The 72,089-nt window shown below is 47.9% G+C and overlaps 1 protein-coding gene across 1 annotated transcript; it reads right to left on the minus strand.

Annotated features, from left to right (window-relative positions):
- Positions 1-1,886: 1,886 nt before the first annotated feature.
- On the minus strand, positions 1,887-59,800 carry LOC149337712 (uncharacterized). Its single transcript, XM_089554501.1, has 7 exons — positions 59,559-59,800; positions 46,551-46,707; positions 40,103-40,224; positions 30,750-30,894; positions 16,665-16,850; positions 8,220-8,333; positions 1,887-2,135 (listed from the first exon to the last, which is right to left on the minus strand). Exons 1-7 carry the CDS (start codon positions 59,798-59,800, stop codon positions 1,887-1,889), a joined length of 1,215 nt encoding a protein of 404 aa, XP_089410627.1.
- Between the last annotated feature and the right edge of the window lie 12,289 nt (positions 59,801-72,089).

Consider the following 72,089-nt stretch of genomic DNA (forward strand, 5'->3'; position numbering starts at 1 on the left):
ACCAGCGTCTATTCCAAAATTATGGAGCACATTATTTATTCGCAAATCACAAATTTCCTTACATCTGTTAAGTTCTTTAACCATAACCAGCACGGATTTCAAAAAGGACTTTCATGTGACACCCAACTTGCGCTATTTCTTCATGACATAAGTACTAATTTAGAACTTAATACGCCTGTTGACGCTCTCTTCATCGACTTCGAGAAGGCTTTCGACAAAGTCCCTCATAAACGCCTACTACTAAAGCTTTCACAACTAAATCTTGACCCGCCCGTCTTCAACTGGATACAGGACTTCCTCATTAACCGTCAGCAATTTGTAGAAGCCAACAACAAATCTTCTTCACTCTAACGTACTCTCTGGTGTGCCGCAAGGCACAGTTATTGGCCCTCTCCTTTTTTTTTTTTTTTTAAGCCGCCGCGGTGGCTCAGTGGCTATGGTGCTCGGCTGCTGGCCCAAAAGACGTGGGTTCGATCCCGGCCGCGGCGGCTAGAATTTCTTTGGAGGAGAAATTCTAGAGGCCCGTGTGCTGTGCGATGTCAGTGCACGATAAAGAACCCCAGGTGGTCGAAATTTCCGGAGCCCTTCACTACGGCGTCTCTCATAGCCTTAGTCGCTTTGGGACGTTAAACCCCACAAAAACCAAAAACCAAACCTTTTTTTTAATTTACATCAATGACTTGCCTAATCATATTTCATTAAACATCCGCTTATTTGCCGACGATTGTGTCATTTACCGTCCTATTAATAGTGCAGCAGATAATAATGCCCTTCAATGTGATCTATTAAGACTGGAAGAGTGGTGTCACAGATGGCTGATGGTCTTAAACACTAACAAAACTGCGCTTGTTTCCTTCCGCAGACGACAAAATTACCCTACGCCAAATTATCTTCTGAACGGTTCTAGTGTCTTACCCCGCAATTCCATTAAGTATCTCCGTGTTGATATCTCAGGTACCCTTAACTGGTCTATCCATACAACGCGGATAATTAACAATGTTCACAAAACTCTCGGCTACCTTCGTCGTAATTTACGTCTAGCTTCACCAGCAGTTAAATTACTAGCTTATAAAACATTACTTCGGCCAAAGTTAGAATACGAATCTGCCATCTGGGGCCCCGCTGAACTTAACCTAACTAACTGCATTAAACTTGCCCAAAATCGCGCCGTTCGATTCATCTACTCAAACTACTCACACTCCACCAGTGTTACTTCCCTCAAAAATAATGCATGCCTACCTAACCTCAAGCAACGTCGCACAGTTGCAAGGCTTTGCTTGTACCACAAAATGTATCATAATTTTTCTTACAACTGTCCTATCCAGCCTGCTCATCGTTCTTCAGCACGCACAAGCCACCAAAATGCCGTTTACCCACCTCCTGATCGCACCGTGACCCATCATCATTCCTTCTTCATCCAAACAGCGCCTGACTGGAACAGTCTTCCCACAAGTACCATACTTCATACAAACCCGGACCATTTCAAAAATGCCATCGAAACAATTTGGTATTAACAACAGGTTGTTAGCCCACCCCTCATGTAAAGCCCTCACCCGACGGCCCTTGAGGTATTTGTAATAAATAAATAATAAATAAATAAATATGAATATGTACCAACTAGCCAGTCAAAAAGCCTTACGCAAGATCAGCTTGCGCTGGTTGAGCGGGCCGAAGAGGCAGCAAGAACCAATGGGATCCTGTACCTAGGAACATCACCTGCTGCTCAAGACCCCAACCCCTAAACCCCGTCCCATTTGGCGGAATAAAGTTTTATACTACTACTACTGCACATGTGGGCGCCTGGGACCCGCAACGGGCAGACCAGGATACACTGCATGCATAGAAAATGCATCGGAAGGCAACCCCCAGGAGAAAGTATTTCTCTTTCACTGAGACAAGCGGCGACCTCTCGCTCGATTTCGCCGCTGGGACGCCGTGCCCTGCGAGAGGCATTTATCGAAGTCGCGCTCGGACGTGTAGTGGTCCTTGAAGAACATGACCAGGTTCCTCAGAGCTCGCAGGAGAGGGAACGTCGTTTTTCCCCCCACGCAGCGGCCGCCAGGGTCTGCAAACTCGATGCCTGCCGCCACGATCCCCATCTTCAGGGACGTCATGTTCTTTTTACCTGTGCACAGCTTGGAAGAGGGAGGTGGCTTTCAAACATTGGTTCCAGCCGAAGGCATTTATTACTTAACAACTGGTACCCAAGTTCCGCGGCTGGGATTTTAGGCGGTAAGAAGAGAAAGCAAGTACATAAAAATGTAAAAGTATAAAACAAAATATAAACTAATCTGTGCTACAAATGTTCCCAACGAAGTAGAATAATTGGAAAAGTATACAGCCAGAGGCTTTGCGCGTAAAGCCAGTTCACAAATCAGGGTAAACATGATGATCACCAACACGTTGAATGTTCCCGAGCGCAGCTGCTGTCGCTTTTTTGGCTAAAAAGGCCTCAAGGTAGATTGGCAGGACAACCTTAATTGAAGGTCGTTCCTTTTAGAAGAAGGTGTAAGCACTTTGTTGGGCCTTCTTTCACTAGTAGTCCTGTTAACTGACCTTGCCCGGCTGTTGAAACCGTCCAAAGTCACCTTCCCCTGTCCTGCTCTGCTCGACATTCGGCGGTTCGTGGTAAGCCATTTGTAAGGTTTCATAGCTGTATCCAAGGTGTATTTCTGTCTTTCCGCAATAGAGACGAAACCGTGTCCAAAATTTAAGCTCCGCCGAGAGGTACCAGGTTTCGACTGTGTAGCTTGCTGCTCTTCATGAGGTGCGGTAGCGCTTTGTTGGCAATACACCTCCGCCAGAATTTCGTTGTTTTTGCTGTCCATCCCTTAATGTCTCGCTATTTGAAAGTAGCTAACTGTTCGGGGGACTTGGAGCAGCACAGGACTCGAAAGCGTCTTGCAAACTGCGCACCTGCTACCGTAGTTTTGATTGCATGTTCACTCATTGTCTGCTGTTGCCTATGAAGGCATCGATACCGCCAAGTGAGAAGTTCATTGCTGTTGGGAAAGTTGTATGAACGAACTTGCGCGAGAACGGATCGTGCTGAACTGTATCGGGATCTTAGCTTTGTGTTCTGGCATCCTCCGGTCAAGTTTAGGTGTTCATTTCTGCTGTTGTAAACACCACCTATCGTGCAAGACTTTTCTATGAAGAAAGAGCTCCTCCCTGTCAGAATCGGTGCTCTGTTCGGCCACATCAGAGCTCTGGTTGGACACGCCAAGCGCATTTCCAAGATCCTGCGACAAGAACTGTGGCGGCAGTTGCGGATTTTTCAAGACACGCTTTCTCAGGAACTCGAAGGCTACCGAATGGTTGGCTTCCCTCAAATGGCGAGATGTCAGATCGCAGATAGCGGTGAGAACAAAATTGTGGAACTTGTGCAGCTTTCTTGGATTTAACGCTTAATTCGAAGGTGACTGTGGGAAATCGAAAAAAAAATATATTGCTTCTGAAGCTTCGCCCGCGTTCGAATCGAGCAGTTGAGACTGCCGCAAAAAACCAATGGCGTGCGTTTTTGAGGACAAAACCGTAGAAAACTGCAAGCCTACGGAGGAGGAATCGGCGAATATTTTGGTTGCTATAGTGCACTCTTAAGTTATGCGAAAAACGGCGTTCGTAATAAGCTTCGGGTTGAAAAATTCGCTTGTTCAGAAAGAAGGAGCAAACTACCGATTGAAACCTGCTATGTTCGCAAGTTTCGGACAGGCTTTAGTTTCTATTTCGGAAAGGCCTGGAATACAGCTTGTAGACAGCTATGAAATTTTAAGAATGGCTAGCCACGAACTTCGAGATGTCAAGGAAAGCAGGACCGAAAGACGGGAAAAGGTGATACTTGGACGGTGTCGAGAACCTGGCAATGTGAGCGAAGAGGATAGGTAGGAGAAAAAGATGCCCTTTATGCACAGCGTCTGCTCGATACGAGACAACTTGCCCCCTAACGCATCCTGCTGGATACCATATTTGATTAAAATTACACTGAAGAGAATTATATCCAGTTATTAATGTGTTAACATTGGGAGGACTGGAAGCGCAAATGGCGACCCCCGTCACATGCGACGTGGGGGTGTCACCTTAGATATAACAAACCTGATATGCCACGTTGAATTAATACTTTCCTGTGGTGGCGTCGGTTATAATTAAAGTTAGTGTTTTAACCACGGATTCACGAACCTTTGGGCACTGCCCTCGGGTACAGCGAATTTACGTTTGTTACCTTGACTATAACAAACCTAAGTACGCCAGTTCGGAAACAATGAACTTGTCTAAACTTCGGATGTAACGGACTTAGTGTGTTGACCTCGGATATAAAAAGCCTAAGTGTACCACCTGGGGTATAACGAAATTTAATGTGTTAGCCACAGATATAATAGATGCTTGGCTCGTAATTTATCTAAAGAATCCACCGAGGTTTATTTGACAGTTTTCTTCCCAGCAGAAAGTGAATTTTTGGATCTGTCGGAATATGTTGACACTTGTCGGGCAACAAAAGACGCACCTATGGTGAGAAAACTGACGTAAAATTTTTCGCGCCTTCATCAGAACTCGGGTCGTTTGCTAATAAATTGACCGGTTGCCAGCGTTTTGAAGTGAATGAACTTGCAGCGAAAAAAATCGGTGTTCACGCATACATTTCATCTGCCAAACTGGCAGGTGGGGGCGACAGCTGTGTTATAATTTTCAAGCCTATAAAACCTCCATTTTCGCTGACAGTGTGATTAAAAGGCGGTTCCGTATGGACACAGGCCAAGTTAATTTTTTTCCTTGGTGTCCTTTAAATAGCGATATTTGAAGGATAATTAGATGGGAAGCATTAATGTGTGCTTTCAATGAAGAATCACCATCAGAAGCGCACGTAGCTTTGCCCTTTCATTGCCCCACCTGTTACAATCTCTGATGGAAGTGACTGTAGAAAATGAATAAGTATCAATGTAATGTAGCACTGAAATAATAACTGAGACAATGCAATAAATTTATTTCAAAAAATTTATTTCAATAACCTTGTACTGAAAAGTGAACTCTTTTCTGAACCTACTTACCTACCAACGCGTGTCGATCACACATATAAAGTTCGCGCCCCACACTGCCGTACAAATCTGTTTTCTGACTCTTTCTTGCCAAAAACTATAACAGATTGGAACCACCTTCCCCTCTCCATTGCCTACATTCAAGATCCTGTGGCATTCAAAGACGCGCTAAAAATTTCTTGACTGTCTAGCCTTCTTATTTGGTGTTTTTTCTTATCACTTGTTTGCTGTGCCCAGAGCATTTTGTTTCTTTTCTTAAGCTCTGCACCATATGTTTCAGTATTTATTTATTTCCAAATACTGCAGGCAGCAGCGCTGCCAAAGCAGGAGCGCGTGTACGCGTGTGCTTTCTTATCTATTTTGTTCAAATTGTTTGTTGGAATTTTGTTCAACCCCTGTACCCACCCCCCATGTAACGCCTCATAGGCTTTGAGGGTAAATAAATAAATGAATAAATAAATAAATAAACCTACATAGGTAATATATTTTGCAAGCAGTGTTAGTGACGGCTGCTAACACTTTATTGTGGCTTTATTCTAATAGAAGGAAGGCAGTCATTGATTGAAATCAGTCATCATAACCGTTACTACACACAAGGAAATGAATAAGGACAGTTGGGCTTTTGTCTAGCTGCTTTCCAGACGAGAAAGACAATAAATAGGTAAGTGTTAAGTACTAGACTTCAATTAAGAAGAAACATGAGTTAGGCTATTGACGGCAAATCAGCTTTGATTAAGACCGCTCGCATTGATGTACTTTCGCGATAAAAATGCAAGCATCGCTGCTTCTACACACTCCGCTGTTCGCATGTCTCTTCATTGTAAGTGGGTGGTAACAAAAACGCTATAGTTGTCAGTGATACCGTGGGCAACTTGAGAGTATTTTTTATACCGCCCATATAAAAGCGGGATGAAAACTGCGAACAGCGGAGTGCGTAGAAGCAGCGCTGTACGAATTTCTTTTTATCGCCTCCGTACGCGTGCACCCTCAGATGTTTTCGGGACACGAGAATAAGGAAGTAGAGTAAGGAATAGAGGAAGTAGAGGCAGTATTATCAGGATGTGAATAAGAAAGGCAGTAGTGCACGGCACTGGGACATCTCAGAAGTAAAAAGGAGGAAGTAAAGAACACCTTAGGAGCAGTGCGAAAGGGGATAGCAGCTGGTGAAGGTCAGGTAACAGCACATCTGTTCGAGGTCGGTGCATATTTTGTGCCAGAAAAACTGGCCTCCCTGTATATACAATGCCTTATGACCTCGAGCGTACCTGAAGAGTTGGAACAAGGCTAACTTCATCTTAATCCATAATTAAGGGGACGTCAATGACATGAAAAATTACATATCGGTTAGCCTACGGTCCGTTGCCTAAAAAACTATTCCAAAGGCAACCACTAGCAGAATCAGGGCAATACTAGAATTGAATCAACTTTGTGATCAAGCAGGCTATTATAAAGGCTACTCAAAAATAGACCATATTTAAAAAGTCAAATAGGTGATCGAGAAATGCGTTGAATATTCCAACCCCTTTTACAGCCGTCGTAGATTACGAGAAAGTATTAGGCTCAGTCAAAACATCAGCAGCCATGCAGACATTGTGCAAGCAGGGTGTAAAAGATCCATATATAAAATATTAGAAGATACCTATAACGGCTGCATGCCACCACAGTGCTTCATAAAGTAAGCAACAAAATTCCAATAAGGAAAGCTGTCAGGCAGGCAGACACGATCTCTCCAATGTTATTCACCGCTTGCTTACAGGAGGTATTCTGAGACCTGGATTGTGAGCTGTTGGGAATAAAAGTTAATGGACAGTACCACAGAAATATTACATTTTCGGATGACACTGCTTTGCTAAGTCACTCAAAGGATCAATTGCAAAACACAGCCAATGACCTAGAGAGGGAAAACGCAAGTGATAGCATAAAAATTAATCTGCTGAAAACTAACGTAATCTTCAACACTCTCGGAAAGTTGTAGCAGTTTACGATTGGTAGCGAGGCGTTGAAAGTGGTGACGGATTACGTCTACTTGGGCACGTAGTGACCGCATGCCCAGAATGCGAGTAAGTAATATCTAGAAAAAAAAAGAATGGAGTGGAGCGCATTCGGCAAGTGCTCTGAGATCATGAATACGAGTTTGAAAATGTCCCTCCAGAGAAAGGTAGTACGTAACACCCGTATCTTGCCGGTAATCACCTATGGGGCTGAAATGCGGAGGCTGACAGAATGGGCTGAACTCAAATTGAGGACAACGCTCTGAGTTATGGAAAGGAAAATGATAGGTGTAACGTAAAGAGACAGGACGAGGGAAGAGTGGGCCAGGGAACAAACGCGGGTAATGATATGGGCTTGGGCATGGGAGTGTAATGCGAAGGCAGGATGACCAATAGTTGTTGAAGGTAAGGGGCTTAATTCCAAGAAAAGATAAGCGTAGTAAGTGGGGGCGGTGGGGGGGGGGGGGGGAGAATATTAGGTGGGCAGAAGATATTGTGAAGATCGCGGGAATAAGATGGCCGCGGCTGGTACAGTAGAGGATTAATTGTAGAGATATTGAAGACGCCTTGGTTCTACAGAGGACGAGTCAGGCTGGTGATGGTGATGTCGTATGCAGGAAACCAGGACGGATAAATGAAGAGCTTTAATGAACAGGTCAGAAATGACAGGGTAAAAACTGGATCGATTCAAGGAGGAAAAAACACACTGTAGACTTTTATCGAGAATGAATAAGGCAAATCAGGAATGAATCGACCTGTGATAATCCAAACATTTAAAACGTAATCAGGGGCTCTTAGAAAGCGAAGCTTCGCATAGAAATTTAGCTGTGAAAAGGACATGTGGAGCGTAGAAACAATCTAACATATTTTACTAGAATGAGGCAGTATCTGTCCAGACGCCGATAGAAGCACATTTACTCTCCCTAAGGCCCTGGATGCCCTAAAAAATAGAGGAAGTTGCAGTTATGTTGTTTAAATGATTATTTTATGTTGAGGCTAGAATATTTAATGTTTATTTGTACCTTTGTATAAATGTTAGAAACAAAGCATTACTAACAATGCACCAACGTTTGAGCAAAACAAAAAGTAACATTGTTTTAACGTTTCGTTGCTACCTGTGTAGGCAGAAAAATGATCCGTACATTTCACCAGTCCCACATTCTCGAAGTCCCCCATTGACTATGCTATTGATACTCACCTTGTAGCGGAGTGTGTCGACGTCATCAAAGGTGAAAATCATTCCCTCCGTCTCGTTCACTAAGTACTTGCAGTGGTAGTTATCACTCTTTTGGACATCAGGATTCAGGCAAGCCTGCAGTGATGATTCATTATTTGGATAAATGTGTCTCTCAGCCTTTGCAACTCCAAAAATTCAGGGGGGCATTTTGTTGACCTAAAGTGCGGTGAGGCGAAAGCGTTTAGCGCGGTGTTGCTGCTTGTGTCACTAATGTCGGGTTAAGATGTTAATTAAGTACACAATTGTTTGTGAATCTTAAATGCTGGAGACACTGGAGGGAGTTTGGGAGGCATTCCTCTGTTTTGACGCCTTTCTGCAAACACTCTCCAGCGTCCTAGACAAGGAGAACTACAAATGCGTTGGCAGGAAGTAGCGTAGCCAATAGCACGCTTGGCTGTGCAGCGGAAGGATGGTGGTTGGAATTCCATCGTGCACAAAGATTTTTTTTCTGGTCTGACTAGAAACTGGCGAGCGCGGCGGAGGCACCTCTGAATCACCCGCGCAGCGACGGCGGCGGCGCGCCAGCTGTGCGCCGTGTGACGTCACTGCTCCTCGCGCATGCGCAGTATGGGCTTGCCTCAGCTCTGCGAAATGGCTCGGCGACTCGCGTAGTGTTGCTTTCGCAATAAAGATAACTTCTGCAGCTACCGGCAGCAAACAAAAAGAACGCGACGCTGACTTCTGCGCACAGGGACGACAGCCCTTGCTGTTGGGAATACTTGCTCACCTTGGAGATGTGCTGTTCGCAAGTGCATCCAGTATGGCGGTGAATTGGCATAAGGTTAGTCCTGTAGTGACTAGCCTGTTTGTGCTCACTTCAACCTCAGAAGACCCGTGCATGTGAGAATATTTCGGCAGCCCTTCAACCAACGCCTACTACTCACGAAACCAAACTCCTCGGCCAGAAGCATATTGTCTTGGCAGCAGTTCTGCGTGATATGTGCAGAGCACACGCGCGTCCGCGAATTCAGGGACCATTTCAGGGACCATCGGATAGCAATACATTTGCCGCGTATGCGTCTTGGTTGTTGGGAAATTTGTGGTGAATTACTGTCATGTTTTTCGCTGAGCGATTCGTACAGCACGCCACACAGCCCCAGCTACCTGTCGTTGCTGGACCTCTACGCACTATGTGCGATCGCTAAAACTACAAGGTGAGCAAGCAGGGCGCAGTCCGTCTTCGCTTTGACAGGCTGTTCGATTAGCGCCTCCGTCCGCCAGCCCAGTGCCAGGCTGTGCTAAGCCTGAGCACAAAGGGCATAACTACAGTCAAACCCTTATCAGTTTCTCGGGTCTGTGGAAGAAACACGCAAAAAAACAAGCGCTGACCATCAACTTCAGAGCCAAACGAACGAGAGATAAACTTAAGCAGAACCGAAAACTGGGCGAGTTGGTGAACATTCAACATTATGTACAGCGTGAAAAAGGAAGACAGGGGAAGAAACACGCAAAAAAACAAGCGCTGACCATCAACTTCAGAGCCAAACGAACGAGAGATAAACTTAAGCAGAACCGAAAACTGGGCGAGTTGGTGAACATTCAACATTATGTACAGCGTGAAAAAGGAAGACAGGGGAAGAAACACGCAAAAAAACAAGCGCTGACCATCAACTTCAGAGCCAAACGAACGAGAGATAAACTTAAGCAGAACCGAAAACTGGGCGAGTTGGTGAACATTCAACATTATGTACAGCGTGAAAAAGGAAGACAGGGGAAGAAACACGCAAAAAACAAGCGCTGACCATCAACTTCAGAGCCAAACGAACGAGAGATAAACTTAAGCAGAACCGAAAACTGGGCGAGTTGGTGAACATTCAACATTATGTACAGCGTGAAAAAGGAAGACAGGGGAAGAAACACGCAAAAAAACAAGCGCTAACCATCAACTTCAGAGCCAAACGAACGAGAGATAAACTTAAGCAGAACCGAAAACTGGGCGAGTTGGTGAACATTCAACATTATGTACAGCGTGAAAAAGGAAGACAGGGGAAGAAACACGCAAAAAAACAAGCGCTGACCATCAACTTCAGAGCCAAACGAACGAGAGATAAACTTAAGCAGAACCGAAAACTGGGCGAGTTGGTGAACATTCAACATTATGTACAGCGTGAAAAAGGAAGACAGGGGAAGAAACACGCAAAAAAACAAGCGCTGACCATCAACTTCAGAGCCAAACGAACGAGAGATAAACTTAAGCAGAACCGAAAACTGGGCGAGTTGGTGAACATTCAACATTATGTACAGCGTGAAAAAGGAAGACAGGGGAAGAAACACGCAAAAAAACAAGCGCTGACCATCAACTTCAGAGCCAAACGAACGAGAGATAAACTTAAGCAGAACCGAAAACTGGGCGAGTTGGTGAACATTCAACATTATGTACAGCGTGAAAAAGGAAGACAGGGGAAGAAACACGCAAACAAACAAGCGCCGACTATTTTTTTATTTTGTTTATTTATTTACAGAAGACTGCTGGCTTTATTGCAAGGCCTTAAGCAGGAGTGGGTGTAAAATACACTTTGACAAAAAGAAAACCTCCTTGAGGTACACGCAACTCAGCACACAATACCGAAAAAATGAACGACGAAAACTCTATCGCTGACTATCAAGTTGATAGTCAGCGCTTGTTTGTTTGCGTGTTTCTTCCCCTATCTTCGTTTTTCGCGCTGTACATAATGTTGGACGTTCACCAACTCGCCCAGTTTTCAGTTCTGCTTAAGTTATTTCTCGGGTCGGTCGCGACTCCCGTCTTTTCGGTTACAGGCCGGGCCGAGCAGGGCCACTCCACTGTTGCCAACGTCTGCTCTACGCTACGTGCAAATCTCTGATGTCATCTAGCACAGGCTGGCCGTAAAAAAAACTCCCGGTGGACAGGCGGGTCGCGAGTGCGGGTGGTTATCTTTAAAAGTACTTTGTGAGAAATCTAAAGCATTCTCAACTCTTTAGTTTGGCACACACAATCCTGACACCAAGAAGAACTTGTGATACAAATTTCACTGACATCTGTTAGAATCGAAAAACCGAAGTTTCCTTTTAAACTTACACGTGGAAAAGTGTGAGAAGTGGCATGTGTTTGAAATTTGTGAATGCGTCTGTATTGCACTCTCAGCTGGACTGCTGTGAACTGCGTAAAACATTCTTTGCTTTGGCGGGCAAGAAAGAATGATCGGATAGGAAGTGAAAAATAAAGAAATTACGGTTACAATAAAAGTTACATAGGTATTGCCAAGCGAACTGAAGAGAACCACGCATTCTAGCACGCGGCCTGTGTGCATGAAACCGCAGCCGCCTCCGGCGTCCGCGAGAGTCACCTATTTATTATTAGTGATATTAAATAAGTAAAACAAAGAAATGTTTGACCCTTTCCTGCATTCAAATACTGTTATTAAAAACATTTTTATGAACAAGTTTGTGTGATGACGCTGCATGTACTTTTGTGTTGGTACTTTTTGCTTTTTTTCCAAGGAGTGTTATCTTCTTTTGTGATATAATGTATAGCGCAGAATTGCCGCTTGTCTGATGCAATGCCAACTTGAAAAAAGGGGGCAGGATCTCTGTCAAGTTTCCGAGCTTTTAGTCCTGACTCCTTCTCTAATATAGAGGAAATAAAAGGCTGATTGATTGATTGATTTGTTTCTTTGTTCAAAGATACCTGCATCACCATGAAGTTATTATTGCTGGGGGGCGTAGAAAGCAATAAATCCTGAGAAGTGCCATAGCCAGGTGGTGAAATATTCGAGCAGCGCATGAAACAGCCACATACACACGAAAAAAAAAAAACAAACACGTATACGCTCGCACACATCGTGTGGACTATGGTAATATAAAATCAATTTAAGCAGAAATGAAGGAAACACTTGTCTTGTCGACAATGTTATTTTGTAGTTTGCTCCACACGGATATGGTATGAGGAAAGAGAGAATTCTGAAAAACTTTAGTCAATGAGGGAGCTAGTAGAACAGGGCAATGGAAGATCCCGTCAGCTAAGAAAGAGGGAGTAATGAAAACCTTAGGAGCAATGCAAAGGGGGAAAGCAGGTGGTGAGGATCAGGTAACAGCAGCTCTCTGGAAGAAGAGAGGGGAGATTGTGCTAGATAGACTAGCCACCCTGTTATACGCAATGCCTTATGACCGCGAGCGCACCAGATGCTTGGAAGAACGCGAATATTATCCTAATTCATAGGAAAGGAGACGTCAAGGACTTGCAAATTACAGACCGGCCAGCTTATTGTCCGTTGCGTACAAGGTATTTCCTAAGGCAATCGCAAACAGATTCAAGACAACCATAGGTTTTCATGCAGTGAAGTTATAAACCTGTCAACATATTTGGCATCTTTAGAGCGACGAAATATTAACGTGCAAATAAGAAATACTGATGCTTGAGCTCTTCCTCGTTTTTGTACGTTTTATAAATGCCATAATTGCCAGAGCAGTCCTGTTGAGCTGCTGCAGCGAAGAAGTGTGCGGGCTCATCGTAACTTTGGTGAAGCCAGAAAGACCGACAGCAGCAACCTACGAAGAAATCAAGACTGCTGTTCGCAAGCACCTGCTTCCAAAGCCTTCGAAGCTGTATGCAAGGTTTTTGTTCTACAGGCGAAACCAGGCTGCCGAAGAATCGGTTGCGGACTACGTCACGGCGCTTCGGAAGCTTGCCGAAGACTGTGGTTTTGGCAGCGCCCAGCTACCGTTGGACGTCATGATGCGGGATCGTTTCGTGTGTGGACTCTGGAACGAAGGGGTTCAACAGCGACTTCTCGCAGAACAGTAAACGTGGGTGAAGCAAACGTGGAGGACATGCCTTCGCGATTTCCTGAGGTGTTTCGCAGGGACCTTCCTGGCTTAACCGGACCGCCAGTTCACATCGAACTGAAATATGACGCCCAACCGGTGTTTCTCAAGAGTCGACCAGTTCCAATGGCCCTCAAGGACGTCGTGGCCAAAGAAGTGGACCCCTTGGTACAACAATGGGTATGGGAGCCCGTCAGCTACTCCAACTGGGCAACACCACTGGTAGTGGTAAGAAAAAAAGACGGAGCTTTACGTCTTTGTGGTGACTATCGCAAGACCGTAAACATAGCTATTAAGAGCAGCGGATACCCCTTGCCCACTACAGCTGAAATGCTGACAGCTCTAAGTTCAAGCAAGTTTTTTAGCAAGTTGGATCTAGCCCAAGCTTATCAGCAGCTTACGCTAGACGACGAGACGGCTGAGGTGCTCACAGTCAACACGATAAAGGGACTGTACAAGGTTAAGCGGCTACCGTTTGGAATTTCAGTCGCACCTTGGGTTTTTCAACGAGTCATCGACACGCTGTTAGCGGGCATTCCCGGAGTGAAAGCTTATCTGGATGACATATTAATTTCTGCATGTAACGCAGAAGAGCACGCCGAGAGATTAGAAACTGTGCTATCGCGTCTGCAGAAGGCACAGCTACAAGTAAACAAGGACAAGTGCGAATTTAACCAGACGAGCATCGAATTCTTGGGACACAGGATTGATGACTCAGGAGTACATCCCAGCCGAAGCAAGACGGACGCCATCCAGCAAGCGCCTGCGCCCGCAAGCAAAAAGGAGCTCCAAGCCTTTTTGGGATTGCTGAATTTCTACAGCAGTTTCGTCAAGGGCAGGACGGAAGCGGCCGAACCGCTTTATCGACTGCTCGACCGTGACCACGAATGGAAGTGGACAGGTGAGCATCAGCGGGCGTTTGAGAGACTGAAAAATTTACTCAGCTCAGACTCCCTACTTGTGCCCTACGATTGCAAGCGTCCTTTAATTTTGTGCTGCGACGCATCGCCTGTGGGGGTGGGGGCAGTGCTAGCCCATCGTGCGGATGACGGGAAGGAGCAGCCCATAGCTTATGCTTCTCGCACTCTTGGCGTCAGTGAACGAAACTATGCTCAGATTGATAGAGAGGGTTTGGCTGTGGTCTTTGGCGTAAAAAAGTTCCACCAGTACCTAGCTGGGCGAGAATTTACAGTGATAACAGACCACAAGCCGTTACTCGGCCTGTTTAACACGGACAAGCGAGTGCCCGAAGTTGTGCCGCCCAGAATGCTTCGTTGGATTTTACTGTTGTCTGCGTATAACTACCACCTTGAGTACAGACGAGGCCAAGACAACTCCAACGCCGATGCACTCAGTCGTCTACCAGCCCCGGGAGACGAGGACGAGCCAAGACCGCCTGGGGACGTGCTATTGCTGGAAGCGGTCGACTGCGCACCGCTGCAAGCGGCGCACATTGCTGCGCTGATCAAAAAGGACTCGGTTCTTTCCCGGGTAAAGGAATGGCTACTCAGTGGCTGGCCGTCAACACAAGTGGACAGCAAGTTTGCGCCTTATGAGGTGAGACGGTCGGAGTTGTCATTGCATCGTGATTGCATACTGTGGGGGAATCGCGTCATAATTCCAACCGCAGCAAGAGAGAATGTGCTTCAGCTCCTGCATGCAAATCATCCAGGGATGAGTGCCATGAAAGCATCAGCTAGAGGGCTCATGTGGTGGCCGAAAATGGACCACGAAATTGAGGAGTTTGTTCGGCACTGTCATCCATGCCAGAGTAACCGGCAAAGTGATCCCAAGGCTCCAGTGCATTTTTGGATCAAGGCAGATCAGCCTTGGAGTCGACTACACATTGATTTCGCTGGCCCAGTTAAAGGAGAAGTTTTCTTAGTCGTGGTAGACGTGTACAGCAATTGGGCTGAAGTCGAAATCATGCCATCCATGAAAGCTACGGCTGTCGTCAACAGCTTAAGGAAGATGTTTGCGACACATGGTGTGCCAGACGTTATCGTTTCAGATAACGGCACAGCTTTCACTAGCACAGAGTTGCAAATGTTTTTGAAGTGTAATGGCGTGCGTGCTATTTTCACTGCACCTTATCATCCAGCCAGCAATGGTAGGGCGGAGAGGATGGTAAGAGAAGTTAAAGAAGCATTGAAGAAGCAGCAGGAAGGTTCGACGCAGTGCAAGATTTCCCGGTTTCTGTTTAAGCAACACACGACGCCACATTCGGTCACGGGAAAATCGCCAGCAGAGTTAATGTTCGGACGAAGACTGAGGTCAGCGTTAGAGAGACTCCATCCGGACCGGCAACACGCGCCTGAGCTACAACGACCGGAGACTAAGAGGTTTCGTGTCGGTGACGCGGTCTACGCTAAAAGCTTTTGTCCAGGTCCAAGGTGGAAGGCTGCCAGAGTTGTGGCAGTCAGAGGTTCGGTGTCGTACGTGGTACAGCTAAACAACGGTGAGCGTCATCACAGGCACCGCAACCAGTTGAGGAGCGCCTGGACGCGGCTCGAAGTTGACCCAGTCTCAAGGGAGGACTACCACGTCAGGCTTCCTCCTACAGCTAGACAGCCACAGCCGCTGTCTGCTAACCCAGAAGCAACCCCTGGGGCGAGTCCAGGCCAAGCCACCCAAGTACCGGTCGAGCCGCGAAGATCAACGCGTGTTCGACGACCTGTCCTGCGTTATGGCATTGATGTCTAGCTAGTCAGTTTTGGATTGTGCAAATATTGTTAGGAGAAAGGAGTGTGGTGTACTGATAGCGCAAGCGCATGTTTTAAAAACTGCATTTTCCTGTATCGCTTATCAGCCACGCAAGCAGTCGTCGGCAGATCACATGACCATCGGCCTATAAAAAGGCACTGTATCAATAAACGTTGTTCAGTTCCAGCTTGGCGTCCGTCTGATACACAGCACTAACCTATAACCTACTTTGTTCATGTTTGGCGTTTTCTTTATTTTTATTTACCTGTGTTGCATATTCAGCTTAAAATTTTGCCATTTTCTTTAAATACGTTTTCTGTCCCACACTTCTAACCTTAAGGCACCTCTATGCTTTTTACGCACCAATCTTCCAAACGCTTTTCAAACTTCCAACCGCTACAAAGCTGCGGCATGCGCGAGCGTCCCCTGTGCTTGTAAACACAGTGTTGGTCAGTGCACGTACAGTCTTTGTCAAAAGTAACCAGGCTCCATGGTTTGCTCCTCATTCGTATAACAGAGCCCTCCTGGCTTCCATAAAGATCAAAAAGTTCTTTGAAGGTGAGAACAGGGGTTCTTCTTACCATACAGAGATTTGGAGCTTGAGGGCTGGCATAATGGCTTTAATAGACGACTGAGAAGAAAAACTGTACGTAGATTCTGGACTCAAACTCGTTCAAAAATTGTTGGGAGCTCAGTTATTGCCACATTGTGCTGAAAATGGTTTGGGTACTGCTGCTTCGGTAGTCATTCGAATAACCTATCGATGAGTCAGATTTAAGGGCGAGTCTGTATCTTTTTTTTTTCTGAGAACGTCACCATGTGGTTTTTTGATTGATGTCACTGGAATCCGGAAAGACGCTACCTGGAACGGAGACGAAAGAAACGACGTCCGCCCGCGCAAAGTGAAGGCCAACGCACCGTGGCGGCGCTGTCAAGCACCCATTCGTCCTTCTGGCGTTGCATCATAGGGCACGGTGCGCCCATGGGATCCCCGGTCTTGTTCGGGGGCATGAGGTACCAGCGGCCCGGCATACCCACCGACACCGCCACCGTGGAATCCTTGACCATGTCCTTCAGCTCGTAGGCGTACTCGAACGCCGTCAGCTGCGAGGTGACATCATAATCAGGAGGGCGTCCTAGAAGACCCACCGCTGCCTTGAGCGGCCGATATTCGAAAAAACTTAGAAAACTGGACAGGGCACAAGGTACAAGGAACAATTACATGCGTGAGATGGCTGGAGCGCTTCTTGTTAGTTTATTTATTAAGGCGAAAGCCTTCAATGCCTCATACTGCCGTGACCAAGGAATGTTAGCAAGTGTGTCCGCGTTTCGGCGTCACTACTTAAAAAAAAAAAACCTCTGTCGGGGCTGAGAATACAACCAGGGCCTTTGGCATTTGAAGTGGAGACGCTACCACTCCGCCACGAAGGCTTATGGTTTGAGCATGAATAAAGGTGCATCTAGGGAATGTATGGGTTTCGTAAATAAAATAAATGAAATCAATATAAATAAAGATATGAAAAGAAACAAAAATAAAAACAAAATATTAAAAATAAGAAAAAGTGCGCCATGAAAGGCTTTCGCCTTAAAGCACTTTAGAGAGCCGAAGTGCCCTCTGAATTTTTACCGCATTTATTCGTATCTAGGCCGATAGTTTCTTTAACTAGATGTGAAATTCTTAGGTAGGCTTAGACTCTAGGATTTTGTCGTATTTATAAAATATGATGACCAGGCATAAAAAGAAAAAAAAAAAGCACGTAGGTGGCGCCTCACCGAAAAGCCAGCAAACTACGGCGCTGCAGCCGTTACTATCCGTAGCCGATGCCTATAAAAGCACTTACAAGCTCTGGCTACCTTCCTGACCTTGTTTTCTCTTCGTGTGGCGGCGTAAGCACGTTCCGCGACAGTTTTCTACACGTTGTTTTTCACCGACATCATCGCACCGAGTACATGGTGTATTTGCATAGCGGCCTTCAAGCGAAGAGTTGTGCTCGCTGCAGAGCACTCTTCAAACCTGCAAGCCGGTCAATTCTATGGTGTGGACGAAAAGAATGTTCGCCTTAGGAGTGGGCAGCGTGGTGAGCTTTTGTTTGCGCCGCAACGAGGAGGGCATTCAATGACCCGAGCGAAGGCCTCCGTCTCGAAGTAGATTCAGCGCTGGCAGAGTTCATGAAATCACTGAGGTCAGCGCCACTTCGCGTGATTACAGAAGTGCTGCGGGTCGAAGCGAGGGAGCTGGCAAGACAGCGAGGCATTACGGGGGACCGGAGAAACACTCCAACAGGCCGCATCAAGTGCGCCTGCCAAGGGCTGCAGCTAGCTGGATAGCTGCTCCCTGGTGTAACATCCCGGAAAGCTTGGTTGGGCGTTCGTTCAGGAAGTGCTGCATTACTAATGCACGTTATGGCACAAAAGATTGTGCACTGTACGAAGAGGAGAGTGATAAGAAGGTCAGCGATGACGAGGACGAGTGAGCGGAAACGGGTTCAATCAATCAATCAATCAATCAATCAATCAATCAATCAATCAATCAATCAATCAATCAATCAATCAATCAATCAATCAATCAATCAATCAATCAATCAATCAATCAATCAATCAATCAATCAATAAATCAATTATTAATTAATTAATTAATTAATTAATCGATCAATTTTGTTTCAGCTTTCCTTACAAAAACTGAGGGCGGCAAGGAAAAAGCAGTCATTACGACCACTTGTCAAGCCTCGTCTAAAAAGAGGCAGTTTGGTAGGACCATGATGGTTACTTTATACGCTTGTAACAACACAAGGTACACGGAAAGACAAGGCGTGTAAATACATGCATAAAAGGAAACTCTTTTTTTTTCATGCACAGGTAGTATTTCCGCACAACAGAATAAAGGTTTTACACAACATTTACGGGTCAATGCAATAAAGTTCTATACATGGTTACACATATTGTGGGACCTAGCTTGCCAGCACATTTCGAATAGCCGAGACAGACATACTGTGCAACATGTCGTAAAATGGCTTGTTCAAGTTGTTCAAGTAAGTCGGAAGAATGTATTTTTTGTGTGGAAAATCTATAGCTTGTTCTGCGTGGTTCGTGGAAATAAACGCCATTTGCGTGATGTAACTGCGGTCATTTTCAATTGATTTTTCAGGCGAATTACATTCCAAGAAAGCTTTATTTTTATTTGGCCTTGAACTTTTGGGTGTCTGCTTAAATCGTGGCCGGCTAGATTCCAGGAAATACGGTATTTTATTTATTGATTCTGTTAGCCCTCGCTTGAGGGTCATTACAGGGAATGAATACAGCACAACACAATACGACTTCATAACACCAAGTTAGACGCTTGCGACACAAGATTTCAAACATTCAAATTTCTACAGATCTGTTTGCACAACATCACCAGGCAAAACGTTCCATATTTCAGCGATGATAGGCAAAAAAGCAGTCGTGAAAAACACCAACATGTACGTTAGAAGCTTGACTGATCTGTCGTGAACTATTGTGCTGCGCTTTCCCCGGAAATGAAGATTTTTTGCTTTCGTGTTTCTAATGATTCAAGAGCATATGAACGTAGCATTGTTACCGTGTCTGCCTTTCTGTGCCTTGATCGTTATTCTTCGAGTCCTTTCTAATTTTTCTATAAAACGCTTTGTTGGAGGCTCTTACAACAGAAGCGTATTTTAAGGATCGACGTATGTATGTTTTGTAGGCAATTAAATTATTATCTTTCGTTGCATGTTGTCACTTTTTCCTAAGGAAGTACAGTTTTTGGGAAGCTGCAGGGCACATGGGATAGGTTTACGCCGGTGTAAATCATGAGTTATCGTGACCCGGAAACACTTGAAAGTGTCCATGTCTCTTAATTTGTTACTTCGAATGTTTTAGAAATAAGGCGGCACACTCCTGTTGGCAAAATGCGTAAACGTCGATTCAGTGTAATTGATTTCAATGTCCTATTTCTGGCACCAAAGATGCAAGGAATGAAGGACCTGGTTAATTCTTATTTGGTCGTGAGCTGGTGTTAGTCGAGAATAAACTAAACAATAATCAGAAAAAAGCTTTAGTTCCACAGGAAACTGCACGACACCGGTAATGTCATTAACTTAGACCATGAGCAAAAAAATTAGGCGTGCTTTAGCTCTGGTTGAGTCTGGTCAGTTGCGTTAGCTGCGGCGCTTTTCGAGTCGTGCAGGGCGTTCTTCTGCTGTCTCTCTAGCGCGTTGCCTCTTTCTAGCTTGGTCCCGTCGCCGTTGCTTCTCTTTAGCGCGCTCCATAACGACAAGATTCCACCGAGGCGAAGCGCGCATAACCCCCGCGAAGCACCACCTACTCACCGTCTACCTCCGCGGAGAGCACGCATCTGGCGGGAGCGAGCGACTATGATCTCTGCAGCGGCGCTGCGCCGGCGACGGCGGCGCCACCTGACGGAGCTCGGCTGAAACGGTTGCTAGACGAGGGAGGTTCAACGCCATTCGTGCCTGCCGGCCGGCAACCGGCTACGCCAAGAGGCGAAACCTGGCGTAGTGTTGCTAACGCAACAAAACGCATAAAAAACAAGCCCTCGTAGGTAGTAGATACCGGAAAACAATTCTAAAGAAGCGGTCGAGCACTCGCCTATATTAACGTGCCTGCGGTTGTGGAAATAGGCTGCAATCCATTTTGTGAAGTCTATGTGAACCACCTCGACTTGCTCTTGGACATCTATAGCTAATTTAAATCATGAATAGTTTTGATGAGCTGTGTTACGGTAGACGGACCTTTTCGGAGTCCATGCCGGTGGTGATCTTACAGCAGATACTATTCAGAAAAACTGAGCGGGTGTTATTTGCGAGCAAGCGGATACGGCTTTTAAAAATGTGTTACGACTGCGCTACGCCAGTTTTGTGGCAACGAGTGCGTGCGCATTGACTTCCCAAAAATCAAATTTAAGTAAATAACTCCCACTCCAAGTATCGCTTCGGGCATTGGGTTGATATTAATTCGAACTCAATAACCTTCTTGCAATTAAAAGTCACAGTTGGTTGAAGACGCCGGTTTACGTGACGAACAGGTCTCCCATCGAGCATGAAAAGGTAGAAGGCAGACAGTTGCTAGAGTACTCTTTGCTGGGTTTTCAAATCAAGAGGCTAGAAAAATAATTGAAATGATCTGTTATGTTTGATTTTCGTGGGATTATTTCATTATTTGAATCCTCTTTATTTTGCTCTTTCTTGTCACTGAGATAAAGTGAAAAATTTCACGGGGATGTTTTAATAAAGCTACTAAATCTTTGGTAAAACAAATGGTTCTTTCGATTCTTTTAGAGCCGTCTTTAACGATCTTCGTAATTTTGGTTCCTCTGCGGAGCTACCCGGCTCCTTGCGTAACCGCGCTATTTTAGAGCGATATCTCTACTAGATGCAAAAGTCCATCTACGTGTCGGTGCGATCCTTCTCCTTGACTGACCCTTAAAAGCCAGCATAGCAACAGCACCACTTTCATTTCATTTCACTGATTTTACCTTCAGGGCTTTCGCACTACAGAGAGGGTGGGGCAGTGAAAAAAACAAAAACAAAACTTTATGTCGAACTACGCCTAACCGGGGCTATACCTTGGCTGCCACGATTCATCATGGTGGCCATGTCCACCATGATATTTGACTTTGGCCCGCGTGAAATTAGCACCGGGCCACCCTCAAAATATGACCTCGGCCGATTTGGGACAAAATCGATCTGAAACACAATTGACAGTGCCCGACACACTGGCGATCTGCAAACTTGGCCCGGGACATATTCGAAAATTTGGTCTGACCACCTCCGAAATTTGATATTGGCCTATTGGAGCCAAAATTAATATCCAACCATAATTGAGCTAGCCGGACATGAAGACGACCTCTAAATTTGGCCCGGGCTATTGCCAAAACTTGACCTGGGCGATTTGGGAATGCTTTCGAACTAAAATAGGTTTAACAAAGTTAAAACCCTAGGGTATACGATGTCTACTGAAAGTACTCCATGGTGCCTCACGTCCAACATGATGGCTTGCCCTTTGGCCTTTGGCTTGGTTTGGTTTATTGGGGTTTAATGTCCCGAAGCAAATCAGGCTATGAGGGACGCCGTAGTGAAGGGCTCCGGAAATTTCGACCACCTGGGGTTCTTTAACGTGCACTGACATCGCACAGCACATGGGCTTCTAGAATTTCGCCTTCATCGAAATTAGGCCGGAGAGCGCACAGAGCACAGCTATTTTTGCATTTCCCAGCCGTCTTGATACGGCCGCCGCGCACTCAACGTTAGGACAAGTAGCCGATCACAACTGAGCCATCACGACGTGGTGCACAAAACGACTCGACTATTGTTCACTGGAGCCTAATCGTGGGCTGAAAAGCATTCCCTCGGTTACAGAACAAGAAAATGTCAAGTTTCAAAGCTGTTCTGCGAGAACGCTTATTCTATTTCTACCCCGTATAAAATTTTGTGCGAATACCTCTAGCAAATATTTCACGAAACTAGGGAGGTAACCTGGCTCTCTTGACTGGCATAATTTTTGAGTCATGTTCATTCAATTTTTATGCCGACTGCAATGCTAGCTGTGCACTTCCTGTAGAAGTACATCTACACGTGCTTTCTCCCCGACGAAGTTGACAAACAACATGATGCAAATTTAATCCGCTAAATTGCCGAAACGTCTCAAAATATCGGAGTGGTTGAAGTTGAAGTTAATTTTATTTACTCAACAATGAGAGGGAACATCGAGAGAAAAAAGCTCCATTGAGCTTGACAGGCTCTCGAGCCCCCAAAAATACTCGACGGCAGCACTGCAAAGACATCGCTGAAGTAAAACGGCCATACACAAAACGTACGAGCAAAAGATTTCCTATTTATCCAAGATTAAATTGAAATGAACTCACAAATTTAATGCACTGTGACAATACAAAACAGAGTATCAAAAATATTAACAACCGAAATATGAATGACTACTTGCAGTATACATCGCCACTAAAGCAGAACTCGCCAGGCTAAAGCAATTAATTCAACACTTTGATTGTCTAACAAAGAGACGACCACACACTTATGAACACAAATAATGACACAAATTTAGATGACTGGAAGAGGAAATGTTCAGACCAGCATTTGTAATGTCATTGAGAAGGAAGGAGGAACATTTGCATACCATAGTTAGTCCTAGGCATTCTAATGAGAAACCGCTGTGTGTGACGTAAAGGGTACGTGCTTTCGTGATTCGCAAGCTCAGCCATGTTGGATAGAATCATGCAGTTATTTTTTATTTCATGTTTGAAACGAAGGGCCAGTCGTAAATTATACAGGAGGTATTCGCCATGATTACCTATAGTAATCACTAATACAAAAAGGTTGTTCAATCAAGCTGTGTGTTTTAGATACCGGTACCTTTTCCTACCATGCCTCCTTTGGGCCCACCGCTCCCTCATCATCTGAGTGATTACGCCCCAGGTGTACGCACGGGGTACGCACCACGTCGCGAGCTTCGTGAACCTGGCCTCCGTGCGCTTTATTCCCTGGTAATTCTGAACGGGTACAGTGTTTCTGCTCTTTTTCTATTTTTGTCGTTAAAAAGGCGTCAACCCTGTTTCGTGCTTAAGAATCTTTAGGTGAGGCAGATACTTTCATGTTCATAAGTGACGCTTGCAGCGAAGCTCCGAATAGCAACTTTCCACTTGGTTTAACGCAAGTTCGAACTCGCTGGACGCAGCATGTATTGCGCTGGGCAGCTGTCACAAAATTCGGCGCATTTTTGAAACAAACGAACAAAATCTGCAACGCATGGACGCGTCTCGCCGCGCGGTAGTAAAACGGGGGAAAAGGGAACCCCCGCTGTGCGACTAGCCTGCTGTGCGTTGCTGCCCCCTCCACCACCGCTCACCGACACGGCGTGCGGGGAGGGAATGAGTCATCCATGCCGAAGATTTCTGTCGAACGTCCGAGTCGCTTCTACTGCTAACTGTAGCCTTGCGTGCGCTAAGACATGTCCCCCTCCTCTGCACTCGGACGTCGGCGACGGCGCCACGCCAGAACAAGCCCGAACCTTCGAGAAGCGGCCCCCGACCTTTGACCAATGACGACGCGCGGGCGGCGAGAGAAAGGAAGGGAGTCTGCACGGCCGATACTGCGTGTATGTGCGCGCCTACTCTGGCGCGTAGAACACACAGACGTGGAAGCGAGCCTATTTTTAAAAGAAGGACGTTGACCGCTGCCAGATCAGTCCAAGCCGCCGTTATGCTTCGGAGAAGCGCGCCCGCTTGACTCCCGGGACCACACCACTCGACCAGCAACGGACCAACGAGGCAACGTGCGCCAGTCTGCGGGATGGCATCGTCGTGGACCTCTGGTCGTCGGACTGTCGCAGTGCCCGGTGAACAAATTGTGTTTTGTTTGTTTGCCTCTCTCTTGTGTTAGTGCACTCTAGGTGCAATATTCCCTTTGTATTGTAACCTCTCTCGAGTTTAACTTTGCACGAGTTGCATTGTTTTGCTAATCACTTTGTATGTGTTTGTACTAGTGATTGTGAAATCCTCTGCATCATCTCATTGCTGCATAAACTTTGTTTTGTTTGTGAACCTTTGGCTCCGACCCATTCTCTGGCTTGCGACCGGCGGAAGCTGGGCACCAAACGAACAAAAACCTCCTGTCACTTGGTAGCTGGTCTCCGCTGAGCTTGCCACGCTGAGTCGAGGGCATCTCCTCGAGTCCGAGACCGCTACCCCCACACGCTCTAAGGGTGTGTGGGAACTTCACGCTTAAAAGTGCGCTAAGTGTGGGTGACATATATTCTGGCGTCCACGACAGGACGTTTGGTGTTGGTAAGCGCAGAGAACGGAGAAAGAGTCGGAAGGAGTTTACGAAGAAGTCGTAAACGAGTGTTATCAGCAGAGCGATACTGTGAGGTGCCGCGCAGAGGCGGTTTGATACGGTTCCCCGAGTTGAGCTATGCTCGAGGCTTGAACAACTGGGACTCCAAAACGGATGTAAGAGATATTGTGAAGTTAGGTCGTCAGCTGGGCCTGGAAGAATCCGAGATTGGTAGAAGGAAGAGAGAGAGAACGAAAAGAAAACGAGAATAGGCAAAGAGAGATGGCTAGACAAGCCGCCGAGAGAGAAAAAGAAATGGCTCGAACAGCCACTAAGAAAGCGCGAGAAGAAGCGCAGAGAGAAAGTAAAAGTGCCCGAAGAGAGGCAGAGAAATTCGAATTGAAACGAGAAGGAGAAGTTCATCTAGAGAACGAGATACTCATGAGGAATGAAGTGAGGAATAAGGAGAGCCAGCTTAAAAGAAGGGGCAAGAGGGGCAGAGTGCCAGAGCCCTCGCCGAAATGCGACCGGTGGAAGAAGATAGGCCACTACGCCTCGGATTGCCGTAGTAACTTAGTGAGCAAGAGAATGCTTGTTTGTTTCAAGTGTGGAGATAAGGGGCACAAAGCAGCGGCGTGCCCAAGTCTCGAAAAGCCAGTCCCGCAGGTATCGCAACCCTGTGGCTCTTCGTACGACGGCGAGGAGGAAGTCTTTAGGGCCGACTGCGTAGAACAGGCGTACTGGGAGAAACGTCCAGTGTTATGCACAGTTACGTGCGTGAGACCAGGGTCTCTAAATGAGGGAATGCCGGTCCTTCCCGGCAAAATTCGAGGAAAGTCCATTTCCGTTCTGAGAAACACAGGAAGCACCGGAGTTTTCATCAAAAGGGAATTGGTCACCGATGAAGAACTTACTGGAGAAACGAGCCCTGTGTATTTCTTGGATGGTTCCGCTCAGCTGTTACATGAAGCCAGAGTGCACGTGAACACTCCGTACTTCACCGGAGAAGTGACAGAGCTGTGCATGGAGCGGCTGCTGTATGACCTCATCCTGGGTAACATCAAGGGCGCGAGATCGCCGAACGACCCAGAAATATGGGACACCGATGTGGTTGACGGGACAGTAGCTCCCCATGCGGAAGAAAGGTCGGTAGGCGATAGGTCTACAGTAGAGACAGCGGCGCAAGCACAAGCGGAGGCTGAGGAAACGGAGTGTCATTTGTTAGCCTCTAGCGAAAACATGTGCAGTAATAACGAGACTGGTTGGTTGATTGGTTGGTTGATGGGGTTTAACGTCCCAAAGCGACTAAGGCTATGAGAGACGCCGTAGTGGAGGGCTCCGGAAATTTCGACCACCTGGGGTTCTTTAACGTGCACTGACATCGCACAGTACACGAGCTGATTCGTTAGCAACCACAGAAGAGGTGGTGACTAGCTCCACAGATGAAAGCTTGGTTGTGGAACAGCCTGCTCCTGCAACTGAAACCACCGAGAGTGAAGAACAGACCGGAGTGTCGCTTCCTCAGGAAACTGAATGTGTAGCTACTACCGAGGTAGTAGACACTGAGGTAAAAGCCGACCTGACGATTCAGTCAGAGGGGACCCTAGGGCAGCCGCCTGAGGACGAAGAAGCAGTTCGGATATGTATGGAGGAGTCCGAGTGGAACACGTGTGAGTCTTGCAGTGCCGACCACGAGAAGGAGTGGTTAAATGGCACTGAATGTCAAAGCTCAGACGTGGTAATAGTTGAGGAGAGCGCACTCAGTGAAGACCCGGAAACTGTTCCGAGTGAACCCTTGAGCAGCGAGGACGGCTTTCCCGATGAGGAAGGCGAGGAAATTTCTCCCATGAGCAAGGCGAGGAAATTTTTCCCTCTGAGGAACGAGAGAGTGCGGTACAAGGAATGGAGCACCACTGCACTGAAACTGACCAGCTTAGGAAAGAATCAGAGAAAGCAGAATTCAAAAGTGAGGAGAATGATTTTCCAATGACTGCTGAGACGAGCTCAGAGCATGGCGCTCGAAGAGTAGTCGGAAAGAAGAAAAGGCAAAATGACTTGGAAGAAGAAAGCTCAGCCCTCGAAGAACAAAAGAGCTGGACCAGTTGATTCATCGCGAGAGAGCAACTCGGATGACGCAATTTACAGTGAACCGGGCTTGAACCGAAGGAGAATTTGCAAGAAGGAAAAGAGAAGCGAATCGAACACCGCCGATACAGGTGGAATCGAACTTCAGAAATCCTGGAGAAAATTCAGGAAGAAAATGGAAGGAAAGAAAACTAAGCTAAAGGCAGCTGCGACGGATGCAAGTCAGCTGCACGGACATCGCAGCAAAGTCAGAAAGAAGTTCAGACGAACGAGCCAAGCATTCAGCAAGCACTCGGTCTGGAGACGAAAGCGCAAAAGAGAACAGAAGAGCGCGCGCCGAGAAGAAAGGGAACACGAGAAGCAGCGGAGCCGTCAAGAGCGAACTCACGTTAAATTTGTTCGCAACGGACGTGTGCGGGCCGCAAGAAAAGAGGAAGAGCTCGAAGTGCAAGCAGAGACACGGAGAGAACAGGAAGCTGGACCAGAGCAGCGTACGGAAAAGAAGCCTCAGCAGAAGGCGGAAGAAGAGTCGAACCCGCAACAGGGAGAAAAACCGCCGCCGCGTGGAAAAGAGAATCACGAGTGCGACTAAAAGCTTGAAGGAAACAACCCCGTTCCGAGCCGACAGTGTAGGCCAAATGTAGAAGTACACGCGAAATTATGCCTTCTCTTCCTTTGCTCCATCTCTGAAAAGTTGTGTTAAAGGGATGCTGAAAGGTTTCCCAGAAAAATTGAGTGGAGAGAGGCACTTTACAGTTTTCTACCCTCGGAATTCGAATTTCTCGTCGAAATTACGCAAATGAAAGCGCAAACCTATTTTATTTTGGCGAGAAGTGCAGCAGCAGCCTCGGGCGTGCTCGCGCGCCTAGTTGCCGCCTGTGATTGGTTGGGCGCCTCGTGACGTCAACAATGGCGCTGGCTCGGTCGGCTCTGCCGCCGCCGCTGCACATGAACCGCGGCGATCGGCGGTTCGAGGTTGTTATTTTGCTTATACGACGATGGAACACATCGAAGATTACCCGGAGTATCTTGGCGTCATCCCCTACATGTTAGAACCGATTGCAAAGAGCAAACCTCTCCAAGAAAGAAACGATGCTGGCGCAAGCCGTGATTTTGACTCGAACGAAAGCGAAGTGTCAGCATCTCCACGTGTTGGAAATGACTTTGGCAAGTATACTTTTCTTGCTAAACTACATTCAGAGATACAATGGATGAATTTTGAGGCGAGCAAATGCAGTATAGCACTGTCCGACGTAATTTTCCTAATACAATGTAAGCGGGATGCGATCGGCGGCGTTTTTGTCTTGCCGCTTGTGAGTGCTGCCTGCCGCAAATCTGCTTGTAATCCACAAAGTTCATTGGCATGCGCAAGAAGTTATCAGGCTCTTTCTGCACGCAACTTTTATGCTTGCACCACTTCATAGTAGCTGCATGCCGGCTCGATTCATAACACATAAGTTCGCAGCGCTTTGCGACAAAACTCTTCTAGGTGACAAACGTGCGCCTTCCGTTCTGCGTGCCAAGATGGAAGCTAGCAGTAAATTAAAATCCTTGTTTAGGCGAATTGGTTCATGCTACAAGTCCTTGTAAGAATAATTTCATCCGTTCGCGCCGCCTTTATCGTGCTTGTTCTCAGTTCTAGTGGAAAGGGAGTTTTTCACTAACTAGATGGACTCGTGCTGCAACCGAGCAGGACGAATCGCAAGGATGGCTGTAGCACTCTTGGCGCACAATTATATAATATTATTACTAATGTATAAAACCATGCGGCAGTCGGCAATTCTTTACGACTACATGCGTTATTATAAATGTATTCCTGGCAGTTGAGTGATGTCATTGTAAACACTCTACTTCCAAAAAAGGTGTTCCTCCGTCCGCTGCATTCCAGTGTAGAATGAAGAAGACTGCTGGTGCTGCCAAGAAATTAATGAAATTATCAGAAAACGACGGTATTGCACCGGGTTTCAGTCGAGCTGACTGTTGACAGGCCCAGTGAATGCATTGTCGACAGGCTCTGGTGATAGTTCTAATCACGAAAATGGCCAGAGCATAGCACTGTTGCCTTTGACGGATTGAAATCCCTTCGCTTCACAGCAGCGACTCACTTCGCGGAGAGCTTCTTTTTTTTGAGGGAAATAATGAAAGATCACATCGTCGCGGCCGCGGATGTTCGTGCAGCCGAGGGCATGCTCAGAACGCCGGCATGATGGGTCCACCGCTTCATTCGATGCTGCACACCTTTCTGTATCTCACCACAAACATAAATACGCACAAATAAACAGACACACGGCAGCTCGAAGCAGCTTATGATGGCACGCACGCAGAAACAAGCACGGCCGCGGAGCCTGTGAAGCGACGGATCACCGGTGTTTACGTCACCACTCCGCGGTTTCCGGTTTTGGCTCGCATCGTCAGGGTCACCAGCAGCGCTCGGCGGACCGCGGGGGGCGGAGCTACCGCGCAATTTTAAATGGCGATTACGTCCCTCCTAAGATATGAATCTGTAAAAAAATTTCACCCGCACGATTTATAAAGTTCCCACTCCACACGTGAGCATTTTAACGAATTCGAAAAACTCTCCAGCTTCCCTTTAATGTAGTGTCCAATCGCGGCGAGTTTTAAAGTGCCTTCTGTTCATTGCATTTTGTTATGTGAAAGCATCATTGCATTGATTTATGTATCTTGGCATACGCCATTGAGTTTGTGAGCGCATGCACGTGCGCGCGAATTGTACCGCTGAACTGCTGCGTGCTTTGAAGTGCAATCTGTCACTGCAAGTGCAGGCAGAAGTGCAGGATGTGCAAGTACACTGTGCTATGTATGAGAAAAACATCATGGTATTGATGTATGTATTTTGGCATTCGCCATCGAGTTTGTGAGCGCATGCATGTGCGCGCGAATTTTGTGTTTTGTGAATATAATTACACAATATTCTGAAAGGAAAGGGCCGTGTCACGAAATTCGGCGCATTTTTGAAACAAACAAACAAAATCTGCGCCGCATGGACGCGTCTCGCCGCGCGGTCGTAAAACGGGGGAAAAGGGAACCCCGCTGTGCGACTAGCCTGCTGTGCGTTTCTGCCCCCTCCACCACCGCTCACCGACACGGCGTGCGGGGAGGAAATGAGTCATCCATGCCGAAGATTTCTCTCGAACGTCGGAGTCGCTTTTACTGCTAACCAGGGGAAAATGGCGTAGCCTTGCGTGCGCTAAGACATGTCCCCCTCGTCTGCACTCGGACGTCGGCGACGGTGCTACGCCAGAACTAGCCCGAACCTTCGAGAAGCGGCCCTAGACCTTTGACCAATGAGGACGCGCGGCCGGCGAGAGAAAGGAACAGAGTCTGCACGGCCGATAGTGCGTGTATGTGCGCGCCTACTCTGGCACGTAGAACAAACAGACGTGGAAGCAAGCCTATAAAAGAAGGACGTTGACCGCTGCCAGATTAGTCCTAGCCGCCGTTAAGCTTCGGAGAAGCGCGCCCGCTTGACTCCCGGAACCACACCACTCGACCAGCAACGGACCAACGAGGCAACATGCGCCAGTCTGCGGGACGGTATCGTCGTGGACCTCTGGTCGTCGGACTGTCGCAGTGCCCGGTGAACAAATTGTGTTTTGTTTGTTTGCCTCTCTCTTGTGTTAGTGCACTTTAGGGGCAATATTTCCTTTGTATTGTAACCTCTCTCGAGTTTAACTTTGCATGAGTTGCATTGTTTTTCTAATCACTTTGTATGTGTTTGTACTAGTGATTGTGAAATCCTCTCTATCGTCTCATTGCTGTATAAACTTTGTTTTGTTTGTGAACCTTTGGCACCGTCCCATTCTCTGGCTTGCGACCGGCGAAAGCTGGGCACCAAACGACCAAAACCCTCTTGTCACTTGGTAGCTGGTCTCCGCTGAGCTTGCCACGCTGAGTCGAGGGCATCTCCTTCGAGTCCGAGACCGCTACCCCCACACGCTCTAAGGGTGCCTGGGAACTTCAAGCTTAAAAGTGCGCGAAGTGTGGGTGACAGCAGCATAACGTGCACCCGCGCAGTGTGGGCTGTGAAAGCGTGAAGCAGCGTCTCTGCATCTACCGACGATATGTCCACAGCCGTGAAGGCTGAGCCTTGACTCACCAGACTGAAGTCGTATGTGGATGTGATGTCATCTTTGTTAGGTCTTTGCAGGAAGGTTGAAGGCAAAATGCGGCAGCTCTGGAAGTACATGTCGTGGTCCGAGAGATGAGCCTTCGAAATTAACAGGTCCGGGTTGCCTTTTTGGCTGCGTTTACACAAAGGTGAAGGCAAAAAGGTTAGAGAAAATTTTAAAAAGCTCTGAATTCTCCCTGTTCACATGAATATAGTCATTCAAGAACATTTGCTTGTCTGCATAAGAAGTTTTTTAAACGATCTGTGCTAAAAAAAGACGCTTTCTTTAGGACCCCTTTGTTGTACAAGCAATGACTGTACGCGAGCGAATTTGTCGGGTCTGATGTGAAAGCTACCGAGCGCGCTAGGCCGTTGTAGGCCGCGCACGAGGGAAGTAGCGACCAATGGCCCCTCCTCTCAGTGCTCATGTATGCATGCATCCGCGCCATCTTGCCACCTCACCGAATCATTACTTTTGCTTTCTAAATAAAGCCTGACGACTCTAATTCAACGCCGCAGGGCGAATGGTGCCTAGCCAGGCCTGTCATATCTCAAATGAATAACCTCCGCGTTGCTGGCAACATTAAAAAGCGGCTTCACGCATTCGAGTGGCTTAATTAGAGCCGCCGTAAAACGGCCTTCTCACGTCGCGTGGTTTAGAATCTTTCATTTTTTCTAAGCAACAGGACTTGATAAATTTTGGAAGCTCGAAAAAGTAGAAAAAAGCCACAGCACTGCTACAAGTGTTGACGCAAATGCTTGAGCGTTAGCTGGGGTGCGACAGCGAAGGTTTCACAAATATGTTGTTTTCATCGCCCAAAGTTACGCAGCCGGAGATGAGTCCGGACTGCAGTGATACTCTGCAAAGGGTTTCGGTTGGTTTCAAACCATGGTGTAAAAATATATTTAAGTGTTGACACTGCGTCCGGCGGCGCGACCAGATCTTGTTCGCTGCTCCATGGCGCTTCTCTTGACCGCGGACAGACGACGCCACACGATGCCGGCTTGTCCTGTCGCCGAGCTGCGGCAGCCGTAATTCAGGTGTTGCGCGATCGTTTGGTGCCGCGACCGCGGCCTGTACAGGCGCTTGTTTAAGTTTGTTTGCTTTTAAGAGGTTTTAACATCATGAAACGCCATAGGCTATGAGAGAGGCTGTAATGAAGGGCTCCAGAAATTTCGACCATCTAGAGTTCTTTAACTTGCACTGACATCGTACAGTACACGGGCCTCTAGAATTTCACCGCCATCGAAATTAGACCGCCGCGGCAAGTGAGAGAAGGATTGAAACTGCTGTCGACACCGAATAATTTTTGACGCATTCTTCTTTTAATTGCTGAGACTGCATGAAGGGGTGGAACAGCAGCGAAAACGCTGCCCTGCGATCCTTCCGAGCTCGTTATTCAAATGCGTCCACTGCAAATTTTCTGTTATTCATCCGCACGGACGCTGACAGCATGGTTAACTATACCGACTCTGAAATATAAAAGGTCGGCCGCAACGCCCATGCTCCCACATTTGGGCCAAAGAGCCTATGCGTACATTCGGACATTGCCTGAGCAGTGTAAAGCGCCGACGCTGTGAGAATATGCCGACTGTGTAGAGAACATGGTCAACTTCGGCCAGCTTGGGTTCCTTATTGTGCAGAGAAACCTTAAGGGTGGTTCCGCATTTTGGCTGCATCAGAAATATCGCCACCGCAGCGAAAAATAGAACACGCGCTCTTGTGCTGCGTTGCGGAACGGCTGTACCGCTATACGAACGAGCACAGGGACCACAGAACACTAAGAGTGCATTTCCGATGTTTTAATGGCTAGTGCAGTGCACCTTTAGCTACACGATGCGAAAATAATTTGTGGAAGTTCTCCTGGCGTTCCTCTTGCCAAGCTCATCTTTTAAGCCGACACGGGCGATGCTGAGCTGCTGTCACCCTCAAAGAAAGACTGGCGTGCACGAGCTGAGGTAAAATACTCAGGCGACTTTAAACTGGGATTGACGGATGTCAGTTGAGAATAACTGCCGTTCGCACGGTAAATCGACTTGTTGACCTCGATAACGTTGGGCCACGAAATTCTCCCTGAGCGTTCTAGGCTCCGGCAAATTATGCAGCTGCAGATATTTATAAATCTTACCGGCATGACTTACCATCTTTTTGGCACCAAAATGTACAGCAAGTGAAAACTGACCACCAAAATTTATTACTCTGCTGCCGTGGTATGTACAGGGAACGCTGAGCTCCTAGAATGTTAAGTACTGGGACCAGTGCACAAGAGACAATCCTTAGCATCATTAGCACCATGAATACCGATGGAGACGGAGCTTGCACTTGTGAGGAGACGCGTCCATGTTTCATGGCGGAAGAGAGGTTGTTCCTTGATCAGCTGGCACGCATGATGTACTCCCGCTACATGTGCACAGTGTCTTTTGAGTGCTCCATAGTGGTTCGGCATCTTTGTTTTTCCCAGACCGCCCCCAAGCGGCGGGTGCGGACCACTTGCTTGCCTGCTTGGCACACGTTGCTGCAGACTCGTTTTTTTGGAGGAGTTCATGAACTTGCCTGTTTTCACAGATATCAAGGACATCTGGCACACAGCATTCGCCAACAGCGCCGGTTTCTTGGGTGCATTTAGAGTTGCCTTGCAACTGAACTCGGTATAGTACGACTTCATACCATATCGCAGCGAATGTTCGTAGTTGTTCATTCTTCAAAGCTGCCGGAACACCGCTTTATCAATTTGTTTGTGTTGCAAGACACGCCTAGATTTATCTCGATTGATCGCATCCAGGCGGAGCCGATTCTACGTTGTTCCAGAACGTTTTAGTAACTTTCCAAGCTTTGTCTCGAAAGTTCACTATCAGCTTTAAAGAGAGCATGGCCGAGAGCGGCCGGCATTCTGTTCGACGACCGCCGAGCACGCTTGTTGCTACGCCGCCGCCGATGATTCAGTTCTTTGCGGGCGCAAGTCAGCCCAAATAAAGAGTTTCGTTTAGAAGCCGTTTTCCTGTTCGCCGGACTGCACTCACCGCTACAGGACAATATGCTCGGAAAAGTGTTTCGCGCAGACGTGGTCGCTCGGTTGTAATATCCTATCTGCCCTGCCTGGAGCCAAAGCTATAGGCGAGCAGACTCCGACGCAGCTTCAAAAGTGACACTTCGTCCGGACAACTCTGGTAGCCCGATCAGCCGTTGGGTACGAAGCATCATCGCGTTTACTCCGCTTCTGGACCCGGCTCCCCTCCCCCTTGATGTCCCATAGCAACAACCAGCACATCACACAGCCACTATGTACAGGGTCGTCCACTCTAAGTACGAACACGGCGCAGCGTGACCGCGCTCCGCGGGGCGCGAGCGCATCCGGCGCGGTCGCGCATCGAAGCTCTGCGGCGCAGGCGCACACGGGCCTGGAGGCGGTGCTTCGTGTCGTCTGCTACACCGCCGGTGCGCGCAGTGCTTGTGCGGTGAAGCGTGCCTAACTCTCTGCATGATTGCAGCGCTCGTGTGCACCGAGACAGCACTGCGGGAAAGCGCACTAACTACAGCGCGTTGTCGCTGGTTGCGCGTACGACAACTCAGCGGCCTCTCTTCTCAATGCCACAATCTCGATGAAATGCAAGTATTGCTGCAGCGGCCCCGTTTCAGTGAAGGCGAAACGCAAGGCACCCGTGGACTGTGGGATGTCAGAGCACGTTAAAAAGCCCCATGTGGTCGACAATTATCTGGGGTCCTCGACTATAACGTCTCTTGTAGTCTGTCGCTTCCGGACGTCAAACCCCATAAACCAAATCCAAACCTGAAGTAACAAGCTTTCAGCAATACTCGAATTTCACCGAGATCGTGGCATTGAGAAGAGAGGCTGCTGAGTTGTACGCGCAACCAGCGACAACGCGCTGTAGTTAGTGGGCTTTCCCGCAGTGCTGTCGCGGTGCACACGATCGCTGTAGTCATGCAGAGAGTTAGGCGCGCTTCACCGCAGAGCAAGCACTGCGCGCACCGGCGTGTGGCAGACGACACGAAGCACCGCCTCCGGGCCCGTGTGCGCCTGCGCCACAGAGCTTCGATGCGCGACCGCGCCGGATGCGCTCGCGCCCCGCGGAGCACGGCCACGCTGCGCCGTGTTCGTACTTAGAGTGGACGACCCTGTACAGGTGCCGTCAGAAGTAAATGGAAGGCAATATTAACGAAAAAATTTAATAATTGCCGCCTCATTTCATACATCCTTGAATACATATGTGCAGCCGAATTGTAATTGTGTGAATTGCACTGTGCACCGACAAACATAGACCATTATGCTTTAGATTTAAAGAAATTAAAATTTTTCGACAAAGTCGCCTTCTATTTACTTTTGACGGCGGATGTACATAGGCCGGGACGACCGCCCACGGCCTCGGCCCGTGCCACCACGTGCGTTTGCACAACTATCACTGCGGCTGGGCCCAAACCGCGACACAAAAAGCTAGTTCTACCAAACGTTTTTCGTGAACGGTGCCTACCCCATCGTGGAAGCAAATGACCTAACGTCCACATCTTGTGGTGCACCCTGGCAGCGCATAACACTGACAAACACAAAATGCCACCGAAAGCATGCAAAACCCTAAGCCGCGTCCGCCGCTCGGCAAGCGAATGAATAAATGAATACAACTTTTATTGATCCATCGAGGAGGAGCCCCCAGATCCCAGGTCCCGGCACGCAGGCTTGGGACGCGGGCAGGCATGCTCCACAGACTAAGGACTAGCGAAGTTACATTGTTGCTTCACGGCCTCAGCCGCCAGGTGGTTGACTTGCTGCTGGATGGCGGGGTCCTTGTTCGCATTAAAACTTCCCAGGCTTCTCTACTGTTTATGTTTATGCCGGCGCCCGGCGGATCGGCGCATTCCCAAATTATGTGGTCAAGAGCGTCCCCTTTTCCGCAATTCTTACACTTCGCGTGTTTGCATCCCCGGTCTGTGTCAGGTAGCCCCAGATTGGACAGATGTAATTTCAAGCTTGTAACCTCCTCCAGATACGCGCCTTGTTGTTGAGGAGACCGATCTGGGGGTGGAAATGTCCTTTTTTGTGAGTTATAGTGTTCTCTAAACTCGATATATGTCAGTAAGGCATGTTGACGGGCTGGTTGGTTTTGCATCTTGAAACTTGGGAAAAAAACCCACCTAGGCGCAAATGATTTCACAAGGACACGAAAAGAAACGAGGAGACAACGGACAGGCGCCTGTCCGTTGTCTCCTCGTCTCTTTTTGTGTCCTTGTGAAATCATTTAACAACTCTCAGTTAACTCTCATCAGTTAACAACTCTAACTCATGTTACGCTAATGTTACGTCTGCAGTTCCACAAGGCAGTGTACTGGGACCTTTACTTTTCCTCATCTATATTAATGACTTACCCAATTGCGTGACGTCCAGAATCAGACTATTTGCTGACGATTGTGTGCTTTATCGACGTATAACCTGTAACACTGACAGCCAGCCACTGCAGTCTGATCTTGAAGCGATAAGCACATGGTGTTCTAATTGGTTAATGCCTTTAAATCTTTCCAAAACTAAGCTCATGTCTTTCACCAACAAGCCACGTATTCCTACCGCCTACTTTCTTGATAACAATAGTGTAGAATTCACCACAAGTTACAAGTATCTTGGCATTAACCTTCAATCCGACTTATCATGGAATCATCATATTAATCTCACTCTTGCCTCCGCTAACCGTACTTTCGGACTTCTCAAACATAATTTAAAAGAGGCCGCGACACATGTAAAAAAACTAGCGTACACCACATTAATCCGTCCGAAACTCGAATACGCGTCTGCCATTTGGGATCCTCATCAGAATTATATCATCAGTAACATGGAAGCCCTGCAAAACCGTGCTGCGCGATTCATCTTTTCTGATTATTCATGTTACACCAGCGTCACCTCATTGAAGACTAAAGCCGAGTTAGATAACTTAGCACTGCGCCGAACAATTTCCCGTCTATCACTCTTCCACAAGCTTTATCACCATCCTTCCCTTCATGATGAATTCTTTCAGTCACCGCCAGTTATCTTTCCACGTCGCGATCATCCTTACAAAGTTAAACGCATTAACTGCCAGTCATTCCATTATGCCTATTCTTTTTTACGACGCACAATAACCGAATGGAACGCTTTGCCATCAGAAATTGCCACAGAATCTGATCTAAATAAATTCCAACATCTTATGCACTCATGTTTCAACAACTAAAAAGGTATTTTTTGAGCGTTCTATTCTTCTGCCTTGTCTTCTTTTTATTTTATAATTTTTGTTTTGTACTTCAGCGCACCTTTTCCAGTGTCGTCTTTTTCTTTTTCTAGCGGTGCTGTTATTTATGCTTAAATTTTGCTTTTATGTGCATTGTTGCGACCCTTTCTGTGAATGCCTATTTATAGATTAATATTTTGTGATTTCTGTGAATGCCTATTTATGATTAATATTTTGTGATTTCTATTTTATTTTAGTGCAATATTTTTAACCTTATAACAATGCTTTGTACTTACTCCCCCCCCCCATGTAATACCCTCAAATGAGGGCCTTTGGGGTATTTTGAATAAATAAATAAATAAATAAATTTGCACCTAGGTGGGTTTTTTCCCAAGTTTCGTTATATGTGGCTATGCTATCTTAATTCTCTCCATTCGGGTTGCCCTGTGGCAGCTCGTTAGTAGAGATCTCGCGCGAGCTCGTGCGCAGCCTCGTTGCCAGGGGCAGATTCGTGCGCAGGCGTCCATATTATGGATATTCCTCTATTTATTGGGTTCGTTTTGAGGATGAGCTTGACTTCCTCTGAAATTCTACATTTTAAAAAATTTATTGCGGCTGTTTTTGCTGTCGCTAATAACTATGTGCGCTCGGGTATCGACGCAAGCGAGCGCTATTGCAACTTCTTCGGCCGTCGTTACGTCTGGGGTGCGCGCGACGAGGCTGTGATTTTGGGTGTGTCTTCTCCATCGACCACTGCCGATACTGCCGCTCCATGCTTCCCGCTTGTTGCGTCCACATAGGCAACATCCTCAGCTTTCTTGTTTTTCACATTTTTAGCTATCGCCTTGGCCCCGTGTTTTTGTGCGTTCTTTGTTGTGCATTGGGTGAATGTTTCCCGGTAGAGGTGTGATTAGTAGATTCCTTCTCACGTCTGGGGTGACGTCTTTTTCCCGCGGGGCTCTGTCTGGTCGGAGGCCTATCCATCCTATACTTCCCCCGCCGCGCTGGCTCAGTGGTTACGGCGCTTGACTGCTGGCCCGAAAGACGCGGGTTCGATTGCGGCCGCGGCGGCTGAATTTCGATGGAGGCGAAATTCTAGAGGCCCGTGTTTTGTGCGATGTCAGTGCACTTTAAAGAACCCCAGGCGGTCGAAGTTTCCGGAGCCCTTCACTACGGCGTCCCTCGTAGCCTGAGTCGCTTTGGGACGTTAAACCCTAATAAACCAATAAACCAAACCATCCTATAAATGTTCCTCCTGTCCTCACTTGATTCAGTCTATCTAGCTGAGCAGTTCTCACCGGTTCGTATAGTTCCTGCCATCTATTGTGGACCTTCGTTGCTTCCAGTTTTTCCGTTGAGGTGGATATGGGGAGTCCTAGTGCTTGCTTTTACCATTTTCTATATCACTGGAAGGAACGCACAAAACAGCATATTCCGCAAGCGAATGGCCAACACTCCGCAGCGCCCCTGCGCCGCTGCGGTCGGCGCTTATACTAGAGGGCAAACAGAATCTGTGTGCGCTCTCCGCGGCGGTGGGCGGTCAATGTTAACAGCTAAAATATTCTTACACCGTGTTTCAAACCAAACACCTCCCGCAGATGAGACGGAAACCGTTTCTCTCCGCCTTTTTCTTTTTTCTGTAAGTGAGCAGGAAGATTTTTCTCACTCCACATCACCACCTGTCAACCAAAGTAGGTGACACTGCGAACGCCGACGGCATGAAACTGAGGAATAAGCTAATTAACTTCATGCTCTAAAAAAACCGAAGACAAGTAAAGGGGGATGAGGGGCTTATGACAGACATATGAAATATATGTGAGAGACATACCACACGCACTCAAGACTAAGCGCTTCGTGGCGTGCAGCTGTCGTTTTTCTTCGCATTTTGGAATGTATGAAGTGATACGAACTTTCCCAGCTTTGTGCTTCACTTCAGTCAGACCGCTTCAGCGCAGCAAGTAGTTTAGAACCTCTTTCTGGGCAACTTGGTGCATGTCTATTACCTTTCAGTCTTTCCTCTCTTCATCGTTTATGTGCGTGAAAATCGTTCTTAACAATACTTTCGGAACAAGTTAGGGGGAAGTGACTCGTTATCAATTACCAGGCGCGGCGACTGGCCCGCAGAAACAACGATGGCGACGCTACCAGCGGCTCATGTGTAGCATTAATATATGGACGCAAATGTAAAGACATGGCCGAGTGGTTTAATAGTGACCCTGCACACTGCTCTGGCAAGACAGCCATGGACTAAATTATTTTTGTGCCCCTTTTAAAGACTTTTTTAACTACCGTACTTACTCGCATATAGGTCAACCACGAATATAGGTCGACCCCTATACATTGGGCTTGCCGAGAAATAAAAAAATATTATTCAAATATAAGTCGACGCACATGTTTTGAAAAACATGCACACACGACGTAGGACAAGCGCACACTTCATCTGACTTTAATCTCTGAAAAGCAAGCAAATATACAGAAACCTAGGTATCCGCAGAAAGAAACCTGATGTGCAATCAACAGAACCGTTCAAGATATGAAATCTCAGCTTTAAAAAGGTTTACAGATGTATCGCTGACAAAACTTTTTCCTCTTCTTTTTATGTGGTACGCCACCAACACCTACCGTGCTTTACTATCCCCGCTCCTGCCCAGAATGCCAAAATATACTGCTTCCTAAGCTGTCTACCACGATAAGACCCCAGAAATGAGGGAAACAGCGATGCGGGTACATACAGCAATTCACTGTGCGCACCCGCATGATGAAGACCTGCGTCACGAATATAGGTCGAGGTTCTTTGGTCACAAATATAGGTCGATAACTAATTATGGGCAACATTTTTGAAAAAAAAAACGTCGACCTATATGCGAGTATATACGGTAGTCGCGTTAGGATTAATAGCAAGTTATGCTCTCATCAATGTTCGCGATATAGCTAGGCAATGGCTAGAACACGGTTCAATCATATTTCGTAGGTGGCACACCGCATCGACGCCACTGTACACGCTGCGGCTTCTCTGGGGTTCTTAACTTCAGTGGTGCCCCCGTAGTTCTGTATTAGGTCAATAAAAGGTACGTTTTTGGGTACGTATTTGGCAATTGAGACCGTAATGGGAAGAAAAGGGGAGAAAATTTTACCTGAATGCGGCTGCCAGGCCTCTCACAGGGACTTTGTCGACCCTTTTTCTATATGCACACGCCAGAAAGATTCCAGCCTGGTGGTCCGGGGTGGTCTTGTCCTGCATTAGGTCTTTGATTTGCTGGAAACAACAAAAAAGTTTTGCCGGTATTAAACTCGCTCTCCTTTCTGAATTACTGCCGCGGATGATTCATTAGTTGTTATGCTTCCTGCAACAGCGTGTTACCATCAAGCTTGTGGTGATTCTGCGCCGCATGCACCAAGACTTTCATATAAAGAGGAAATGGAGGGATAACGCGCGAGTGGCAGCTTCTCGTCGACCGGCGCCAGTGGTTTGCACCGCTCACACGGCACGGTTCGCCGACGCAGATTCGCCGAGTAAGTTGCTTTCCAAGCATCTGGAGATTATGCGCAGATCGACTTTCACTGCAAGCCAAATTTGCAGGGCTGCGCTTGGTTGGCGATTCTAAGCTTAAAAATTGCCAGATGTTGAAAACGTCGGGTATAAATTAAGAAATTTACACAATTTCATTGCTAATAATTCTTTATTTTCACAAATGTACAATACAGGAGATTTATTTAAAGGGGGATCATTACAGCACAATTAAATATAGCCAATTTTTATAGCTTGCGAGCGTCTAAGGACGAGAGCGCATAAAGTTGAACAGACTGGTTTTCCGTGATTGCAGAGTAAGCGCAAGAAACGGAATCGTGTAGTCTTTTTTCGACTGTGCATCCCTTATTTTGAGCTAATTCTGCAGTCTGAGCCGCCGCGGTGGCTCAGTGGTTATGGCGCTCGACTGCTGACCCGAAAGACGAGGGTTCGATCCCGGCCGCGGTGGTTGAATATCGATGAAGGCGAAATTCTAGAGGCCCGTGTGCTGTGCGATGTCAGAGCACGTTAAGGAACCCCAGGTGATCGAAATTTCCGGAGCCCTTCACTACGGCGTCTCTCATAGCCTGAGTCGCTTTGAGACGTTAAACGCCATAAAAAAAAAACAATTCTGCAGTCTAAGGAGGTCATAACTCCGGGCGGATGCACTGGGGCATACAGAGAACCGAAAGCAAAATTTAAAAGTGCAGCTTTAAATAATATACGCGCAGGTCCCAAGAATGCCCAAAACGGTATTTGGTAAATTGGTAACTTGGTTTTTGAGGAAAGGAAATGGCACAGTAACTGTCTCACGTATCTCGGTGGACACCTGAACCGCGCCGTAAGGGAAGAGAGGAAGGTGAGACGGTGAATAGAAAGCAAGAAACAGGTACCGTATTGGAGGTCTCCGGAATAATTTCGACCACCTGGGTATCTTTAACGTGCACTGACATCGCACAGCACACGGGCGCCTCTTGCGTTTCGCCTCCGTCGAAACGCGGCCGTCGCGGTACAAATCGTTAGTTTAAAACGGAAATAGGAACGAAAAACATCAGCGTGTAATTTTTTGCACTCATTTACGAAATTGCATAAAATGGTCGAAATTTTTGAAAAATCCTACTATATGGAGCCCACCCTGAGCCGTCGCATGAATGAAGCCTGTACAAGGTCACTCACTCAAGCGGCCAGGAGAGAAAGATGAGATAACGAACCCAATGTCACGTAGGAGTTTGGGTCGGGAACTCGAGGCCTAGATGGCAAACGCCAACACCGATAAGCACCGAGAAGCAGCAACAGCACAGAGTGGTGGCATGAGGGAAACTTCAGTTTCGTAATCAAAGGAAACAGCATGTCGCACAAGCTTCGTGCCGAGCAGCCGCCGAACGGCTATTTTAGCACACGCGGCATTGCCCTTCACTGAATCGACAGAGAAAAACAAAGTAATTTGGCAACGCGCGGCGCTTAAGCACAAAATGTCTCGCGAAAGGTAAGTCTTCATCTGAACAACATGGGCGATCGCAGGTGTCTGTTGAACGCGAGTTCTTCTAAAAAACTCATCCGGAAGAACTGCATAAGTACCCTCGCTTAGCTGACGAAGCACGCTATTGGCAACGAAGTACTGCTTTAGTTGTTTTCTCAAAAGACCTCGGCGTCGAATGGTGTCCATAGCCTCACTCCGTCGTTCGATGCCAACGCCACCGATCTGTGGATGTGATGGTAATGCAGGGCCTCACGGCCTCGTTTGTGTGGGATTCGAAGCCGTGCAGGTTGTCGGGCTTCCTCTGCATAAAGAATAAATTCCTAGGCGCCGCCGCCGCAGTCCGGACATCCTTGAGGGCGCCATGGTTTCCAACACTGTCGACAATAAGCGGCCATGCAACCGAAAGAAGGGCGTCCTCCGCATGGTTTCTTGTCGCTCCTTGTTCTACGCGAAAACAATATATGGCAGGACATCGCCCCAAGACCGCTGCTCAACGTCGACGAACGTGGACCGCATGTCGACAAGAGTTCTGTTGTTAGGACCCTTGGTCAAACCATTCGTCTAGGGATAGTAAGCAGTTGTTCTCCTGTGAGTAGTTCCACTCAGTCGCGTGAGCGATTCCAGGAGTTTTGCAGTGAATGTGGTGCCTCTGTTCGTGATAATAAATGCCGGGGCGCTGTGCCTCAGGTAGACACATTCGACGAGAAATTTCGCAACCTCAGCTGTTGGTGATCTTTTCAGCGTAGTGCATGAGATAATCAGTGGCGACGATTATCTTTCAAGCAGGGTTTTCTAGCGGGCTAGTTGTTGCTTGTCGTTCATGATTAAACTGCGCAAAAGAAACACGAACAGAGACAGAAAACACGTACACACACAGAGCGCAGAACTCTACGCTCTGTGCTGAATAAAAGCGCAGAATAAAAGTTGGAAGTTCTGCGCTTATTGAAATTTAGGTATCTTCTTCAATTCAGCGCACCAAGTGAGTCACAAGCGGTCAGTGGTTGCATCTCTAATCAACTGCGCCAGGGAAGTCTGCAGTGAAGACGCAGCCCTACACCACGAAATGAAGACCGTGGAAAATGACTTAAAAAGAAACGGCTACCCGCTTTCCTTCATTCATAACACGAAAAGAAGATTGGCTCCATCGAAGAAGCCTACTGCCAGGGAAGACGAAAGTGCCGACGCACCGAAACCGAAGCGAGCCCCTATCCCGTATATATCAGGGATCAGTGAGGGGCTGGCGCGGATGTTCCGCAAGCACGGCGTCCATGTTGCACATGTACCAACGAGCAAGATAAGAAATGAGCTGGTAAACGTGAAAGATCAGCTCCCTCGTGCAAAGTTTCCCGGCGTAGTTTACAAAATCGCCTGCGCCGACTGTTCATCAGTTTACACAGACGAAACAAAAGATCTCACGAGACGCCTGAAAGAACATCAGTACGACGTAAGAAGAGGAAAAGCGGCAACGAACGCAAACGCGGAGCATGCGCAAGAGACTGGCCATGAAATTAACTGGGACGAAGCAGATATAGTGACAACAGAAAAGATTGTATCAGCCCGCCGAAATCTCGAGTCACTAATCATCTAGACTACGCCTAACACAATAAATAAGAATGATGGCACATTGCATCCTATCTACGCTAAATGTCTCAAAACGGTACTAACCGCTACAAAATGCCCGGGACGTCGAGCCGGTTGCTCATTGTGAACAAGGGCCGTAGCGCTCCCGAAACGTCATTTTTGTTTGACCATAGTCAATGACCAATGAATCTCATCAAGCGATGATTCCTGACCAGACGGTATGCCGTCGAACCCTTGACTAGATTGGTTTGGCTTGCCGCATGCATATGAAGCATCCGGCTGCTGCTCGCCGCTGGAAGCTCCGCACGGTCACCATCCTAAAATGGCATCACCAGCTTGATGGTTGAAAAACAGCGCACAAAAGACTAGAGAAAAGAGTAAAGGCGACGACAGGACTCTTGTGTCTAGTGTTTTGTGCACTGTTTTTCAACCATGAACCTATACCAAACTCGCCCAACTTAACGTTCTACTAAATCAGCAGCTTGATCGTCTGAGCGGGGATTAAATATTGTGGGTCGCCTGAGAGGACGGCACCAACCGCAGACCCTACAAATACATAGACTCGATATCACGGTCTTGGAATTAGCGGCCAGTGGCGGCAAATACTCAAATGTGTTTTTCTCATCTCTAGATTGGCGTGGCTCTGCTTGTGCCAGTCAAGCGTCCGGCTGCTGGTCGCTGCCGGAGGTTCCGCATGGTTTCCATCCTATATGGCATCACCATCTGTATCGTATGGGCGGTGGTTAAAAGTTTTGCGTAGCAAGGAAGAGCGCCGCCAAGAGCAGAAGATACGGCACCTGGACCCTACAGATACATCGATTTGACTTCACTATCTTGAGATGTACGGCCACTGGCAGCAGATGCTCAAATACTCTTCACGATCCTAGATTGGTGTGGCTCGCCTCGTGTCGGTCAAGCGTTCAGAAGCTGCTGGCCGCCGGGAGTTCTGCAGGGTCGGTTGTTCCGCTCGGCGACTGTGGTCGGCCTTTGGGAGAGGTGTCACGAGGAGGAAGGCATTTCTCGATTTCATGGGGTCGCTCACCGAAAATGAGACAGCAAGCGTCTCGTGGACAGTGCCGAGGCCCGATTTCGTGGTAGGGGCAATGACGATGCAGGTGGGGGGCTGCCCCGCATTGATAGCAGTGCGGTTGCTGGCCAGAACTGCGCCAGAGTCGCCTTGCGAACCGTAAGGCACACGGCGGGTGGGCGCTGGGACCGCTGGTAGAATGCCGGCGTTGGAGTGGCTGTCGGTGGCAATTGCTATGGCAGGCGTACAATAGCGAACTTAGGGCGACGGATGGCTGCCGCGTAGCTAATGAGTTGTGGATCCGCCATCCTTGCCGCCGGCAACGACTGACGAGGTTAAAATTCCTGCCGGATCTCTTCGAGCGCGGCTTTGGTAACGGCCAGTGTAGCCAGGTCAGGCGAGCCGGGCTTCTGTTTGAGGAGCTCCTCACGGGTTACCGTGCGGATCAACTCAGGCCTGGAGGAATTATCGCTAGGCGCGCACAAAGCGGCCCCTCTACTGATTGGGTCACAGCAGAAGGAGTCGTTTCGGCGGCAACGTTGCCAGTGTTCGCTCAATGCCAGTAGCTTCCTTTATGAAGTATGCGACATTCTGCTGGAAATTGCGGACCATACCAGCAGAGTTGGTATTTCACACATTGCATCCGGCGGCGCGGCTTCGTGGCTTCAGTCATGTGGGGTCAGCGCGCAGACAAAGACGGGTTATGTCCTCTGGCGAACACGGCAACGGACTCATTTGGTTCTTGGATGCCGGCGTCCAGGAGGCAGTGTGCACTATATTGGCTGTCAGTGCTAGTTATTGAAGTTTTAGAAATTTGCCTCCTGGTTGTCGGTCGAGTTGTCTTCGAGTTTGAAGTAAACGTTCCACAACTTCTGCGAATGACTCCAGTGCTTGAAATTACTTCCCCGCTCAAACTCGTCAAGCTAGTCGCCGACGTCGTCAAAAGCGCCGCCATGGCAACTGGCTGGCACACGGGGCTGCTGAAATGTCGAGTGACACGCGCTAGCCTGCGCCATGGAACTAGACTCAATGTGGATGGGTGGGCGCCTGTTCTTGTATGGAACCTAACTCTTGGGCCACTCTCAGAAGGCGGCGGCTGCTGCGGTCAACTGGCCTGCACAAAAGCGGAAGCCGGTCGGGATTCTATGAGCAACTTTCATAACGTCTACTCTACATGGGGCTTCGAGCCCGCACTTCTAGCAGTGTCAGGTAGCAGTTTAGTTTGGAATCAGAAGCCTAGACGGCTTAAAAACGCCAACACCGAGAAGCAGCGGGATGCAGCAACAGCGCAAAGATGCGAGTCGAGGGAACTTCAGTCTCTTCACCACATTTTAGCATGACAAACGAGTTTCACGGCGAGCAGCTGCGGAGCGGCTATTATTGCGGACGACAAAAGAAAGGCATTACAATTCCAGGCAAACTGTTAATGCTGAATGCTGTGAGCCATATCGTAATATTAGGGCCCTCACGAAATAGTGGCGACGTACTTGAGTGCGAAATGGAGCCTAGCACATAGGAGACACATAAATTGCTTGTGGGAATCTGAGCGCCGTCTTTTCCTAGCGCCACCTTTGTGCTACTGGCGCGTTTGCGGCCGGATAAATTTCTTCAACAAGCTGCAGAATAAGACAGTGTACACGTACTGATTGTATGCCCCACCGGGTCTAAATCACCGATGGAGAGCGACAGAGACCAGGCAAGTTTACGTTATGCACCCATTCCGCTGTGGCGTGTGTGGCTGTGCTCACGTAATAGAGCCGGATGACATGTTGCTCTTAGGGAAATTTTCAAAAGTGTGCCTAAAGCCGCCGGCGTTGAATTAAGCATTCCCGTACCAAATGGGTACATCAATTATCTGCACTGAATCAATGAAGTGTAAGCTTTATGCTGGTGAACGGATGACCACGAATCTAAAGCCAGCGCTTGTCTGGAAGAAAAACTAAAACCAAGTTTAATTCGTTTCCATTCTGAAGCGACAACACTTACCTTGAGAATTTTTATCAGGGTATACGCTTGCTCGATTTGAAGGGCGTGATCGTCCGTGTTTAGGTATCCAAAATGCCAAATCCGTTTGTCATACAAGGCATCTAGGTGAAGCTTCGCGGCGGCGTCGGCTAGGAGCTCTTTCATCTTGTCAGGTGTCCTGGAAAATTACAGCCATACGATGCGAGTCATCGCGACTGTGGGGCACGAATATTACATCAAAAGTAACGTCAGCTAGTTAAGCGTTATCAAAGTAGCAATAATGATGACTTCGAATAGGGATGGAAACCTCAGTATCAAAAAAAAAAACGCCGGGGAAAACGGGCGTGAAAGCCATAGCTAATAATAAATAATAATAACATTAATATTCAACATCAAGGCACAGCGCACGAAGGACGGGACAAGGCGGAGACAAACACAGCGCTGTGTTTGTCTCTGCCTTATCCCGTTCTTCGTGCGCTGTGCCTTCAATTTGAACCATGTACCGACTAGCCCAGAGAATACCTTACTGTAATATTCAAAATTGCAGGGGACACTTAAGCTCCCCCTGAGGGTATGGCACCATAGCGTATTAGGTTAATTCTCATATAGCTTGGAGCGTCATTATCTATATAGATCCCTGGAGGTCCTCATAACCCTCCTGGCGCAGTGGTGCAGTCGTTAAGCTATGCGCCACGGCCCTGCCATGGCAGGTGCCCCCATCGGTGGGTCTCGAGTAGCCCAGGTTGCTTTTCCCGAGAGACTAATCATTAATTTTACTGCCACATGATATGGTGGACAGTTTTCTCAATATACAGTGGCCAGGTTTTGATGACGCTGCAAGCTTACGCTAGGCGGCCCGTCTGCCTCCTAGGATGCTCCCTGGGCACTATTTGTCAGAATCATGCTCGTGATTTCTCGTTCATAACGTTGACGCCAACAACGCCGACATCGGATTTTGTGGACAACGGGGCCTGTAACTCTATCCCGCTAATAACTGCAGGGGTGATTTAAGCTCCGCCTTAAGAATATAACGTGAGAGCATTAATGAGTACATAGTTCAATTGGTTATTCTCAACTTCACAGCAGGTACAAAAAACTGACTCACCAATACAACAAGCTGTAATTTCCGGGCTCGAAACACTATCAACAAGGGCAAAGCGCGCGCGCGTCTAAAATTCCTTCATCAGCTTCTTAACAGTTTTAAGATCGATTCATCAAAGTGCATTTCACTGTCACAAAAACGTGCATTAAGAAACCAGCACGCGTATGCGCTAACCGAATATCCTTATCGCAGTAAGACTTTCAAAGATTCTTTGTTCCCGCTAGTAACAAGTGAATGGAACTGTCTAGACGTATCTATAGCTAACGCTGATTCATTTTCAACTTTTTTTTCTGAACTAGAAGGCGCGTTTCAAAAATAGAGTTGTGGTTAGAAAGCTTTCCTTAATTCTTGTCTATTTCAAGGAGAATACGATGTGTTATGCCCATGTTTATATTATGTATATGATTCTGAACTACCACGCCTTTTTTCTTTGGATTGCTTGTGGAAATCTGTCCAACTTCTTTTCAGTTTTTCTCTGCTATGAATTGTCTAGGTTATAGTTATCCTTTGCACAGCGGATTTTAGAAATGTTATCCTTTACCGTGTATTATACATGTAATGCCCACCTGCTAAGGTCTCAACCAGAGACTGGCAGCATTTCAAATGAATAAATAAATAAATGCGTCCCCGGGAGTCGTTGTACCATTCTTTGGGCAATGGTGCAACCGTCCATAGATACGCCACTGCCCTGCGATGGCAGGCGCTGTCACCGGTGGGCCTTGTGCGACGCACGTTGCTCTTTCCGTGCAGCCTCTCACGATCAACCATTAACTGCCACCTGCCAGGGTGGTCAGTTTGTCAGCATCCGGTGGGTAGGTTGTGATTACCCCACAAGGTCACGTGACCTAGATTGCCCACCTAGGTTGCTTTTCCAGGGGGGTGGCTGCCTGAGCCACCCTACAGTGCCCTATTTATCGCTCACAACGCCAACAGCGCCGACACCGGATTTTGTGCACAACGGGGCCTATAACTCTATCGCGTTAATGATTACACGGTTTTTAACACCACAGAGTTAAAAGCCCCCTTATCCAGAAAGTCTAGCGTCGGCGCTGTCGGCGTTGTGACCGATAAATTACGAGGATGACTGGCAGGTCATGCCCAGAGAGGAACCTAGGAGGGAGGTGGATCACTAAGATCACGTGACCTTGCGGCGTCATTGCAACCTGCCTACCGGATTTTGAACAAGCGGTCCAACGTGGCAGGTGGCGGGTAAGAATGAATGGTCACACAAGACCCCCGCTGGGAAAGCAGGACAGTGGCGGATCGCTTGACCGCTGCACCACTGCGCCAGGATGGGTATGAGAACTCCCGGGATATATTAATGCAAAGTGGGGAGTGGCCATCTGCATATATGGCAATTAACCCCTTACGCTAATGCGTAATATCCTCATGGCGGAGCTTAAGTGTCTGTTCCAATTTTTTTTCGCTGCACAACAAATTGGTGCATAGACTCGTCGGCTTAGCATAAGCCACAGGTGCTTGTCAGGCGGCACCAGGCAGTCAGTTGAGCAGGCGGAACAAATCATTTACAGCAAATGATATAAACACCAAAACTAATCAACGAGGCTTTCACGCAAGTATGTCCCAAGTATAGTTTTTAAATGTGACAAAGATATATCGTTAGGAAGGGCGTTTAAAGGGCTGTGAGCATAATTATTTCTAATGAAACAACCCAAATGGACAAAACACGTCGGAGCCGAAAATCACTGATGTTGACATAATATACGAACAGGTTTTTGATCAATTAGAAAAGTGCGTTACCAAAAATGTCTACTTATTACACTGTTTCTGAAAAATGTATCAAAAGCAGGTAGTTTGTTGTAAGGAATGTTTGTTGTACAGTTACGTTGTAAGGAATGTTACGTAACGTACATTAAAATAGTGTGAAATTTTTATTGGCATCGTTTATCGCCGTCGTTCACCAGGAGGTTGCGAAAATGGCCGTCATTTCTGCTCGCGTCGTGAAAAACGCTCATGACAGCTCAGACCCACCAGTGATCGTGGCTGCCCCTTCCAGTCGCAGCTTCTCGCCTCGGTACCGGGACCGCAATTCTGCCGAATGGCGTACCCCTGATGATCGGCCATTCTGTTTCACCTGCTCACGCGTCGGACACATCTACCGTCATTGCCGCTGCCGTTGGTCCCCGCCGCCTCCTCCCTTCTCCATCGTCGACCGCCGCAACGACTACGGCCCGCGGCGCTACTCACCACGTCCCGATCCACTCCGTGACGAGCCCGCTCTGCAAGCTCGTGGGTCCAGCCGCTCACCTTCCCCGCCAAGCCGCCGCTCCCGTTCTCCCACCACTCGGCGCGATCCTTCGCCTTCCAACTCCCGCCACTTCTCGGGAAACTAGCCGATGCGGCCCCCGGAGGGGACGCTGCATCACTGACCCGGCCTGCAAATCATCTCTTGTTCTTTGCTGTCCAACGTAATCTCTTGAAAGTTCTCTGTCTCGGTCCTTGTCCTCATTGACACTGTTGCCCAAATGTATGTCCTGAGCTCTTCTTTGCGCCACCGTCTCGAGAAAGTTTTACGCCCGCCGCCACGTTCGCCGTTCGCATCGCCGATGGTAGCACCGCTGCCGTGACTGGAATGTGCACCGCACGAGTCAGCATTGCCGGATGTAATATTCCCGTTCTGTTCACCGTCCTGACCACATGCCCTCAGGACGTGATGCTTGGCCTCAATTTTTAACTCTTCCTCAAGCTGCCTCCGGTTGCATCTGCTTCTCTGCTATGACGACTCCACCAGCTCACTTCGCCTTCAGGGCACCGAGTTTGCTCGTCTCCCACCGCAAGCTGCCGTCTACATCCCTATGTCGCCTTCTCCTCCAGTCCCTGATGGAGACTACGTCACCTGCCCTATCACCGCTGTGCTTTTGCATCGTAACGTCATCTGTCCCCACACCGTTGTCTATATCACCGACAACTGCTAACTCTGCTAACTGCTAACTGCTACACAGCACTGCAAATGCTAACTGCTACAAAACACCTGATCCTGACATTCTATGCATGCACATTACCGGAAGCAACAGAAATGGGATACCTGAAAATTCATGTCCGACCATACATGTCCAACATGCGCAGATGCTTCAACTGTCAAAGTTACGGCCATGGGTCAAACAGTTGCCGTGGTCACAAAACCTGCGCGAAATGTGCCACGAAAGATCGCGCAAATGAGAACTGCGATGCAGTGGCGCTCCACTTTGCCAACTGCGAAGGAGAGCAGCCACATGCGGCTAAGGCTGCCCTGCCTCCCCTGCAAAAAGGGCCTGACACCCCCTTAGTCAGCCGCCTGCGAGGCTTCCCCCAGTCGAGGGAGGCCTCTGAACCGCACACCCGCGGGTTCTACGTGGGTCTCCAGAGTCTCTAATGAGGCTATGGACAGAACCCAAAACTCGCGCCCACTTCGCCGGCGGCTGCTTAGTCCATAGTCTGGTTGGCGACGAAGGACTAGCAGCCGAGCTTCATAAGCACTGAGCCACCGCGGCGGCTGAATGCTAGTGAGACAGAGTCTAGCACTATTTGGATCTTAGGCACGAGTCGCGATCAGGTGGGGCTTTATATACTTGCGACCTTTTGATTAAAAAGAAGGGAAGCACGTGTCTTTGCCATACTTCTCTAGCCCTCCGAAGAAATGAAATTTCCTATCTTGAAAGTTTTTTTTTATTAACGCATGCAGCGCTTGAGATTTAGTTCATGTCTACCGTTTTTTGCATTAAATATTGGGCACTATTTGTTGTTTTTTGCGGGGAGGGCGTAATTATTTGTTTTCTTTTGTTTTTAGCTTTCTTAGGTTACGACTGCTTTTTCTTGAAATATCTGACGCTACTTTCGCTACGAATGCCCGACACTACTTTTTGCTAAGAAAAAAAGAGGTTCGTGTCTGTCAACGGCGCCAGCTATACTGCTCTCCACAGATTGGAAGAAATCGCTGTTACTGATGGCATAAATGCCAACACAACTACAATGCAGAATATAGAGAACGCAGTGCACACACAAGAATTGATAACAATAATAAGAAAGCGCGATCACAATTAAATGCCAGGAATTCAGAAAACACAATAAATGAACAATATAATGGGCAGAGAAATAAGAAAGTAACAATAAGCAAGTACACAAGCAAGTAGTAAGCAAGCATTGCAATAAGCAAGAGTATAAGGACATAAAATAAGCACAGTTAAGGACGTAAGAATAAGCTAATAATAATAATAATAGCCTTTATTTCCATCAACATGATGGGGGAGGTTAGGGAAAAAATTACCGACGATTACGTTACTTCCTAATGCGAAATTTCAGCGCAGCAAATAAGCTGTTTCACCTTTTCGATAGATTGAGGCAAAGAAATCGAGCAACACATGTATGCGCTATCACAGAATTTTTTTTTTATTTTTCGCAGGAAGAGGGGGGAGGGGGGCGGCGTGTACACCCAGCGGCAAACGATGGGGGCAGAAGCGCGCGCAGCAAGCGGACAACACGATAAAGGGAGGAGGGAAGAGATAGCAGCGACTGACTGATGCCGCTGACGCCGATAGTGAGTCAACCCCAGCTGCGGAGTTGGTTTCAGGGACAACGCCGCCGATGCCGACACAAACAATATGATACCCTCGCTTCCGCAGCGCTAAGAACCAGGTCTAGCCGTGGGAAGGTGGTCACGTATTCGTCGACGTGCCGGGGCCTACGTGAAATAACCGGCGCGTCGGCAACTGAAGAGCACCCTATCCGCCACACAAGAACAGGGGGGGGGGGGGGACCCTTTCCTCCTCTTTCTGCATGGCGGCGACGGTGTTCTATGCAGTCACGTTATCTTGACTCTCTAGCGGCGTCAGCGGCATCCAGCGGTATCAGTCGGTCGCTGCTAGCGCTGGGGGGATGAAAGGGGGGCGGAGCTGGTTACGAGGCCGACGACAACGCCGACGACGACGCGAAACCCAGGAACGGACGCCAAAGAGCTGCGCTCTAAAATTTTATTCCTCTCTTCGGCTTCGGAAACTATTTATCAGAAGCTGCACTTTAAGCGCAGGGAACAAGATATGTTATGCCATCAAATGTGTGCTGTATCCTTTCATGCTGTAATCCTGTCACGGGCTCGGTTCAGAGCAATACTGCGCAGTGCAAGGTGCCTCAGGTGCTTGTTATAGATATGTCTACTTTCAGTTCTTGTCGACGATTGCAAAAATCCACACATTATTATGTCTATGAGGTGTTTGCCAAATTATCAGCACGTCACAAAGAACGCTTGAGTACGCCTTGCGTTTCCTTGAAAAGTAAAGTTGACAGTCTGTGCTTCTGTGTCGTATATGTTGTCCATCCTTGTTGTCCATCGCGAGAGTTCGCTTACCGTTGTCAGCGCTAACGCATGCAGCCCAAATCTCTCTCTCATCACCTCACGTACCTATAAGCGCGGTTCAGGCGTCCATTGAACCAGGGAGCCAGAAATGCGCGCTTCCTTTCCTTAAAATGGCACAACGTTGTCAATGCTAACGCATGCAGCGCATATCTGCCACAGCCGCCGCGGTGGCTCAGTGGTTATGGCGCTCGGCTGCTGACCCGAAAGACGCGGGTTTGATCCCAGCCGCGGCGGTCGAATTTCGATGGAGGCGAAATTCTAGAGGCCTGTGTACTGTGCGATGTCAGTGCACGTTAGAGAACCCCGGGTGGTCTAAATTTCCGGAGCCCTTTACTAAGGCGTCCCTCATAGCCTGAGTCGCTTTGGGACTTCAAACCCTATAAACCAACGAACAAACCGCATATCTGCCACTACCGCCACGTAGCTTAAAGCACACTTGAGGTGTCCACCGTTCCAAGAGGGCAATTATGCGCCTTTCCTTTGCTTTCCAGGCTCCCGCTCCATTGGTTCCGCAGCTTAAAACGCGACTAAGGTGTCCACTGCAGGTTACAAAGGACAACGGCGACAGCGACGCCGCGAAACGCAGAAACGGGCGCCAAAGAGCTGCGCTCTAAAAGTTGTCGACAAGTCTAAGCTTAGCATCACCTGCCTGTCTATCGGAAGAATTCATAGGATTAGGAAACTAGGAAAACAAATGCCGGTCATAATATTCTTCTAGAACTACAACGAAAAACAGGAAATCATGAAAAAACGCACTCAAAGGAATGGACATATCGGTTCAGAACGATTATTCGCGCTAGACGCTAAGCAAAAGAAAGCTTTTTTGGGCTAGTGCTAAGCCCGAAAAACAAGAAGGAAAGAATGTGTGCCTGATAAACGAGAAATTGAAAGTGGACAGTGCAATTTACGCGTGAGACGACGCCACATGTACAAGAGTTGAACTGTCCAGTCGCCAGTCCAGTCGTCAGTGGAGTTCAGGCACGGAGTGGCGCCAGCCGCCCAGCGATCTTAATCTACGCCTGCTGAACCTTAATGCCCATAGTATAGTAAATAAAAGCGATCAGCCTGCAGCCCTAATCTTAGATTATAATCTGCTTATTGTAGTCATCACTGAAACTTGTCTGAAAGAAGAAATAGTGGACGATGATGTTTTCCCCCTTCGTATAGCGTATACCGCTGCGATAGACAGTCAATAGGTGGTGGTGTTGCTGTCTTGGTGAAGCACAGTATTCAAGCCTTTGTGTTACCACATCTTGATGATAACCAGAGTGTCTGTTTAACACTATGCTCCTGGGGCCGGCCTTTATTGTTACTTGCGGTTTAGCGACCACCGGATTCGTCACAGCGGTTTTTTTCTGATTTAGCTGATCACATGACAAAATTCACTCATCATAAGATTATTCTTTTTGGCGGTTTCAACCTGCCCGGAGTTGATTGGAATTCTCGTGTTTCTGTTTCCGGCCTTTTGATATTATATTGCAACACAACCTTCAATACGTGGTTACAAAACCAACGCGTGTCCAGGGCACTTGTGCCTCTATACCTGGAGTTGTTTTTGTCAGCCGATCCAATGAAAATTTTTTCGCCTCAGTGGAAAACAGCCTTTCTGACCACAGTATGGTGTATTTTTTGCGTAGCATTAAAAAAACCCACAACTCTCCCCATGGTAAGCCTCTTCGTGCGAAAGATTTTTCGCATGGCAGGGATGAAAGCGTGCTTGATTACCTTGATACATGCCTAAGTGATTTTGAAGGAAATGACGTGTCTATACTATGGAATAAATTTAAAGAAATCTGCACGTATTACCTAGCAAATTTTATTCCCAACAAAGTAAGCAAGAAAGATTAATCCCTGGATTACGAGGGAAATCTTGTGACTAAAACGAAAACTAAAGAGATTAAAACGAGCCGCGTGCCTGCGAAACGCTGTTGAAGCTGCGCAAGGTGCTCTACGACAGGCTGTGGGGCAATCAAAGCGTCCATATTTTGAGCACACGCTACCGAGCTTCATTCAGAATGCTCCGCCGAAGTTTTGGAAACACTTGTGCAGGAAGAACTAGCCTGTCCACCAAATTCTGCAGAATGGTGTTCTTAACATCGATAAAACAAGCATTGCTGAGCTTTTTAATGGATATTTCTGCATTGTATTCACGAATTAAAATTCAGTCTTACACTGTAAACAAAAATATACCCAAAAGGGAGTAAAAATGGTGGCGGCCACCTTTTTTACTCCATTTGTGAAAACATTTACTCCATGACTGGGGAGTAAAAAGGTGGACGGTCGACCATTTTACTCCCATGAAGGAATAAAGGAGTTAAAATGAGGATTTACCAGCATTTACTCCAGTCTAGAAAGGGAGTTAATTGTGTGAAATACTCCACCAGTGCCAAAATGGAGTAAAAAAACACCATTTTGAGCAATCCGCCCCGCCACCTAGACGCTATAGCGTCTCGTCTGCTTCTGGTCAGTCGTCTGATAATGGCGGTGAGTGAAGACCGCTTCGTTACCATCGTCGCTGGATCTCCGTTCACTTCTGCTCCTTCACGGGCGCCTGCCGCGGTACAAGATATCAGCTTGCCGCCGTTTTTCGCTACAGTACGGTACATAATTATTGCTCCTGTGAAGCCTGCAGTGCTCTAGCCATACCTAACTTTCCTTTGTTTGTGTCGCCACCCCGTTACAGCCCCCGCTTAAGCCTAATTGTCTCACGCTTTTTTCAGTGTGGTCCTCGCAATGTATTGCAGCAGATTATGTGTTTAATGAACACGGAACTGCGATAGAACATAGTAGTTGAGTTGCCGGGTTGCGGCTCAGGGACCCATCGTGCACGCACCCCGAAGCCGATAGCCTGGCCCCCTTGGTTTTGTGTGTGTTAATTGTTTGTCGGGGCTCCTTGAGCAGCCGCCATCCCGGCGCCGCTGAAATGGGTTTGCTTTGAGACAAACGCAGCAGATGGCGGCAACGACGGTTAACCACAAGGAGGAGGCCCGGCCCTGCAAGGCCGCGTTCGGGCCGCAAGACGCGGCCGATGCGCGGACCCCTGGGGCCTCGAGAGGGGGTCGCGTGTAAATTTATCGCTTTCGACGGCAGACCGCGTGACAGACGGGATGCCCCAAAGACGAGCAGTGAAGGGGGAGAGCGCGACCGGGGCAGTGCGTGCGGTTCGGGTAAAGTGTTTGCCTTCCCTGTGCCGCCGCCGCTGGTGTTTTTGCGTGTTTGTGTGTGTCGGTGCTGTAACCAAGCGGAAATGCGCAACGTCTTCGTGGAATTCGCGCGGCGCTCGCGTAAACAACAACCCCGTGAGCACCGGCGTGCTATTGGCTCCTTCAGTTTGAACAAAATTTCCCTGATTGGCTCTGACAAGCGCATTTCCTATTGGTTACAAAAATGGCCCCAGAATGCTGGGAAAGTGCATTTAAGGGCGGGTTTTTTGCGCGAAAAGGGGGACTTGGAGACGTCGAGGGGGGAGATCGGAGCTCGAGAGAGTCCGGAGAGACCAGCCGGCACCGGATGAGAGGCCGGGCGAGGTCCGAGAGAGTTCGGAGGGAAGTCGCTGGTGAGCGCTCGTGAATAAACCACGTAGTCCCGAAGAAGTGTCCTGTCTGTTCCGCAACGTGTCGCCGGATCACCGAACCATTAGAAGGCTACAAGATCAACACCATCGATCAACATAAAAATTAACTATAGTGTCAACCCTGAGCTCTTGATTGAGCTCATGAGGCTACATTTTTCCTGAGTCATATTGAAAAGGCAAGCCTTAATGAAGTGAATATGGAAGCAAACACTGCCATTCCAAAATACCATCAGGGGTGTTTTCAACTTTTCTGCTCTGGTTTTTAGTCAAACATAGCGCGGTGCATGACTGTGAAATCTACCCAGCGACTCCTTCTCGGTTTTGAACTATTGGTTATAATAATACATCCCTTTATCTACAAACACGGCCAACCAAACAAGCTCGTACAGCAAAGGGAGACGACAAGCAGACGACTCCTGCCGCCTACGCCGCCGCTGGGCTTGCAGACGGCGAATAGAATGCGGGACGCGGAGTTACATTAGGGCAGCGCAGTTTCCCAAGTTGGACTGCCGGCGGCCCGCAGAGCTACTGCCCGTTTCCACCGCTGTCACTGTAAGAATGAGCCTGAATGAGGATAAATAAACTATAAACATCACGTCATTTTCGGGCTCCATTTCTATAAGGGAGTAAAAAAATTACTCCCTTTTCACTCCTTAATAACTCCCTGATATAAGGGAGTAAATAAAAAACACCATACATATGGAGTAAAAAAAACCTCCTTTTGGGTGTGCGTTAGAGGACAAGCCATTTACTCCCTTTTGGGTGTTTTTTTGCTAACAGTGTATGTCAACCTGCTGTATCATGTCATCCCGAAACAAGCATTGTATCTTCTGCAGGTGTGTTTTCGATGTTGTTGAATCTGAAAACAAAGTGTCTTCTGGTCCAGACGGAATTCCAAGTATTTTCTTGCGCCATCGAAGTGAAATTTTATCCCAGTTTGTAGCCATAATTTTCCACGCGAGCCTATCAACCGGCACTGTTCCTTCGGATTGGAGTGTTGCGCGGATTGTGCCAATACTGAAAAAAGGTACAGCCTCATCTGTTACTAATTTTCGACAAATATCAATTACATCTTCTTCTTGTAAACATATCGAACACATTGCAGCCAGTTATATAACTTCCCTTCTAAATGACACAGACATTCTGTCGTCATACCAACATGGATTTAGAAAGGGATTTTCGACCGCCGCTCAATTAACATCCGTAGTTCAATGTTTTTACTGACATTCTAAACAAGTCAGGGCAGATGGACGTCCTTTTCCTAGACCTTTATTCTGTTGAACTTGTTTCACATGCCAAACTATTATATAAGCTTGTAAATATCGGGCCTCCTTCTTTCAATTACCTGGGTTTCTGCTTGCCTTTCTAACCACGCCCAGTTCGTCAGTATTGATGCCCATTGTTCAAACTGCCGTTTGGTCACTTCTGGCGTGCCGCAAGGAAGTGTGCTTGGACCATTATTGTTTTTGGTCTACATCGATGACATTGTGGATTTAATTAGGGAACCAGTGCAAATTAGGCTTTTTGCAGATGATTGTGTTTTGTTTCATGAAATCAGACCCTACGAAGACCAAGTCATCCTTAATTCTAACCTTCACAACATTCACTCATGGTGCAGTCGAAGGGAGATGAAGCTTAATTAACAATGACAAAACAGTCTTTATGAAAGTGACCAATAAACAAAGTAGCCTATCATTTCCGTATGCCCTTCCAAATCATCCGCTTGATGAAGTTAACGAATTCAAATACCTAGGTATTACTATAACCAGTAGTCTTAGCTGGAATAAGCATATAACCGTCATATGGGCGTCATCCTTTGGGAAAATTTGCTTTCTTAGGCATAGATTAGAGGGTGCCCCTCCAAGTGCAAAGCTTTTTGCAAAGAACGGAACTCGAGTACGCATGCACAGTCTGGGACCCTTACACAAAACATAACATTCAGACACTGGAAATGATCCAGGGAAAATATGTTCGATTCATCTTTAATAAATATCGTTCCACTGACTCTCCAACCACTCTTACGGCACAACACAACCTACAGACATTGCAAAAAGAAAGAAAAATTCAAAGATTGAAATTCTTTTTCTCACTGAAAAATAAATTCTCTATGAGGAGCCCTGATTTATTTCTTAAACCGATCACAACGCGACTAACAAGACTTGGTCACACGGAATCACTAACAACGTACAGCGCTAGAATCAGTGCTTTCAAATACTAATTTTTGCCTCACACTATAACTCAATGGAACGAACTCCCGCCTGAGGTTGCAAACAGCAGCGATGCAATTCACAAAATTGGTTATTGATAGTTACTGAGCTGTTTTTGCTTGTTCGTGACTATGTCCTAGTTCTCATATGTTAGTTTTCTGAGATGTAATTTGCCGCGTTTCTTTTGATCTATATTTTTCCCCTCCTGCTTGGACCCATCCTAGGGTCTCCAGTATACAATAAATAAATAAATAAATAAATAAATAAATAAATAAATAAATAAATAAATAAATAAATAAATAAAGTACGAGGGATATTACAGTATTACAGTATGTCCGCCCGAACGAACATCAGGAACTGACCAGGATGGACTCTGCATAACGGATATAATTTGGAAGCAACACTAATTGTATTAATATGTATTAATATGTGGAACGGTCTTGCGGAATGCATTGTCACCGCTCAAAATGTCAAAGAGTTTGAGAAACGTTTGGAATTATATTACAGGCAACGGGGGAATTGACAACTGATCCCGCTGCTGTTATGATTTCTCTCATCTTTGGTAAGTGATTCACATGTACTTTGTGCTTTTTTTTCTCTCTTTTTGTCACTGCTGGTCCTGTATTCGTGTTTTGATTGTGTTTTTTGAGTCTTGTCGGTGCCTGAGGTTTTTGTTCGTCGAAAATTAAAAGAAAAACCTCTCCTGTTATGGCCGTCAAGTGAAGGCCACAGTATTCTCTAATAAATAAAAAAATAAATAAACTGCAAGATCGAGCGAACTGCGCAGGGCACTCACCTGGAGTCGAAGGCGATGCCAAACTCTGTGCCTATGTAACTGGCTGCCGTGCTCAGGAAGCGCGTCACGTTGGCTGTGAAGGGCCCGGCCAGATCGGTAGCCTTTGTGGCCGGCAGCCAATCAAGAAAGATGTAGCTGCACAGGCCATCCTCCGGGAGCACCGTGTCTTCCTTCATGTAGGGGCCCAGCGTGCAAGTCAGTGTGTGTGGTCGGCTTGGCCGGGGAGGCGCTGCAACGGGCATCTTCGTTTAGAACATCCACACGCTGACCAGCCGTGCCAAATTACACCGTGTAAAGTTTTTGTATCTACTCCTTATAACGCATTAAAGATGTCTACCACAGGCTTTGTTCGTATAAACACTACACGAGGAACACGTCACAAGCATGCACTCACCCTTGAAGAATATTTCTGTCGCAGTAATACTTTCCAATGTTCTTTTTTTCCACAAGTTGTTCGAGATTGGAATCGTTTGCATCCATCAGTCACAGCCCAGCGCACCATAGTCAAATTTATTACCCACGCTGAGAGTTCTGTACTTTCATTCCTCTCATCATAACCTTGCTCGTATTCTTGTATTACAGTAGTCTCTCTTCCCAGTGTATTTATTGTACTGAAGTGCTATCATCAGTTTGATGACACGATTGCTTTATTTATTATTTGTATTGCATGTTTTGCCTTTATTTTCTACTCTTAAAAAAATTAGCACTGAACCTGTATTTGTATGTTTTGCCGTCTCCTGTAAAAATCCCAAGAAGGGATTGACAGTATTCCGAAATAATAAATAAATAAATAATACCCCTGTCAGACTAGCAAATTTAATGTCATTCTGATATAATGACATTGGCTCCTAATGTCATTAATCGACTGCTACACGGGAACATTTACTGTCATTAGGTTTCGAATGTCATTCTCCATCGAAGGAGTTTGGGGAACTCATTCGCATTCGATCTCGAACCGAATGCCGACTCTGGACGCCAGATATGCAGCAGAAACAAGCGACGCGAAAAAATAATGAGCGCACTGCCAAAGTTAGAAATTGTTATTTTTAGTTGTGCTAAAAAAACTTTAATTATGGTGTGAACCTGTTCACACTAGAGGCTCTTGTGGATAGCTATTACTCTCGGTCTCAGCAGCCGCCAACGCAAGCGGCGAGCGTGAAGCAAGGCCTTTCCTTCGGCCGTCGATCACTTTGGGTGGCGTATTTCTTGCCGGTTGGCGTTCCATGTTCGTTTAGCTCGGAAGTACTTAAAGATGTAGCTCTGTAGTTCACCCTTTGGAAGTCATTTCCACGCTCCGCGCTCTTGCGCGCGCCGCCGTGTCAGCCATGTTATTTGTTTACATTTATCGAATATGTGGTTGACTTGGTACTTGGCTTGGCTTCTGATGGCTAGAGTGCTGCAGAATGGTCGGAAATGATATTTTTGCTGATAATATTGCAAAGAAAAGTTCTCAACCACTCTTGAAGCACTACACAGCAATTTCAAACATGTACATGCGCAGTGACGTCTTCCAATTGCACTATTTTTTTTTAACTGATCGCCACTGCCATAATTTTTTAATTACATTATTTTTTACCGTGTAGCACCGAAAGAGACTGAATGACATTCGACGGATCGAATGCTATCCGGTTCGAATGACATTAAATCTGCTAGTCTGACAGGGGTATAAGACAGTCAAAGGACGACGGACAGAGAAGGGACGGTGCACACACTGCGACTAGGACGAACTACAATCTCCCAAGAAAATCAACCGGGCATGCGCAGCACAACAAACAAGTCACACACAATGTAGTTGGCAGGTAATCAAGGCGCAATTGCCGGAGTGAAAGGAAACTTAGTGCATGCTGCATCAAAGATTTCAGAATTTCAGGATTAATTTTCTTTACCATTGAGGTACAAGGAGAGGCTGGGACTAAAGGCATTTGAGCGCCTGACGGAGGTCCCAGCCCCCTCGTGTACCGAATAATCAGCAAACAGAAAAATACAAAATGAGTACAATCAAAGTATCAAAGTTATACAACCAATTGTACAAAAAAATGCACTGAGGTAGCACTCTCACATAATGAGTAATCATGTATACAAAGAAGAAATATTATACAGAATAAGCGGATACCGCTAAAACTGAAAATGTGTGCTTTTAGTATATGCAAATCAGTTAGCATACCTGCGCTAAAAGAAAACAAACAGAATAATTGTCAGTCGGTAAAGCGAGAATAAAACAAAGGAGATCAAGCACTAAGAAACAAACTTCAAAAGAGATAGACGTCTTGCTAATGCAATCCCCGCTGATGTGATAAGCTTCAAGAATTTCGTGCTACACTCAGTCCTTGCCTCGGCACAGAAAACCAACATTGCAAAATAACCGATAACAGCTGCAATCCCGGCAGTGGCGAGGCAGGTTTGCTCCGTCAGTGAGGTACAAAGAGTTGTGGTGTTCTCACAGCCTATCATGTAGGCCGATGTAAACTTTTGCACAAATCAGGGGAATCTTGTACTCTACACATGTCGCACATGAAAGACAACAGTTTTCATGCTGCGTCGCACACACAGGTCTGGTTTTGCCAGGCGCAACGGGTGAACAAAGGACTTAAAGTTTGCATGGCGCAGAAAAGACGACGCCTTGCCTTACAGCAACTTCTTTGATGTGGGAAAATCCTATGCACACGTGGCATCGCCTCATATTTTTGAAATTCAGTTCGTGTTGGGTGAGCCAGTTTTTCATTTCGGCTCTTAATCTCTTGCAGCAACGTACTGTCAATGCGTTCAAGAGGGTTTTTGGAAAAAAACTGGCGGTTGCCAAAGAGCCAAACTCTCTACGAAAACGACTTTATGCTCTAGTGGTAACTCTTTTGCAGTACATTGTATTCCTCTTCACGACTTTTGAGTCAGCAGACGAGAACGACAATAACGCCTTCTTTGTTGTGGGTAAAAAGCACCAACATACGTGGACATCGCCACGAAAAGTTAGTTGAAGTTCAAAATATCTACTTGAGTAGTTACTGGACAGTTCATGGGTAAAGCAAAGAACAGTCGGGCAAGCTTCAAAAGTTCTTAAAGGGAGACTGAGGCGGTTTTCGAATCAGCGACTTTTTTAGGGTTTTGAAGCAGTGTCATTGCTGATCACGTCTGTAAAATTATTTTTTCGATTTTGGCCAAAACAGTGGCGCAATCACCAATTAAAAACGCGATGTTTAAATCTCCCGCGCCCCGCGCGACCGCAGGAGAGGAGAACAGCGGAGAGGGAAACCTCGTCCATGTCGGCCAACGTGACGTCATGTTGAGGAGCCGGGGATACTTCGGCGCACCCGAGAGAGCTTTCAGCGCGCGTTGTTTCTCGTGCTGCATGCGTTGTTCCTCGTACTGGGTGCGTTGTGATGTACAAAGCGTGTCAGCCGACCTTGAGAATCAGATTCAACACGAGGTACTACTCTGCTTTCGTGTCCACGAACAACTACGTCCGCGACTGTGTCGTCTTCCACTGTTTTCCGCAAGATCATACGCTCGCAGCGCAAGCGCTCGTTGCTTTGACGAAGAATTCAAGCCGACCAAAGCAAGCGTACTCTGCTCGAAGCACTTTCGTGAGACCGGCTACATGCAGAGCTTGTCCCTAATGTGATCTCTGGAGATTTCGGTCGCGGCTGAACCATGACGCAGTTCCTTTCATTTCCTCGCGCATGAGGCGTGTCACCATTTCGAAGAAGCGCCTCTTCTAAAAGCAGAAACATGCTCACTAGAAACATGCCCCTGCAGAAACCTAATAGAGGCTCAATCATGTGTTGCTCTTCTCAGCTTAGGTGCGGCCAGACCACATGAGGCGTGCTCAGCAAGGCTCGGTTAGTGATTTTATACTCGGTTCGACGTGTCCAAGCAAGCAAGCAAAGCGAAACACAATAAAGCAAAGCAAGCAAGCATTGAAGCTCTTCATACGCGGCATCTCGTTTAATCGTATCTAAGCGATTAAAATGACAGCGTTCTACGTTCTGATTTCGGATGCAAATTTAACAGAGAAATGAATGCCAACCAAGTTTTTGCAAAAAAAACACCATGTCTCGCAACCTTAGTCGGTTTCTTCATCAAGTTGTGGCAGCGAACGAGTTGCAGCTAGCTTGGCTTTTAAACACACATATAGTTGGCCACTACTTCACTGAACCTACACTGCAAATCTAGGAAGGGCGAACGTTTCCGAGGCAGCGATTGATATTTTCTGGCATCTGCTGAACACGCCATGAGTGAAGCAGCAGCCTTGTGCGCGTATTTAGCTTGGTTTCCAGCGAACAATGATTGCGTCACTATCCTGTGGTCACATGCCTCGCAGTGCTTGGCCACTGCACTTCGCTAATTTGACATCAACTTTGTACTTCTTCATCGTTTCCTTGAAATACTTTCTTGCCCCAACCTACGCCGGGTAGTGAGAATAGGATTTTTTGTACACAGCGCTTTGGGCCTTTTCTTTAGGATGACGCTCTTTCGGGCGAGCCAGGAGGCGTCCGGTGATGGTAATTGACTTGAGTATTGTTCGCACCCCTTCCTTTCCGAGAATACCAGCCGAGGTTGTGCTGACACCTTTTACGCATGGTCTGCATACGTGTCTTTCACGCTAGCGTATGCTTGTGCTAGGCGTAGAATTTTTTGCTCGTGTCTTTTTTGCTTTCAGGTGATGAACAAACTGTAGTATCCTTTTCTTTGGAGGTCAGTAAAAAAAATAGTCGCCATATTCGCTATTACAACGCCACGGAAAGCTGCGATCTGCACTCAGCGCAGCGCCGGATCCGCATCGGCAGCTTCTCCAGTCCTCAAAATGACGTCACGACCTCTCTTGACCAATCACGGGCGGCGGCGCGCCGCGCGGCGTGCCCCGCGGCGCAGGCTGCATATTTCTGCTAAAAAAGGCGATTCGCGCTTGTTTTTGCCTTATTTGGATGCGATATTCGAGCATACAATATGAAAAACTATAGGACGCCGCTGTCAGCCGGATTTTCAAAAAAAGTGCTTCAGTCTCCCTTTAAAGTCTGGTCTGCAACCACATGAAGGAAGTCACTGGTTTACTAACGAAGCTTAGAAGCTTTTAACTGTATTTGCTCAGGCTTGCCCAATCGAATTAGCCCATAAGCACAGACAAACCACGATGGTGCCACTCCTGTAACGTCAGAGCGCCAGGCCGACGTGAACGCGTTGGAATCTGCGTGTTACAGAATTCCGTTGCAACGGTCTGCTTGAAGGGCACTAAAGATAAATGTCAAGCCAAGCAAGACGGATAGACTATTGCTTGGTATCACTATAGGCGTTTTTTATGCAAAGAAAGGTGGCTGCATTGATGCAAAAATCACAAAGGTCCCGAAGCCTTTCTACACTCAAAAGGCTTTCGGTAACTGAGCACTGTTAGGTCCATTCTAACAGTCATTTGCAATAGCCCCTCCGACCGCAAACCAAAAGACACCAGTGACGATGGCAAAGTGTAAGAGTTGGCGGCCTCAGTCGATTTAGTCCCTATACCCCTTGTCGGGGAGACAGGATGCGGCGCAGTTCGACACGCGATTTCCTCGGCCAGGGACCCTTGTGTATGTGTGTGCGCACACATACATGCATAAGGGTCCCTGGCTGAGGAAATCACGTGTCGAACGGCGCCGCATCTTGCTCCCTTTTCGTCCCCGACAACCCTCAGTGAAAGATGCTCTCCTCTGGTTCGCCTCAAGCTGCGTCTAGTTTCAACGCAAGCGTACGATGAAAATGAGCTCTGCGGGTGGAAAGAAACTGCGTGACGTTATCGAGGCAGCCGCAGACCGCAGAGCAAACAGCTGTCCGCGCTCATGCACGTATTAGGCCGCGACAACGACGCTAGCATGCATGTGACTTTCGGTGCGTTGTGTGCTGTCGTGAAGTGTACACATAAGCTTCAAGACAACCTCAAAAGCATGCGAGCAGCAGGTACGCTCTAATGTGTTTTCTTCAACGTCACACTCAGTGAACAACTGCACGCTCGTTGGTCATCAAACGGCGGCATGCTGTACTGTCGATTATCGCGTGTTCGTTGAATAACCACGCGGTAGCTATGGCTAACCCTTGTGATTGACTCTGCTGTGGCTGTTACAATATCTACGATCGTGAATTGGAATCTAGGTAAGTTCCGTCAAACTCTAGTCGGCCGCCCCTATCGACAGGGAATGCAGACGTAATTTTGACGAGCTGGTTGGCCATTTTTCTCGAGGACCAGCGTGTACCATAGTACCTGTTTAGCTGCCTATCGCCTCTCCATGCAACACGTTTGCCTTTGAGAACGGGCACTAGAACAAAAGGCGCTAAAATTAGACCTTGCGTGCCGGCGCCTGATGTACAGCATACATGACGATCCCGTGATGAAATACTTGAAAGTGTAAGCCTTACTTGCCCCTTTCAGCCAAAAAAACCAGTCTCCGTCTGTGCGTGTTTGTCTGTTGGAGCGCGCACGTGTGTGTGTTGACACCCGATGGTACCCATAAAAGATGGTGTACTCATGCAACCTGACAGGTGTCGGTAAAATTAATGATTGGTCGCGCGAGGTTGCGCTGGGAGGGGCAACCTAGTTCGCACAAGTCCCATTATTGATTGGTTCCGCAAGACTGCTAGGAGAGAGCAATCAAAATCGCACAAGTTGCACCGGTGCAAGCAACTGCCACCCCAGTGCACTGGGAGTTTAATGCTTGGTCGCGCGAGGTTGCTTGCTCGTGGAGAGCAACCGGGATTGCACAAATTCCACCTGTGGCAGCACCTGCCACCACAGGGCGCTGGCAGTTTAATCATTGGTCTCCCGAGGTTTCTCGCGGAGAGCAACCTGGATTGCACAAATTCCACCTGTGGCAGAACCTGCCACCACAGGGCGCTGGCGGTTTAATCATTGGTCTCCCGAGGTTGCTCGCGGAGAGCAACCGGGATTGCACAAATTCCACCTGTGGCAGCACCTGCCACCACAGGGCGCTGGCAGTTTAATCATTGGTCTCCCGAGGTTGCTCGCGGAGAGCAACCTGGATTGCACAAATTCCACCTGTGGCGCCACCTGCCACCACAGGGCGCTGGCAGTATAATCATTGGTCTCCCGAGGTTGCTCGCGGAGAGCAACCGGGATTGCACAAATTCCACCTGTGGCAGCACCTGCCACCACATGGCGCTGGCAGTTTAATCATTGGTCTCCCAAAGTGGCTCGCGGAGAGCAACCTGGATTGCACAAATTCCACCTGTGGCAGCACCTGCCACCACAGGGCGCTGGTAGTTTAATCATTGGTCTCCCGAGGTTGCTCGCGGAGAGCAACCGGGATTGCACAAATTCCACCTGTGGCAGCACCTGGCACCACAGGGCGCTGGCAGTTTAATCATTGATCTCCCAAGGTGGCTCGTGGAGAGCAACCTGGATTGCACAAATTCCACCTGTGGCAGCACCTGCCTCCACAGGGCGCTGGCAGTTTAATCATTGGTCTCCCGAGGTTGCTCGCGGAGAGCAACCTGGATTGCACAAATTCCACCTGTGGCAGCACCTGCCACCACAGGGCGCTGGCAGTTTAATCATTGCTCTCCCGAGGTTGCTCGCGGAGAGCAACCGGGATTGCACAAATTCCACCTGTGACAGCACCTGCCACCACAGGGCGCTGGCAGTTTAATCATTGGTCTCCCGAGGTTGCTCGCGGAGAGCAAACTAGATTGCACAAATTCCACCTGTGGCAGCACCTGCCATCACAGGGCGCTGGCAGTTTAATCATTGGTCTCCCGAGGTTGCTCGCGGAGAGCAACCGGGATTGCACAAATTCCACCTGTGGCAGCACCTGCCACCACAGGGCGCTGGCAGTTTAATCATAGGTCTCCCAAGGTGGCTCGCGGAGAGCAACCTGGATTGCACAAATTCCACCTGTGGCAGCACCTGCCACCACAGGCCGCTGGCAGTTTAATCATTGGTCTCCCGAGGTTGCTCGCGGAGAGCAACCGGGATTGCACAAATTCCACCTGTGGCAGCACCTGCCACCACAGGGCGCTGGCAGTTTAATCATTGGTCTTTTCAGGTGGCTCGCGGAGAGCAACCTGGATTGCACAAATTCCACCTGTGGCAGCACCTGCCACCACAGGGCGCTGGCAGTTTAATCATTGGTCTCCCGAGGTTGCTCGCGGAGAGCAACCGAGATTGCACAAATTCCACCTGTGGCAGCACCTGCCACCACAGGGCGCTGGCAGTTTAATCATTGGTCTCCCAAGGTGACTCGCGGAGAGCAACCTGGATTGCACAAATTCCACCTGTGGCAGCACCTGCCACCACAGGGCACTGGCAGTTTAATCATTGGTCTCCCGAGGTTGCTCGCGGAGAGCAACCTGGATATCACAAATTCCACCTGTGGCAGCACCTGCCACCACAGGGCGCTGGCAGTTTAATCATTGGTCTCCCGAGGTTGCTCGCGGAGAGCAACCGGGATTGCGCAAATTCCACCTGTGGCAGCACCTGCCACCACAGGGCGCTGGCAATTTAATCATTGGTCTCCCGAGGTTGCAAGGGGAGAGCAAAGTGGATCGCACAAGTTCCACCTGTGGCCTTGCCACCCCAGTGCGCTGGCAGCTTAATAATTGGTCTCCCGTGGTTGCTCGAGGACAGCAACCTGGATCGCACAAGTTCCACCTGTGGCAGAACCTGCCACTTCAGGGCGCTGGCAGTTTAATCATTGGTCTCCCAGGGTTGCTCGGGGAGAGCAACCTGGATCGCACAAGTTCCACCTGTGGCCTTGCCACCCCAGGGCGCTGGCAGCTTAATTGGTCTCCCGTGGTTGCTCGGGGACAGCAACCGGGATTGCACAAATTCCACCTGTGGCAGCACCTGCCACACCAGGGCGCTGGCAGTTTAATCATTGGTCTCCCAGGGTTGCTCCGGGAGTGCAACCTGGACCGCACAAGTTCCACCTGTTGCAGCATCTACCACTTCAGGGCACTGGCAGTTTAATCATTGGTCTCCCGAGGTTGCTCGGGGAGAGGAACCTGGATCGCACAAGTTCCACCTGTGGCAGCACTTGTAACCTCAGGGCGCTGGCAGTTTAATCATTGGTCTCCCGAGGTTGCTCGGGGAGAGCAAACTGGATCGCAGAAGTTCGACCTGTGGCCCTGCCACCCCAAAGCGCTGGCAGCTTAATCATTGGTCTCCCGAGGTTGCTCGGGGACAGCAACCTGGATCGCACAAGTTCCACCTGTGGCAGCACCTACCACCTCAGGGCATTGGCAGTTTAATCATTGGTCTCCCGAGGTTGCTCGGGGAGAGGAACCTGGATCGCACAAGTTCCACCTGTGGCAGCACCTGCCACCCCAGGGCGCTGGCAGTTTAATCATTGGTCTCCCGAGGTTGCTCAGAGAGAGTAACCTGGATTGCACAAGTTCCACCTGTGGCAGCACCTGTAACCTCAGGGCGCTAGCAGTTTAATCATTGGTCTCCCGAGGTTGCTCGGGGAGAGTAACCTGGATTACACAAGTCCCACCGGAGGCAGCAACTGCCACCCCAGGGCGCTGGCAGTTTAATCATTGGTCTCCCGATGTTGCTCAGGGAGAGTAACCTGGATCGCACAAGTTCCACCTGCGGCAGCACCTGTAACCTCAGGGCGCTGGCAGTTTAATCATTGGTCTCCCGAGGTTGCTCAGGGAGAGTAACCTGGATCGCACAAGTCCCACCGGAGGCAGCACCTGTAGCCTCAGGGCGCTGGCAGTTTAATCACTGGTCTCCCGAGGTTGCTCAGGGAGAGTAACCTGGATCGCACAAGTTCCACCTGTGGCAGCACCTGTAACCTCAGGGCGCTGGCAGTTTAATCACTGCTCTCCCGAGGTTGCTCGGGGAGAGTAACCTGGATCGCACAAGTCTCACCTGCGGCAGCATCTGCCACCCCAGGGCGCTGGCAGTTTAATCATTGGTCTCCCGAGGTTGCTCAGGGAGAGTAACCTGGATCGCAGAAGTTCCACCTGTGGCAGCACCTGTAACCTCAGGGCGCTGGCAGTTTAATCATTGGTCTACCGAGGTTGCTCGGGGAGAGTAGCCTGGATCGGACAAGTTCCACCTGTTGCAGCACCTGTAACCTCAGGGCGCTGGAAGTTTAATCATTGGTCTCCCGAGGTTGCTCGGGGAGAGTAACCTAGATCGCACAAGTTCCACCTGTGGCAGCACCTGTAACCTCAGGGCGCTGGCAGTTTAATCATTGGTCCCCCGAGTTAGCTCGGGGAGAACAACCTGGATCGCACAAGTTCCACCTGTGGCAGCACCTGCCACCCCATGGCGCTTGCAGTTTAATCATTTGTCTCCCGAGGTTGCTCGGGGAGAGTAACCTGGATCGCACAAATTCCACCTGTGGCAGCACCTGTAACCTCAGGGCGCTGGCAGTTTAATCATTGGTCTCCCGAGGTTGCTCGGGGAGAGTAACCTGGATCGCACAAGTTCCACCTGTGGCAGCGCCTGTAACCTCAGGGCGCTGGCAGTTTAATCATTGGTCCCCCGAGTTAGCTCGGGGAGAGCAACCTGGATCGCACAAGTCCCACCGGAGGCAGCACCTGCCATCGCAGGTTAATGGCGTTTCGCTTAACCGCTGCACCACTACGCTAGGAGTGGTATGAGGACTGCCAGGGATCTGTGAATGTAAAGTTGAGGATGACTTAATGCAGAAATTCGGCGCATCCGAATAAAACCTGATGCGGAAGCTAGTGGAGGAGGCGGTGTGGGCCGCGGGCTATAGTAGGGCGTAGGTAGCGCGCAGATCAGAAAGGGTGCAGCGGCATAGCTGCCGCTGCCTCACAGAGGAATGCAGAGGTAGAACTGCAAGCTGCGTGAAATCAAGTTACATAACACAGCACCGCACGGCAACTGCGTTTACAAAGTGAGCGGGTGGGCTTACGCCATCTCACTCGTAAACAGTCTTAAGTGTCTCCGCCGACGTTTTATTTAAGGGACAGATTAGAGGTGATGGCGGATGCATGTGGTACGTTTCAGATATTTTAAAGCATATTTCACAGTGTATACGCCTTTCAAATGCACAGTAAAAATGGAAGACACGCACTCGCATTGCGTTTGACGCACTGGTGACGTGCGAGCATGCACGTGTCTGCATGAGCGCGTAAAAAAGAAAAAAAATGACGGTTAGTTTGCGTAGTGCGGCCAAATCCAAATTAGGTGCGCTAGCGCTGTGGGGCCTTGTTTCGCATTGTTTATCGTCCACTTGCCTCCTTGGTGACGCGGCACTCTGACGTAATATATTGTGTTTTAATATACTGTTATAAAAGCAATTCAGAGGCGTTTATTGGATTTGTCGTTACAAGAAAACGCCACACCTCGCCTTACGAGGTACAAGGAAAAATGTCTTGTACCTGCACCACGCACCTCACACCATACGCAATCTTCGAAATATACTACTCCCACATTACTCAAGAGTCGTCGAATTTCGATTCAGCATACGAACCTAAACATACCATTAGTCTGTTCTGTGGGCAGAAATTATTATAGTTTTCTTAGATGTGCTGTAACTGTTGTACACAGGTCCCTTGTAGAAATATACTGTTGCTTCTTCAATTTGTTATATACTGCCTCCAGAATGTCCAACACACTGTACCTCATCTCTGTTTTCTTTTTTTTTTGTTCTTTTTATTGATGTCTGAAGCGTTACAAACTGTTGTTGCCTTGCTATGTTGAACTTGTATTTATTTCTTGCTCTTTAACTATATTGCCTATGTAATATGTATCTGTATTTATTTTTTTCCTTTGTTAAGGCGATGTCTCCGACATGCTGCAGTGCCACCATGAAGGGGCCGGGGCCCTTGTCGAGCTGTTTTTACAGCTTTTAGTCCTGGCTCCTACTTTTCCGAAAGGAAAGGAAATAAAGGAGAAATGTAATGAAGGGACCATAGTTAAGAAAAGGCACAAGTAAGCTAAACTGGGCTAGTCGGAGCAATTGCATCTTCGAAAAACGTAGCGCGAAACACAAGACACAGGTAAGGTGAAGACAGGACACGAGCGCTCGTGTCCTGTCTTCACCTTACCTGTGTCTTGTGTTTCGCGCTACGTTTTTTAAGAAAAGGCGGTCTTGCCTCCTTCGCGTCCAACACCGACTCTAATGTCTTACTTCATGAGCCACAAGAGAGCGCGTTCTCCTCACACCACTCTCTCCTCATGCGCGTGGTTCGAGTTGCGCTTAGAAGCCATCTGGGGAAGGATCTCCATCGATAGGAACTACCCTGCGTTCGCACATCGCCTGTCCAATCCAATAGACCGTCCCGGTCGGAATCATCCTCGCGTTCAGATTCTTCAGAACATGTCTCATTGAATCTCCGGTTCCAAAGCTTCAGCTTGTCAACCTGTGTAATACTGCTGTACGATCATCCCGTTTTTCACGCTACAGTTGTGAACATGCTCGAGTTATTTGCGGTAATTGAAGCTGTCAAGAAAGCAATGCTAAATAATTTGATAATCTGTTTTGTTGTAGTCTCGTAGTATTGTGGAGCTTTTTGTTAGTATTCGGAGGTGCTAGATTAGTGCCTAACGGCAGATTCTGGTGGTCGCTG

The sequence above is a fragment of the Amblyomma mixtum genome, chromosome 7 (genome assembly GCF_055824585.1).
Source record: "Amblyomma mixtum isolate Tamu chromosome 7, ASM5582458v1, whole genome shotgun sequence".
In the NCBI taxonomy this organism is placed as follows: Eukaryota; Metazoa; Arthropoda; class Arachnida; order Ixodida; family Ixodidae; genus Amblyomma; species Amblyomma mixtum.

Coding starts and splice junctions, on each gene's coding strand:
- LOC149337712 (XM_089554501.1), bottom strand. CDS start 59,800: ATGCCCGTTGCAGCGCCTCCCCGGCCAAGCCGACCACACACACTGACT. Junction 16,851..30,749: donor CCACATACGACTTCAGTCTG/GTGAGTCAAGGC, acceptor GTCACCTCGCAG/CTGACGGCGTTCGAGTACGC. Junction 2,136..8,219: donor TCGACACACTCCGCTACAAG/GTGAGTATCAAT, acceptor CCCTCTTCCAAG/CTGTGCACAGGTAAAAAGAA.